This window comes from Cyprinodon tularosa, unplaced genomic scaffold (assembly GCF_016077235.1).
Source record: "Cyprinodon tularosa strain WSP-4 unplaced genomic scaffold, ASM1607723v1 ctg726, whole genome shotgun sequence".
Classification (NCBI taxonomy): domain Eukaryota; kingdom Metazoa; phylum Chordata; class Actinopteri; order Cyprinodontiformes; family Cyprinodontidae; genus Cyprinodon; species Cyprinodon tularosa.
In genome coordinates, this window is record NW_024039481.1 from 1 (window position 1) to 72,089 (window position 72,089).

General features: G+C 39.6%; 2 protein-coding genes and 1 pseudogene across 2 annotated transcripts; all 3 read left to right on the forward strand.

Annotated features, from left to right (window-relative positions):
• Positions 1-1,290: 1,290 nt before the first annotated feature.
• pih1d1 (PIH1 domain containing 1) lies at positions 1,291-32,103 on the forward strand (the record flags this gene model as incomplete). The annotated part of the gene is made up of 9 exons (XM_038269260.1): positions 1,291-1,398; positions 1,885-2,073; positions 14,969-15,030; positions 15,158-15,239; positions 15,329-15,425; positions 16,486-16,512; positions 16,603-16,681; positions 26,894-27,037; positions 31,995-32,103. Coding segments are annotated over 9 exons (830 nt in total), but the record flags the coding sequence as incomplete, so codon positions are not given.
• On the forward strand, positions 18,425-18,570 carry LOC119772720 (annotated as a pseudogene).
• Positions 32,104-36,330: 4,227 nt separating the features above from the next.
• tnnt1 (troponin T type 1 (skeletal, slow)) lies at positions 36,331-63,151 on the forward strand. The gene is made up of 14 exons (XM_038269242.1): positions 36,331-36,465; positions 48,379-48,406; positions 48,490-48,503; positions 48,589-48,654; positions 48,782-48,799; positions 51,360-51,381; positions 51,469-51,529; positions 55,142-55,258; positions 55,358-55,435; positions 56,617-56,730; positions 56,814-56,923; positions 60,180-60,270; positions 62,817-62,857; positions 62,948-63,151. Exons 2-14 carry the CDS (start codon positions 48,381-48,383, stop codon positions 62,991-62,993), a joined length of 804 nt encoding a protein of 267 aa, XP_038125170.1. The 5' UTR covers positions 36,331-36,465; positions 48,379-48,380; the 3' UTR covers positions 62,994-63,151.
• Positions 63,152-72,089: the final 8,938 nt, after the last annotated feature.

Genomic DNA, 72,089 nt, shown 5'->3' on the forward strand with positions numbered 1-72,089 from the left:
TCTCCTGACCCAACGATTCGATTATTTTCGATACTCAAGAATACACCACGATTCGATTCGATTAATCCATTAATTTTTTTTATTTTTTTTACACCTTACGGGCTAGACAAAGTTTCAAGTTTGAAATAAATCAATGAAAGCTGTAATATTGTTATGCATTTTTTTTTTAGAAACAACAGCAAATAACAGAAGTAGAAAAGTTGCATCAAAAAATACTGCACATAATCAGTGCAATGCAATACCTCGGCTCCAGACGTCACTGAGAGAAGCTCCGCTGCTCCTCTCCCAAATTGTAGCTGACCGCAGACCGTGCCGCAGACAGGAGGCCGGCTTGTGTTGTTTTTATGACCGAAATTGCAGGAAACAACTCGTGAAGTTTGACCCTTTAGAAGAGCGAGGTGAGCGAGAACGCTGGGACCATTTTTCCACCTGGATCTCCGCTCTTTTTGGCCCTCATGTCCCTCCGTCGTCAGACTAAACTCGCCCCCACTTCCTCGCCGCCTCGGCCGTATCTAGACCCACAGCGTGTAGCTCAGACCACGCTTCAATATGGAGCATAATTTAAAAATGTCTGTGTCAAGCTTATCATAACGCACTGCTGTAAAAGTATAACCAGGAAGCGAGGTAGGAGGGCAAAATAGGTTTAGCGCCACCGCAGCACGGGAGGGAGAATTACGCCCAGGAGCAAATGGATAAAAAAAAAAACATGAATCGATTCTCTTGCGGACGTGTCGATGCATCGGATCGTCGGCTGTTGGATCGATGCATCGATACAAAACTATTATTATTTACACCCCTACTTAATAAAAAATATATATATATATATATATATATATATATATATATATATATATATATCTTCTGCTTATTGAGCCGATGTAACAAGTTTATTTCTCTACTGTTAGATTAATAAAATGAGTCATCAATCAACCGATAGCAGGTGTGGAGCTCGGGTGAATACTTTTGTGTAACGAATGCTCACATTCAGGTTTATATAAGAATAGAATGTAAAATTATTTCTGCCATCATATGTCTGTGTTATCCAGTTAACAATTAATCAATTACTTAATAAGTTAGTGAATTTTACAATCATTGGTAAATTCTGATTAATCTGTAGTCCTTCCACTTCAATTGTTCAATATCCATCCTAGTTATGAATACTTAAACTTAGTGAACGTCTAACTCCTATTTTTGGACTTGACAAGACATTAAAGAGTAACTGAGGTGTTAGATGTTTTAAGCTTCTAGGAAGAGAGAACATTTAGATCATTGGTTTTGGCTTAAACTTAGATAAAAGTTTGCCCTTTGTTTTAATATCTCCCCAACTGTTATTTATGCAGACGATGGGAAATCTGCCGACTGAAACTCAAGAATCTAAACTTATCCGGCCTCAACCAGGTAAGCTTCTCCAAACATAAAGTTAGATTTAAAAAATAACCTATGGTGACAAAGCTAAAATATCTGGTCACTAACATTTCTCAAAAGAGCCTGTTGGCTTATAAGCTAGCATGTGAAAAGTTTAATCTACATTAACTTCTTGACAGAAGAAGATGGTAAATATAAACTAGATGCATGTCTCTCTTATCTTTGTTTTTAAAAACTTGTAAACAAAAGAAAGACACTGCAGCTGTTTGTTTTATGGGTTAAAAGGGAAGATTCACACTGCTGGGTTTGGCTTTTCTACATTCCTTTCACTCTGTTTTTGGTTTATAAGTGACAACAGATGAAACCTGGAGGGGATTATTATTCTGTGCTATAAAACATTCTGGAATTAGTTCTTTTCTCATACAGTAAAGATTATTTAGAGGTAATTTTTCTGGTATCTCTATTCTATTCTTTTTGCATTTCTTCTCTTTACCTTTCTCTTTATTTTGCTATACGCAGGTATCTGTGTGAAGACATCCTCTGAGCCAGGAAAGGAGAAAGTTTTCATAAATATCTGCCAGTCAAACTCTGTCCCATGCCCGCCCGAACTCTCCAGAGAGGAACTTGTACAGCTGCTCCAATCAGAGGATCCCAGCGGCTACAGAGTTCCTATGAGCCTCGGGGAGCCGCACACAGAAGTTGACAACAGTATGTAACAGAAACAGGAGCCTGCAGATGTTAAAAGTTTACTGGGAAAATGTTTTCTTAGTTCTTATTTTTAGCTGCTGGCATTTTATTCTTTCTGTTTCTTTACTAGCCCCATGAAGTCATGTAGTTGAAGGGGAATATGTATTTGTACATCTGGGTTCAGTCAGTCAGACATGATCATTGGACAAAAAGAAAGAAAAGAATACTAAAAATATCAGTGTTTGCGTTTATTTGTCAAACTATAATAAGAAACAGGAAAAGTAACTGATCAGTCTAAATCCATGCTTCAGTCCTTCATATATATATATATATATATATATATATATATATATATATATATATATATATATATATATATATATATATATATACAAGGGGTGGAACGGTGGAAATCCCCCCAAAAATAATGGATTGTAATTATTTTAAATGATCCGCGGAAACCCTGAATCATTTCTGTATGTTTTGCTGCTTTGAATTTAATCATCTCGCGCATGCTTTCTACCATCTCCAAGGGACTCAGAGCAGAGCGGACGGGAGTCACAGTGGAGGCTTTAGGCTTTGCTTTGAGCAGCCGGTCTGGAGTGCAGCGGGGCGGAGCGGGGGTTGCTGACGGAGTATGAGGGATTTCGGGGTTAGCATGACCTGTTGGTCATGTTGCTGTTAGCATAAACAAAACGTGTTGCACAATGCTTGCACACTGTTGCACTTTTATCCACAACTTTCTTTCCGCCGTCATCGTAGGTCACTCTAAATGCAAAGCGGTCCCATACAGCAGACCTATAAAGTGCTGCTGGCGCGTCTTCCAACTCCTATTCTTTCCCTCTCGCCATACCCACACAATTCTCCACAACTGATTTTTTTCCCTGCTACCCGGCTACGCTGCTTCACTTCTTCTTCATCTTGTTTACTACTGGTGGTTGGCTTTGGTCGCAGTACCGCCCCCTTCTGCTCTGGAGTGTAAACGCTTCCCCTATGAGAAAAAGGAGCAGCGCATGAACCGAACGAAACACACGCGAATCGAACTGAACGGTTCAGACGGTTTTCATAAATCGTCCCATCCCTATTATATATATATATATATATATATATATATATATATATATATATATATATATATATATATATATATATATATATATATATATATATATATATATATATATATATATATATATATATATATATAATGTTTGTGTATATATGTATATATACATATGTGTGTATATATGTACACTATATTGCCAAAAGTATTTGCTCACCCATCCAAATTATTGGAATCAGGTGTTCCAATCACTTCCATGGCCACAGGTGTATAAATTCAAGCACCTAGGCATGCAGACTGTTTTTACAAACATTTGTGAAAGAATGGGTCGCTCTCAGGAGCTCAGTGAATTCCAGCGTGGAACTGTGATAGGATGCCACCTGTGCAACAAATCCAGTCGTGAAATTTCCTCGCTCCTAAATATTCCACAGTCAACTGTCAGCTGTATTATAAGAAAATGGAAGTGTTTGGGAACGACAGCAACTCAGCCACGAAGTGGTAGGCCACGTAAACTGACGGAGCGGGGTCAGCGGATGCTGACGCGCATAGTGCGAAGAGGTCGCCAACTTTCTGCAGAGTCAATCACTACAGACCTCCAAACTTCATGTGGCCTTCAGATTAGCTCAAGAACAGTGCGCAGAGAGCTTCATGGAATGGGTTTCCATGGTCGAGCAGCTGCATCCAAGCCATACATCACCAAGTGCAATGCAAAGCGTCGGATGCGGTGGTGTAAAGCACGCCGCCACTGGACTCTAGAGCAGTGGAGACGCGTTCTCTGGAGTGACGAATCGCGCTTCTCCATCTGGCAATCTGATGGACGGGTCTGGGTTTGGCGGTTGCCAGGAGAACGGTACTTGTCTGACTGCATTGTGCCAAGTGTAAAGTTTGGTGGAGGGGGGATTATGGTGTGGGGTTGTTTTTCAGGAGCTGGGCTTGGCCCCTTAGTTCCAGTGAAAGGAACTCTGAATGCTTCAGCATACCAAGACATTTTGGACAATTCCATGCTCCCAACTTTGTGGGAACAGTTTGGAGCTGGCCCCTTCCTCTTCCAACATGACTGTGCACCAGTGCACAAAGCAAGGTCCATAAAGACATGGATGACAGAGTCTGGTGTGGATGAACTTGACTGGCCTGCACAGAGTCCTGACCTCAACCCGATAGAACACCTTTGGGATGAATTAGAGCGGAGACTGAGAGCCAGGCCTTCTCGTCCAACATCAGTGTGCGACCTCACAAATGCGCTTCTGGAAGAATGGTCAAAAATTCCCATAAACACACTCCTAAACCTTGTGGACAGCCTTCCCAGAAGAGTTGAAGCTGTTCTAGCTGCAAAGGGTGGACCGACGTCATATTGAACCCTATGGATTAGGAACGGGATGTCACTTAAGCTCATATGTGAGTCAAGGCAGGTGAGCAAATACTTTTGGCAATATAGTGTATATGTATATTCTTTTGTCGTTGTGGATTTTCCGTATATTTAGCTCAGCTAATTAAAGGCTTTTCTACAGCATGTTACTGGTGGCATGTTTTTCAGAACATGTTAAAAACTAAAATATGGCTGTTATTGAAGATTGAGTGGATGTTTGGATGTGTGCAGTCTAATAAAAGGCCTTTCAAATATAACTATGGAAAATCAGAATAATGCAATCATAGTTTTTTTCTTTTTTTTCCTCCATATTCTGCACCAAAAACGTGCAAACCCTAGAGATTTTTTGCAGCTCAACCTCGTAAAACCCACACATATTTGGTCTAAATGCACCGACTGCACATAGATTGCACTTTTAAGTTGCACGCAAGGCCAATTATTGATGGCTGTACGTCTTCTGTGACTGTTGCTCTTGGTTACCGCATAGTGTCAGAAGAGATGGGAAAGCAGTAGGGTTGGGGAATTGATAAGATTTTCACAATTCCGATTCTCTTATCGATTCTGTGAACAATGAACTTGGTAAGTGCACGGTGACATTCGTCTACCTTCGCTTGGGACGTTCTATTTCTGCCTGCCTCGGCAAAAACAGAAGGCAGTGAATGGGAGCTGCCAGCCTCTGAGCCAGCCAGGCTACCCGTCTCCTCACAGTCATCTAAATCTAATGGATAAGGCATCCGTTTAATGAAAAAGCATTACTGTACAATTTCAGGAAATAAACTTATCTCCCCCTTCGTAGCATGTTTCGTTACATCCTATGCAATAGGTAGAATCATGTAAGAATTCCAGCTACCAGTCGTTCTAATTAAACATGCTAGTAATGAAGGGCTGGATTATCCAGGAAGACTCCCTTAATAACCCCAAAGAGAGGTAGGTAATTGGTTTATTTCCAGAAATGGCAGATGATGTACTAGGAACCACTTTAAGCACAGCCAGTCATATAGTTGCCTTCAATGTTGGTCATAACTTTAGCTTCTGTCCGGAAGCATCAAAAACACAGCATTCATTAAAATGTAAGCCATGTTGTGTGCGCAGGGGTTTCTGCATGTTGGATGTATTTCCTCCCGCGGATGTAATTGCCAAATTGCAATGATTGCAAAGCAACTTGTTGCCATCTTTCTCTTCCTTAAAATGAAGCCAAACATTTGATCGGTTTATGCGATGGGACGCAATTTTTTTTGTTTTTTGTTTCTAAACTTATGCCTGGTCACGTCATACTTGCTTAGATGACATTAAAACAGCACAACTTTTAGCCACTAGGGGCACTATATTGGTGACCTCCAGGTTTAGACCCAGGTTTTTAGCAACTGAAAACATGCACTGTCATCAACATGTTTTGGAATCTGATAGACCAGTTTAGATCAGCAGATTGAGAGATCATGGACTTACTGGTAAATTCAATGGCCACCTTCATCCCTCTAGATTAAATGGAACCAAATATATTTATGATTGGGTTACGACTTAAGTCGTTTCAAGGATAAAAAGTTTTGGTGTCATTGACTTGTATTCAAGCACAGTATCGATAAACACCCTGTGTTTATATTGACCTGAAAAACAATGTAATATCTTTTTAAATTTCGCTAATATTTAAGTCACAAGTTACACAATGGGCTTCAAGCTGTACTTTTGGCCATAATGTGAGCTAAAGCTGTAATTCAGGGAACCAGAGCGGCAACATGTGGAACTGGAATGAGGACACTTCAGGAAGCAAACACCCATCCTTAACGACTAGGCCAAGACCTCCCGCTGCTGCTGTATTTTCGAAATGACTCAATCTTAGTCTTGGTTGTCCAGAAACGTTAGTTTACTCATGTCCGTTTTGGCAAGCAGCTTTCTGGCTTTTCTACAGCTGAGTCAGCAATGAGTCCCAGGTTCTCCAGGCTCCTTCGGTACCATTTCAGTTCATTGAAATGCCCTCAGGAACTGATGGACCCTGAGTCTACAGCATGGCTTGAATTACTTTAAGAACTTGATATTAGCTGCTGATCCACCATCCGGACTATCCTTCAGCCTTAAATCAATATTTCTCTTCCTTCCTTGATTAATGAATTAATCTGAAGTCTACATCGTTTAACTAACCATTAATTGATGGGCATCAATTTTTATTAAAAACCTCAGATTTCTCTTGTATTATGAAAATCTTGTTTTCATTAAATAAATGGACAAGTATTATTATTTTTTTACAACATGCTTGTTAAAAAAAAAGCTGTACATAATTAGTCTATTTTTTACTTTACCGTGCATGTATTACATACCCAATAGACTAAAACTGAATAAACAAAACAAAAATGTTCTTACATGCTATTAAATAGACACATTTAGAAGATATGAGGGGTTGTAGTGATAGAGAGAAACAACTTTTTTTCTTTCATCTTCATCTGTTTCCTTTTTTATTTTTACATCATATTTCCTTATTTCACCCTCTCCCATTTCTATAATTTTCTCCTTTTTTTAGTTGAGAGGGACCGCTTATATCTTCCCTGTAATTTCCCAAAATCATAATGACCCATTCTGACGTTTTACTGAACCACCTGTGGCCACTGGAGCGACTATACTCTGGCACAGCCTGTTGTTGCAGTTGAAACAATATACTCCATCTATTCCTGGGTTCAGCTTGAATGTAAATATCATCTTATTCATTTTATTTTTTTTTTTTTTACATTTATACACTTTCTCCCTATAAAGAATTTTTTTTATTACAAATTAAGCTTTGTTTTTGCTCACTTTGTTTATAAAATTAAGCCTTCCTATGTATATTACCCATAACTTAATCCAACCGAAACCGGAGGTGAGTGTCCAATGAAGTATGAAAAGGTGATGTTTGATTCCATGAAGGATAACGTTAGAGTTGCTCTGGAAAAACAGTCTGTCTGTTGGAGATCAGTAAAGCTAGAGCTAAAGCTCAGGAGTAACCAATTAAAAATCAGTTGGGTCCAGATAAAAAAAAATCAACAACCAGTAAAGATCCGGGGACATCTTCAATTATAATCCGTTACTTTAAACAGAATTTAACCCTGAAATAAAATGTTTTTTTACATCCATGTTATACCTTGACTCTTTTAAAAAGAAAATCTAAAGTGTTTTTTTCTAAGTAGACAACAACAATCGTTCAGTTTGGTATATAGACAATTTCCTGAATCACATATTTTATAAAACACCTGAACTGACCGTTTGTTTTTGTTTCTTTTTTCTCTGTCTTAATGGCTTTATGCAGCCCAGCAAGGCTTTAAATCTGTGTTTAAATGGAGACAAAGCCATTCTAAAGCACAGATCAAGGAGCTCATTTTGAGCCTGGATCCATATTTATTTTTGATTCTGTTCATGGTGGAGAATCCTGCTTCACAGCAGCAGGTTGAGCCAAACATCCTCTAAATGTGCAGGGTCATCTTTGAGCACCATTGCAGTTTTCTTTCACCAGTTCACCTCAGTTCTTCCAGCAGTCCACACTTTCTTCTCCTTCTTTCCCATCGCCCGGCTTGCCACAGGTTTGCCTGCTGTGTCTAAAAGTAGCAGCAGCAGCAACCCAGACTGACAGCAGCTCAATGGCTAATTTGCATCACGCCAGACGCTCCTGAACGCTTTACCGTATTAACAGGAGAAGCGGCGCAAATGAAGTTAGACACTGTCATCAGCGTCATGCGATATTTTATAAATGTTTTAAATCAGGTTGGTTCCTGATTAGCCAGCAGGTGGGTCTGGATCCGGACCGCGGTCCACTAATACGTGACCTCTCCCCAATGGTCAGAGCTCTTGGTTTCCATGAGGATTATAGCCTGGTTAGTACGGTTAAGATTATTTAGTAGCTGCATCAATGGCCACCATCTGGCTTTTTGGCAGCTCAGAGGTGCTGATGGTAGATGACATCTGCTTTGCATCCGGTGCTGAGGTTCTATTTGGGGTTAAAAAAGGACAAAAAGGATCAACACACTATCAGGACGATGGAGTATTCAACCTTTTTTGTATCAAGGCTGGATTTGGTCTTTTTGGTATAAGCATATAGCGTAACTCTGTACCTTTGATATAACTGATGTTTATCTGGGTCATGCTCTCTGCTGTTGGCAGAAAATGTGTTTACTTATCTGGGAGTGCATGCGACTCACCATGAGTCTGAGTCAGACAGTGTAATTTTTGAGAGTAAAGTATTCCCTTTGGACAATGGTAGGAGAAACCGAGTTACCCACACCTAAACAAACCCAAAGCCAGCTGTATTTCTATCCAAATGACTTGCTAATTCTAAGCAAACTTTTACAATGTTGGAAAAGCAAATGCAAAATAGAGTGGAGCAGATTAACCAGATATTTGATTTGAATTTAGTTGTTTCCATCAAGCTCTTCAGATGCGATTCTTCAGAAATATGCATAAAAAAAATAATTGGATTTGTAAAACCACAGCTTCTTATAGCCCTGGCTCACAGTGTTCCCTTAGTCGGATGTCTCTCCTGAACAAAAAAAGCATAAAAAATGCAGCTTCCACACAGTAAATTTACGGTGTCATAATCCAAGCATAACAGCTCATTTTGCTAAACGCACTCTGGCAAGGACCCTGGTGTATTCGTGTATCCTACACTTAGGGCTGCAACTAACGATTATTTTAAAAATCGATGAATCGCCCGATTATTTTTTTCAATTAATCGATGAATCGGACAAAAAATATTTTTTTATATTAACCTCTTTATTCCAAAATAAAAATTTTAGACAGAACAAACAAGCACACAAGTACAGGTTGCTCATTAACTGTACTGGTGCAATATGAAAAATAAATGTTTGTGTTAAAACTACGCAAACTTACATGAGAAATTTAGCTTTACATCCACAAAATATAGGGTACTTTGTTTCATAAAGCGCAAAAAAAGACAAGCAGTTTTGTTTTTAAAAGCCCCTAAGGGGTTCAAACAATAGGTCCCCCCATTTCAACAAATTAGGTTTTTTTAGACTAGAAGAGTTCTGCCTTTTAAGACAGGAAAGTATAGCAGTTAAAGTTGCTACTTGAGAAAATACTGAACCATAGAGATAAAAATAGCCCTGTGATTCGAATTTTAAATTGTATTTGGAATAAAAATGAGAGAACTAGGGGTGCTAAAAAACACATCCTCCAAAGACAGATATTTACATGGAAATGTGGCATATAATTAATTGACATATTACTGATCTTGCTGGATTTTATTCTGCTTTACTTCCATAAATTGCAGGATCTTTACTTTATCTTTGCTAGAAGATTTAAACTTTAAAAGCCTTGCCCTCATAATTTGCAAGTTAATTTATTTATAAAGTAAATATAAACGCTGCTTAAGCTAATTCAAATGAAATTAAAAGTAAAATAAGTAGCCAACCTTATTACTGTCTGTAACCTACTAACAAGGTAAGGAAAGCATCAGATGAGCTACCTGAGAAACTAACGTTACGTTTCCCCACTTTAAAATGAAACAAACATGGTCGCTCACCCTGCTGATCAGCTCTCATCGAAGGCTCCATCGTGTTTCCTTTTCAGGTGCTGCATCATAACAGTGGTGCTTCCGCGCCATGTTAATTTGTTTTTACAAAAGTTGAATGTTACGTCTTTTTTCGCTTTACAAAGCGCAGGCTGTCTGCAAATTGAGACGCAGCTTGCGTTTGCGGTATCGGTCATTAGAGCGCTGGCTCGCTCTGCCGTATTTTTTTTTCTTCCCGCGTTTCAATCAAGTGTCATTGATGACGGCGGCAGCGGATGACGCATTAATCGCGCGACACAACTAATCGATGATGAAATTCGTTGCCAACGCTTTTAAAAGTCGATTTTTATCGATTTTATCGATTCGTTGTTGCAGCCCTACCTACACTACAAAAATTTGAAATCTAAACAAGTCAATTTTTTCTTAAAATAAGGGATTTTTTTCTTTAAAAAGTTAGACAGTTTGAATTTAAAACATGCATGTCTTATTTCAAGTGCATACTATCTAATTATGTTATTTTAAGAGTAAATATACTATTCCATTGGCAGATCATCTTATTTTTCTACTCTAATTAAGGGCAAGTACACTTCATTTAAGATTTTTTATTTTTTTTTACTTATTTCTAGATTGTTTTTGCAGTGTTGTTAACCTGAAAAAGCAGTCCTGGTTGTTGAAAGGGGATTGTAATAAGGCGGGCTAATCTAATGGCTGGTTCACACAGGAAGGTAATCAGTCCGATCTTCTCCTTCCTAGAGCCGCCAGTATCAGGAGCCACTGATAATCAGTGAGATAAAAATGCTGTGTGTGAGGTCTTAAGAGTGATCTGCTCTGCTTTATGGAACATTAAGACCCCTCATATCGCAAATCGTGGAAATCCATCATTATGGATTGTCGTATATCCTGTAATGTATGTCCACCGTGCCAAATCTGTTCAGATCAGATGCTGTATTTCGGCAGCTTGACGCTGCGCATCAACAAATTAGAGAAGCTGGCTGGTAGATGCTGCATTCCAGCCCTGATCTATCCTGCATGAAAAATGAAATATAAGCATGAATGTATATAGAAAGGTTACAGCGCACTCGTTTTACATAAATGGCCAGGAGGTTTATTTCTTTGCTGAAAAGTGAGAGTGCTTAGATAACTGCACCATAATATTTTCTTATTTGATTGTGGTGGAAAATTTATTTATTATCCATACAAACATTAACTTAGAATGTCAGCACTTATAGTGTGAAACTTGCAGTTTTCACCACCTAAAAAAAAAAAGAAGAGGTAAATATTCACTCTACCGGCTACGAACGGCAGCGGGAAATCCACGAGTTTCTGGATGACCTTGGGAGGCTTTCAGTGTGACCGCCCACTGCTATATGAAGGTCTCTGCTTTTAGATGCACTTTTATACTTAGAAACTCTTTAAAGCTACTTTTTCCCACAAAGGCATTAAAAAAGGCCACTATTTTTATTGCATCTTCTGTTTTACACAAGGACCTTCTATTTAGGACCAGAATATTCACATTTTGGACAAAGAAAATAGGAGGTTTGAGAGTGCCGTGAAGGAAGCCATCAATGTTAAGAAAGAAAAACCAACCTTAAACAGAGAGGGGGGAACCCAGATTTCAGCTTTTAAAAACCTACAATGCAGCGATTGAGTTGATCCCTTCCCGCTATCATCGCAACCCCAACCCCTCTACAAGGGAACAGAAGACCTCGCCTATTCAGCCAGGCTAATAATTCCCTTTAACAACCCCCTTTTCAGACACATAGACAGTATGGGGCATTGCAGGCTAACAAAGAAGCTAAATGACCCCCATTCCAAACGGATGGACCCTTTTTTCCGATTCAATTGCATTTTTTCAAAAACAAGGCTTTGTTGGGCTACTATATAAAGCCTCAAACTCAATTGTCAAACTCAATTGAATGAAAAAAGCTTCCTGGATGTGGAGCGAAATGTCTTCAAACTTGGAAACAAAGTCAAGTGGATTGTTTTTTTTTACTTTTTTGGAATACATATTGTACGTTTTTTTTCTCCGCGCACATCAAAAACATCAAAATAGGCTTGTGTGTGACATGCTGCCCCTGGGCTGTCTCTGCAGAGAACGCAATTCTCTATCCCTGATTTATAACACCTTCTGCTCGATCTCTTAAGTAAGGAAAATCACCCTAGAGCTTTTAAATCTTGCTGTGAAACAGCCTTAACAAGTCTTAATACCTTTGTAATCTGCCCACAAGAAACGACCAACATTCACACATCCCCTAACTGAGCCAGTAAAAAACTGATCCAGCAGAAAATATGTTCTATTTAAAGTCAATCCACAAGGATTTTTATTCCTACGTATCTATCATGGGCACTAGGTCTATAGAACACTTTTTTTTTTCTCTAAAGCACCTTAAAAACAGCAGAGCAGCTGATTGAAGTGCTATACAAATATGAAGAAAAGACCAGAGATCAACAACAAAACAATGAAAAAAAAATACATGAAAACAGAAATCCAAACGTCACAAATACAAGAAATAAAGTGGAACATTAAGAGGCTGATGTTAAACGCTCTGAGTGAAAACCTAGAGTTAAAAAAAAAACAAAATAACAAAGAGATAAAGCCTGCCTGACCTTAAGCAGCAGCTCATTTCCTGATTTAGGATTTGTTAAAGGTGTTTGAGTCCACTAAAATCATAATCAGACCATCTAAGAGCACATGATTGCGACAGTTACGACAAATAATAAGGGATATGACAGTTCAAAGACAAAGAAATGGATTCAAAACAGAACTGGAGGCCAATGAAGTGATGTATCTTGTTTATCTTTTTGAGGTATTTGACAGTATTTGACTGCATGATCTGGTTGAACTGTAAGGTGCCTTGAGATGACTTGTGTTGTGAATTGGCGCTATATACACTGCCGTTCAAAAGTTTGGGGTCACATTTAAATGTCCTTATTTTTTAAGGAAAAGCACTGTACAGCACAAACAGGCTACTGTGGGTACCATTTAATGAAGATGCCAGTTAATGACCTGTGAGGCGTCTGTTTCTCAAACTTGAGACTCTAATGTACTTATCTTCTTGCTCAGTTGTGCAACGCGGCCTCCCACTTCTTTTTCTACTCTGGTTAGAGCCTGTTTGTGCTGTTCTCTGAAGGGAGTAGTACACACCGTAATGAAGATGCCAGTTAAGGACCTGTGAGGTGTCTTTTTCTCAAACTTGAGACTCTAATGTACTTATCTTCTTGCTCAGTTGTGCAATGCGGCCTCTCACTTCTTTTTCTACTCTGGTTAGAGCCTGTTTGTGCTGTCCTCTGAAGGGAGTAGTACACACCGTTGTTGGAAATCTTCAATTTCTTAGCAATTTCTCACATGGAATAGCCTTCATTTCTAAGAACAAGAATAGACTGTCGAGTTTCAGATGAAAGTTCTGTTTTTCTGGCCATTTTGAGTGTTTAATTGACCCCACAAATGTGATGCTCCTGAAACTCAATCTGCTCAAAGGAATGTCAGTTTTGTAGCTTCTGTAGCGAGCTAAACTGTTTTCAGATGTGTGAACATGATTGCACAAGGGTTTTCTAACCATCAGTTAGCCTTCTGAGCCAATGAGCAAACACACTGTACCATTAGAACACTGGAGTGGTAGTTGCTGGAAATGGGCCTCTATACACCTATGTAGATATTGCACCAAAAACCAGACATTTGGAGCTAGAATAGTCATTTACCACATTAGCAATGTATAGAGTGTATTTCTTTAAAGTTAAGACTAGTTTAAAGTTATCTTCATTAGGGATGGGGATCGAAACCCGGTTCTATCAAGGACCCGGTTCCACTTTTTTCAAAACCCGAAAATCAATAACGTTTGGGCTTATCGATACCACTATCGAGTCTGGTCGTTTTTTTTTTCCTCCGGAAAAGCGAAATGCAACTTATGTTGCAAAATCATCACTTTTAAAGGGGGGAAAACAACCTCAATGGCCAAGCACATTAGTATTGTGCATCAAATAAAAGCCAAATGCAGTACCTTCGACTGTCTCCGGGTTGAAAAGACTCCTCTTCCTGCTGCTGCTGCTGCCGCCGCACCACAGTCAGGCCCGTCTTCATCATCCACCCAGAGTAGCACTGGTAAGCGCGCACACAGACTTTGTAGCTTGTCCGGTCAGTTAAAAATAGTAATTGTGAAATCCGTGTTGTAATCGGCAGCATACGAGCTAGTTAGCTTGAAAAGTAAATAAAGTTTCAGACGTGCTGCGTGATGATGTGTTCAGATTGGCTCAGTAAAACGACAATTAGGTTATCATGATGCGTTCAAGTGTAACGTAAAGAAAGGGGAAATTGAGTTTTTGGCGAGAAACATAAGTAATACAGTTGTATATTGCTCTAATTATTTTAGAATATATAATTAAACTACTGATGCCAACATTTATTAAAAATTACATTTAATTTAAAATACAATTATTTATTTGCTAAATATTTTCCTAATCACTAAAAACATGATGAAAAGTGACAGTAGACAATACATTAACAAACAATTGTGAAAATTTATATATTTTTTTAAACCAAAAGAAGAAATTTCTTCAAAATATTGGGCATTTCTTCAAAAAAAAAATTTCCCACTTCCTTTCTGTCTGTTAAAAACATATTGTCGCATCGTCTTTCCACCAAATAACAGAAAAGTATCGATAGTGGTATCGATAAAGACTCGAATCGATAAGGAGTATCGATAAAGGAATCGATATCAATAAATATTAACGATCCCCATCCCTAATCTTCATTGAAAAGTACAGTGCTTTTCCTTCAAAAATAAGGACATTTCAATGTGACCCCAAACTTTTGAACGGTAGTGTATTTAAACTGAATTTAATGGAATTGAATTGAGGTAAAAGTCCTGCTTGAGCATTTTGAACCAGCTCAGAGGGAAGCCTGAAAAACTTCTACCAGAACATCTGTGTTTACTTCTATCTTCACTTTGTTTCCCTTTTCATCTTCTTAGACTATTTAACATCTGTTCTCTCTGTTACATTACAGACTCTCAGGGATGCACAGCTTATGATGTCGTTGTCAACCACAACTTCTTCCAGAAGTGTCAGGTGACGTGTCACATTGCACATTTAACATTTTGCATTCTTGGCCATTTAAAATATTTAAAATGTGCTTATTACCTTTTTTTGCAACCTCCGTTTTTAAAACTCAAATGCATATGTTGGTGTCTTGCAGAAGGATCCTTTGTTCCAGCAGTTTGTTATCCTGGTTTGTGCGGAGGGATTGGAAAATAAGTACAGTCTAGAACTCAACAGAGGTGAGTTTGTGCTTTTGTTTGTCTTCCCAGTCGGGGTTTGATTACAGTGATGGATCTCTGAGATTTTCGGTTCTGATTTATTTTCCCAGACTGGAAAGTTCTAAAAAACAGGAAATTTCTTGGATCTCTCAGTGAGCAGAACATCCGGACAAAGAGCAGGCCGGTGATCCAAGAACTGTTGCCACAGTATGTCTTATAGCTGGCTTACAGCTTCTCCGTTATTAAACTGATCCATAATTTTTTTAGATTTGTGACAGAATATTAGACCATGAAATACACAGATTTACCTTCACAAAGACTCAGAAGGATTTATGTATAAAAAGTAAACTTGTACATAAATTATGTTTTTTTTTTTATGTTTTTTATTGTTGGCATTCATATAAATATGCTGGTCTGATAAATTGGTATACATTTTACTGCTTTATTTTGAATTTATAGCCCCCCCCTGGAGAAAACTCAACCAGCCGCCACTGACGTGGACTCCTGCTGATACAGAGAATGTCTTTTTAAACTAACCTCACAGCCACAAGTGCTGCTTTTTCTGTTGGCAACATATTTCCTGCCTAGATTGGCTGTTTCCTGTGGCTACATTTTTCCACACAGACTCACTAGTGTCTTTCTGAATCCTAAACTTATTCATGTTTTTTCTTCCTATGAAGTTAACTCCACATAAGTGAATCTGATTAATGAAAACACTTTAAAACTCAACCAATTCTGCTGAATTTAGAGGAGAGTTTGCGGCCTAGTGGGTAGAGGATAGAGCTTGAAATCCTGACGTTCTGAGTTCTGTCAATCAGCAGATAACCTTGTTTTACTGTATTATAGATTTAATTTCAACTTTAAATATTTTCATATTTTTTTTGCTACCCACTTCAAGTATTATGTAGTATTTTCATTGTCTTTTTTATAGTGATCATTATGAAGTCCACCTTTATGGCTTAGAACCTCTTCTTTCTTTTACAGCCACTCTCAAACTGTTAATAGAACACATAATCTACTCATTTTAATTGGCCAAACCAGTTTGCACCTTGTAACATTTGCTCAGTAATCTTTGCTTTACCACACTCACCTATTGAATGTACAACAAACAATTATAAGGATTTTTGTATTTACTTAATAAGCAAATCTTCACTTTTACACAAAAAATTTAACATTTGTAGGTTTATGATATTCCTTAAATGCGTGATAAATTGTTTGATTTTGAGTTTTGTGAGTTAACAGCTTACTCTGCAACTCTATTCCCCAGGAAAGACTCTACAGCATGTGCTAAAAGGTAAAACAGCTCTCCCTCTTTGCCTTTTATAGCAAGTTAAAATAAAAAATAAAAATCCTGCTTGGTAATGTGAATTTGTTCTGTGCTTAGACCAGAATTCTCACTGTTTGTGGAACCTCCCACTGGAACCCCAGAGTACCTCATCGCAGAGATAAAACTCCCTGGAGTGGTAAGAGATTCCTTGGTCCATATAGCTAAACTTAAAAAGTGGATTTAACCATATTGGCTGTAAAGATGTAGTAATCCGTTGCAGACTGTTATGGCGAGATGATGGGGTTAGGTAGCGACCAGAGATGGGAAGTAACGAAGTACAAATACTTCGTTACTGTACTCAAGTAGATTTTTCTGATATTTTTACTTTACTTTACTACTTATTTTTATGGTGACTTTTTACTTCTACTCCTTACATTTTTACACAAATATCTGTACTTTCTACTCCTTACATTTAAAAGAATTGGCTCATTACTTTAGTTTTTAATCATTTCAATTAGTGTTGCACCGATACCGATACCAGTATCGGACGGGGCCCCGATACTGCCCTAAAATGGTGGTATCGGTATCGGCGAGTACCAACAAATAGGGCACCGATACCATTTTGAGAGCCATATGTTTATTCAACTTTTGTCACCCACTCCTGGTAGGCAATAAAAAGTTCTACTGGATTCAATTTGTATTAGATTTTTTCCTGCTTCACAAAGGTAGGCAGCAGCTCGACAAAGCCATGATGGCAATTATTTTACATTATTATGGTATCGGTATCGGCCGATACTGCACAGCCAGGTATCGGGTATCGGTATCGGGGCCAAAAAATGGCATCGGCGCAACACTAATTTCAATATAGTTACCGTTATTATTTTTCACGTCATCAATACCAAATTCAATCTAATTGGATGGGAATCTACGTTGCATTTGACGCACCACTACAAGATGAATCGACAGATTCGGCGGTATTCATTCGCGGCAAATCATTGCAGCTTGGTGGCGGTGGCGTTAGCATAGTAGTATGGACGACAAGATGATTGAAAATGAACACAACGGAGATCTAGTTCTATTGGCAGACATCCATTTAAAATGTAGGCAACGGCATGAAAAAAGTGGTTTCTACTTTTACTTTTATACTTTAAGTAAATTTACAAGCCTGTACTTTGTTACTTTTACTTGAGTAAAGAAGTTTAATCAGTACTTCCACTTTTACCAGAGTATTTTTAAACACAAGTATCTGTACTTTTACTCAAGTACAGAAATTGAGTACTTTTGCCATCTCTTGTAGCGACCTTGATTTAGGAGGAAACTTTAATCTCGGAGGAAAATTTTGTCTAGGAATTTGTTAAATATGGAAGTTAGGTCCCTCTGAAGGCGGTTGCGCCTAGGAACTTCCCTTCAGGTTTTTTTCCTGGGAAGTTATTTACTACTCTTAACTCAAACTGGGTAAAACCATATAAAAAAGGACTAAAACAGGAGTAAAAAAATAACAGCATTTATTCCAGGTCAGGTCGTTACAGGACAGAGAAATTGCTTGGAGTCGGCACAGCTGTGGGCTCAAAAACGTCAGCGAGCGTCCGGCAAAGATTAAGCCCCGGACAAGGTCATCTCCTCCTTCTTATACCTCATGAATCCGTGTTTTGCATCAGGTGGATGCTTAGCTGTCCGTATCAGCAACTGACACGCCATCCATGCCTTGACCTTTATGCATCTTACCTCTTTACCCCAGGATTACACATAGCTCTCCTTTATCAGTCCGGCTCCAAGATGCGCCCATATCCTGTGTATTTTTAAAGACATGAAGGCTGTCCTGATCAGATGACCTCCGTACACACAGTGACATCCACCATGTGAAGGAAAGCCTTCTACTCTGTCTAATCTGGCTAACAAACCAACAATGCACATGATGTATAAAGAATAAACCTAACAAATGCTTACCTGGCAGAGGCGATACTTTGCTCATGGTTCACCCAGAGAGAGGCTCGGCTGTAGCACCCCGGCTGTGCTGACCTTTGCCAATTGCCCAATTAACGGAATCTCTACTGCATAGTTTTTGATACGTGCATACGGGCTCTCTCCTTGTTTTCTGGGGGTGGCAGCCTAGTGTTTAGGGCATAGGGCTTGGAATCCTGAGGTTTCAGGCATAGGGCATATCAAAATAGGTGTCTTTGATCTATACAGATGAGGCTTTTGGGCTCCACCTCCTCTTATAAAGGACACTATTGTGTGCAGCAGTGAGCTGCACAGTGGCAGCCCACTGCTCCCCAAGGAGATGGATTAAATGCAGAGTTAATTTCTCCTTTGTGAGATCAATTAAGTTAAATTTATAATTTTCATCATTTCAATTGAAAACAAAAACATGAGTGCACGTTCCAGTATGGTCCAACGTCGATCGTACGGTTTAAAGTTCAACTCTAAAAGCTAGGTTTAATTTAAACTTCATTTACAAATGACTTTGTGGTTTGTAAATGAAATCAAAATGAAATCAAATGAAATCAAATGTAGTAAGCAAATCAGACAAGAGGTTAACAGTAACGCTATAATAGTGTTTAAACCCTTAGTGACATTTTTCTTCAATTCAGTTTATTTATAAAGAAGCAATTTACAACACCTTATTTCAAGGCACTTTAAAAAAAAACAGTTAATTACAGACAAATTATTTAAAACACAATTAAAGACATAGCTACAGAGAGTCGTAAAGTTTGTATTGCTATGCTTAAAAAAGCTAATACCAAATTTCCGAATGCTAGAACTGCAACGTTTGAAGGGATTCTAAGTGAAGTTTAGATTCTCCATTTGCAGATCTATTTCTTTTTTCCAAAGTACTTTGCCTATGGTCTTCAATGCTCTGAGAATGAAAGGGTTCTTGCCGTAGATTTTCCATTTTGGACGTTATAATAATGTTAGCTCTAATAATAAATTATCTAGATAACAAAAAAAAGTCACAAACATTTAAAGCAACTGATCAAAAAAGTTAATTAGTCTAACCATTACTCTTAACAAAATCCATAATAATAATTGTCAAAGGATGCTGAAGAAGCCCTGTAAAGTTGTTTTGAGCGTACAGACTGACAGTCTTAGCCATATAGAGTGGAAGTCAATGCAGTGACTGATTGTGTGACTAACTATAAACCTCTGTAGGATTCTACAGCAGCTTTTCTACTGGAGCCGGACCCAGGAGATGGTTCTAGTATTGTGGAAGTCCTCCTACACTGGAAAAAATCAGAGTCTAGATAAGTCATTGTTTCTTAAAATAAGTGTATTTGTTTTTGGATTGAGGAGGTAAAGGAGACATTTTGCCAATGGAACAAGACAATTTACACTTTCCAAAACACGATTGCATTGTCTTATTTCCAATGCATATTATCTAATTATCTTATTTTGAGGGTAAATACACTTAATTTAAGAACATTTTACTTATTTCTAGATTGTTTTTCCAGTGTACACTGCTCCATCTCAGCTAACAGTCCTCAATAACTATAGAATTGTTGGACTGAGATCTGACATCATGAAGGTTTTAGGCTACGTTCAAACTGCAGGCCTTGATGCTCAATTCCGATTTTTTTTGTTAAATCCGATTTTTTTTTGTTGCGTTGCTGTTCACATTTCCAAATATATGCAACTTCTATGTGATCTACTGTGTCAACTGCAGTCATACAACGCAAGTGTCCCGCATGCGCAGTAGAGGATGCGATGACGTCACAAGCCAGCGTGCTCCATGTTTACGGAAGTGTAGTGCCGGCGCGCATCTAGCGGTCTTTTCCAACCATAAAAACTCAGTCTTTTCAATATGTTTAAACATAAATTCTGCTCTCCGCATCATCATCTGCCATGGTTGTTGTTTTTCTTGCCGCTTCTGCATAGCAAGACGCCGGATAGCGACTTTTGTCGGGTATTAATGACGTTCAGGTCGGATTCAATTCAATTTCAATTCAGTTTATTTATATAGCGCCAAATTCACAACACATGTCATCTCAAGGCACTTTACAGTTCAACCAGATCATACAGTCAAATCGATACAAAGTTTTCTATCTAAGGAAAACCAGTTGATTGCATTGACTCATTGACTCAATACAATCCCTCACACTAAGCATGCTTGTAGCGACAGTGGAGAGGAAAAACTCCCTTTTAACAGGAAGAAACCTCCAGCAGAACCAGGCTCAGTGTGAGCGGCCATCTGCCGAGGCCGACTGGGGTTCAAGGAGACAGAAGCAGAGATACAAAAAGCAGCTGTAAAAGGCGGCCCCGTCCAGGAAACACACAGCCAGGCAGACAAGCTCCAAGGCAGCTCCCATGCCAGAGGACGAAGAGAGCACATCCACTCAGTCACGGTCAGAGAAACAGGACTACACTGGAAAACAGGCCGATCTCCAACATCTATAAACAAGGGTGTTGATGGCAGCAGCACAGCTGATGTTTCTTTCCAGGATGACGTCACAGCCAAACAGGAACAGACGAGGCAAAGCTACTCTGAGGAAAAGCAGAGAGAGCAGAAGGTTAGAGATTGAACTAACAGATTCTGCAGAATAGGAGAACAGAGAGACAATGACGCAGAATGATGAAATGGGGGTCCCTATGTCCTCCAGCAGTCTAAGCCTATAGCAGCATAACTATAGAGATAGCTCAGGATAACCTGAGCCACTCTAACTATAAGCTTTATCAAAAAGGAAAGTTTTAAGTCTAGCCTTAAAAGTAGACAGGGTGTCTGCCTCACGGACTAAAACTGGTAGTTGGTTCCACAGGAGAGGAGCCTGATAACTAAAAGATCTGCCTCCCATTCTACTTTTAGAAATTCTAGGAACCACTAGTAAACCTGCAGATTGAGAGCGAAGTGCTCTGTTAGGAACATAAGGAACAATCAGATCTCTGATATAAGATGGAGCTTGGCCATTTAAGGCTTTATATGTGAGAAGGAGGATTTTAAATTCTATTCTTGATTTAACAGGAAGCCAATGAAGAGAAGCCAGGATAGGCGAGATATGATCTCTCTTTTTAATTTTCATTAGAACTCTGGCTGCAGCATTTTTGATCAGCTGAAGGCTTTTAACTACAGTTTGTGGACTTCCTGATAGTAAAGAATTACAATAGTCCAGCCTTGAAGTAACGAATGCATGGACTAGTTTCTCAGCATCACCCCTGGACAGGATATTTCTAATTTTTGCAATGTTCCTCAGATGAAAGAAGGACATTCTAGAAACCTCTTTGATATGGGATTTAAATGACAGGTCCTGATCAAAAATAACACCAAGATTTTTTACTTTATTATCGGAAATCAGTTTAATCCCATCCAAATGAATCCGACCTGGCCGTTCAGACACGGGTCGCATTTGAAAAGATCAGATTCGTATCGGATTCAGAACCACATAGCCAAGTGGCCTGGGTCGCATTGGAAAAATTTGGATCTTTGTTGTTCAGACTGCCATTAAACGATCAGATCCAGGTCGCATATGGGCTGAAAAATCGGATTTGGGTCACTTCAGGCTGCAGTGTGAACTTAGCCTTAAAGACTCATACGAGTCAACCTGAGGAAGCCTACAGGCAGCTATTACAAGCCCTTGCAGTTTTTTTTATCACCATCGAGTTGGAGTTATAACTATTATCATACTGCTGCTTCAACAAACCCACTCTCATGGCTCATGGCACAACTACAACCAGAACTTATACACTCACCGGCCACTTTATTAGGGACACCTGTCCAACTGCTAGTTAACTTTTAATTTCTAAGCAGCCAATCACATGGCAGCAACTCAGTGCATTTAGGCATGTAGACATGGTCAAGACAATCTCCTGCAGTTCAAACCGAGCATCAGTATGGGGAAGAAAGGTGATTTGAGTGACTTTGAACGTGGCATGATTGTTGGTGCCAGAAGGGCTGGTCTGACTATTTCAGAAACTGCTGATCTACTAGGATTTTCACGCTCAACCATCTCTAGGGTTTACAGAGAATGGTCCGAAAAAGAAAAAAACATCCAGTGAGCAGCAGTTCTGTGGGCGGAAATGCCTTGTTGATGCCAGAGGTCAGAGGAGAATGGCCAGACTGGTTCGAGCTGATAGAAGGGCAACAGTGACTCAAATAACCACCCGTTACAACCAAGGTGGGCAGAAGAGCATCTCTGAACGCACAGTACGTCGAACTTTGAGGCAGATGGGCTACAGCAGCAGAAGACCACACCGGGTGCCACTCCTTTCAGCTAAGAACAGGAAACTGAGGCTACAATTTGCACAAGCTCATTGAAATTGGACAATAGAAGATTGGAAAAACGTTGCCTGGTCTGATGAGTCTCGATTTCTGCTGCGACATTCGGATGGTAGGGTCAGAATTTGGCTTCTACAACATGAAAGCATGGATCCATCCTGCCTTGTATCAACGGTTCAGGCTGGTGGTAGTGGTGTCATGGTGTAGGGAATATTTTCTTGGCACTCTGGGCCCCTTGGTACCAATTGAGCATCGTTGCAATGCCACAGCCTACCTAAGTATTGTTGCTGACCATGTCCATCCCTTTATGACCACAATGTACCCAACTTCTGATGGCTACTTTCAGCAGGATAATGCACCATGTCATAAAGCTGGAATCATCTCAGACTGGTTTCTTGAACATGACAATGAGTTCACTCGACTCAAATGGCCTCCACAGTCACCAGATCTCAATCCAATAGAGCATCTTTGGGATGTGGTGGAACGGGAGATTCGCATCATGGATGTGCAGCTGACAAATCTGCGGCAACTGTGTAATGCCATCATGTCAATATGGACCAAACACCTGAGGAATGCTTCCAGCACCTTGTTGAATCTATGCCACAAAGAATTGAGGCAGTTCTGAAGGCAAAAGGGGGTCCAACCCGTTACTAGCATGGGGTACCTAATAAAGTGGCCGGTGAGTGTATGGTGGAGAGTTTGGGCAGAGGAGCAGGAGGGGCTTCATAATCTCTAAGTTGCAGAAGGAGTGCAGTTTGGATTTCCAGCTCAAATCAGTCTATCAGACAAAGCATTGACCAGGGCTGCCAACAAGCTTGCATTCATCTGCCGTGTATGATACACACATAGACAAAAGTGTTAGTACACCCAATTTAATGAAAGAAAAAACCCACAGTGGACCGAGAAATAATCATCAGTTTGACAAAAGTTTTAATAAATTTTAAAATATCTATGAAAATGAGGAAATGAAAGTTACTCTACAACCGTGCTGTAAAAGAACGATTCAAATAGAAATAAACTCAACAAACAAGTTTCATTAATTGCTTTATTTTTTTCTTTGGAGTCTTTCTAGGAGACAGCAGAAATACTCTGATGACTGCAGTCATTGTGTTTATTTAGGAGATGGACATGAAACTGAGTACAGGGAGCAGGTGAAACAACTTGCGTATGGGTACGGTTCTGGGTTGGTCTCAGTTTTCTAAGGAGTCAGTCAGACAGACATCAGTGTTTTTACACTGATTAAATCTAATGGAAGCAGTCTGGGCTGACAAAGCAATCTGCCTGCAAGGGTTGAGATCATCTACATTTTATTAATTGCAGAAGATGTTCCAGCTGCAGGAATGTCTCATATGTTTTTACTCCATACTATTTGAAGTTACAGCAACAGCTTTCAAATTTGCTCTCATTAACTAATGTCATGTTGGGAAAGCTGCCAAAAGATCTTTTAAGGTTTTCCGCTAGCTTCCATGATTCAATTACCCTGAAAACTCTTTAAAAGCAATGTTATTTGATCTCTTTATAACCTTGTTTTTTTTAGATCAATCCTTAAAAAATTGGCTCCTGTGTGTTGGTGTGTTATTCTGCTGTAAAAGACTTCTCGGGTCTTGCTGACAAAATATGTATAAATGCAAAGCAGAGGCAAGGTGGTCTTGTGGGTTCTCATTAGGAAATAGAATAAATTAACCTTGTTGTTCCCTAGATGAGGCATAAGGTAAAATACCAGCTATTAGGTGCGTTTCCATCTGCTTTTTCTGATATGTATTTTGAAGTATCACATCAGAAACGTGGAAATGGCAATATAAAAATAAACACAAAAAATTGTTTTTAAGCTCACCTGTGGTGGTTTTTGGCGAAGGTTAATGCTCAAAACGGAAGATGGAAACAGTTTTCTTCGAATCAGCTCTGATGTAGTGAACTTTTACCTGACATAATGGATCAGCTGTTTCTGCTGTCGGTGAGTTGTTTTCGTCAACGATGACATCACAAAATTGTTTTGTTGATGCTCCTTTTCTTCATAACGATAACAAGAACTGAGGAGTTAAAGGTGGATCGTTGTTGACAAAAACTTGAGAGTTATTGGTGTGAGTTTTAATCAGCGAGACGAGACAAAAAAAAATAAGCTGGTGGTCGGTCAGATGTTTAAACTGCATCATTTTGCTGTAATCTCTTAGACAAGCTAAGCAGTATTAGCCGTGCTGCTACGTCCTGTTTGATCATGCAGCCCACCTGGTGTGCAACGCTACACATTCTGCATGACCACAGATGATCATGGCAGCAGCGGCGGGGTGAAAATAGTCCAGAATGATCCGGTTCTGTTCGCTCAACTCTGACAAACTGTTCTTCCATCCGTGCTTGTGGAGAAATGCATCTTTGCATCAGAGTCTCTTTTTTTGCAACATAAAACTGACTAAAACTAGACAAAAATCTCTTTTAGTCTAGTTTTAGTTGATTAAAGCTGACTAAAACTATCACACATAGTAATGACTAAAATAAATAAAATAAGACTAATAATAGTTTTTGCCCTGAAGGCTAAGACTAAATCTAAGATGGTTGTCAAAAGTAACACTGATTTCTGGGTGTTCCTATTATGTGCCTAAATTTGACTGGAAGCAATATCGCCATTGCAAATTAATATGTTAACATAAGAACAACTCTCCTCAGGGTTCCCGCGGGTCCTTAAAAAGTCTTAAAAGGCATTGAATTCTTCAAAATAAATCTAAGGCCTTAATTGGTATTAAAATGTCTTAAATTAGTCTTTCGTAGGTCTTTTTTTTTAAAACATCATAAATAGGATAATTTTTATTATGATTTATTTTTGAAATCTAAATAAAACATTAAAATTGAAAACATTTTTTTTTATTTAAAAAAAAAATAACGGCTCGCCTTTATTGGTTCCGTCCTGATAGTGGAACCATTGAAAGTGTTGCGGCCGGAACATTTGGGAGATGCGCCATTAACTTTTTGTCTGGAAAATATGAGCAAGTGTAAATGTAACGAAAATTGGCTCCAGCCAAGAGTTTTCTGCATGGCTAAAACCAGGGAACATACATGAGGCTCAGTGGATTTTATGCAAGAAGTCATTCAAGCTCGGAAGGATGGGAATTAAGGCAGTGGAGTCACACATGCGAAGCACGAAACATAAAGCGTCAAAATCGAGTTACAGAGAAACAGCCAGTAAATCAAACCAAACATACTAAGAAAACGATACAAAGAAAAATAGCTGCAAAAAAGACTTAGCACTGGTTATGTTGTGGCTTTAAAACTGATTTGTTTTGTTCCCTGCTTAAACAAAGTTTGTAAATTCAGTTAAATAATTGTTCAAATATATCTGTCATTTGTGTGTTTTTAGCTTTCTTCCTGTATGGGAAGCTTTTCAAAGTTTGAAACATTAGTGCAGTGGTTTATGTTAAAATAAACCTTTGGGTTAAGTTGTCGCAAGCAGGTTTTTCTTGTGTTTCTTGTGAATTTGGTCTTAAATTTTTATTTCAAGTGGCATTAAGAAGTCTTAAAAAGGAACCCAACTCCTGATATCAACACTTTTATTAAAACTTTCCTCCATTACTGATCTACGGACAGATTGCAGCCTCTACTTCCTGCTTATTTTAGCCTTGGGTGAGGAAATACTGCTGACGAAGACATAACTTTGTCTTGATTAGTTAATTCCCTTTTAATCAAATATTTTCAGATACTTTTTTTTTTATTTTATTTTAAAACTTTTATTAAAATTCTCTTTTCAGTTGGGTGGAAACACGGCTACTGTGACATCTGTAGAGGCTTTTTAAAAGTGGAAGTAGTTTGACGCTTTAACATGTATAGAAACACAAGCAAGCTTTTCTTTCTAAAGGAGCCATAAATTGTTTCCCTTCAGATTTTTTATATTGTTTCTTCAGCTGGCTCTAGTCTATAAAACCCACATGGAATGAATTGGAGATTGGCAAAAGCTATTGCTGAAATAAAAAAAAGGTACAAGAATCTGTGGAGTATTTATTCCTAACTCAACTTCTTTGTTGTTAATAGATAAGAATGGCTGTAGAGATGAAAATGTTGCCTAAACATTAATAGGACTAGCGCATAAAAAGTTTAATGGACTAAACTCCTGATTTGTGAAACATTTAAAAGGACTATTATATTTCTGCCAAAATACCATCATAATGCCTAAAGTACTCTGTGTTTCTCAGCTGGATGAACTTTTCTTTTCTGCAGTCATCATCACGCTCTCTGGTTCTTGATATTGGAGAGGACCGGCTGGTGCTAACAGCTCGGCCATCGCTCTACAACCTCGACATCTTCCACCCTTTCTTCATTGACCAGGAAAATAGTGTGGCGCAGTACAATAACAGCACTCAGGTATATTAAGGAAACATCTGGAGAAAGGGAAACCCTCTCTGGCATGGTTTAAACAGCTGCATTAACAAAGTTTTCTGTTTGTGGTGATCATGTTTAAAGGCTCCATGGTTAAGCTCAAGGGTGGTTTCCTACAGGAGCCAGCAGTGATGAATGCCCTGTAGAACTGTAAATACTGCTGAGTAAACTGAGTACATACTAGCAGCAGGACGGCATACTTTTTGATAAAAACACTGTATGCCACCAGAGTGAGTTCGTGGCAAATAACCTGGTTATGTAACTTTTTTTCCAGACGGGTGGGATGGGATGTTGCTAACCTGTATTAATAAATACCTTTTTTATATCAGCTCGAAGAATCAGCCCTAACATTTTGGCATCACATATCAGGGAGTGGTTTGGCTTATTTCAGAATAATCAATATAAAACAAGAAACACCAACTTGCCTAAATATATTAAGAAAAGTTACAAAAGTGCGTCTAAGAAATTAATGAAAAACACTCTGAGAGTGAAATAATTACATTTTTTTGGTACAGCTTAACCTTAGAGGCATAACGCTGATACTGGCTCATTGTTTAGTTTCTAAATCTAAATATAATTGTTAACTAGGCTTACTAACTTTTTAACTTTACATATTAGCTTTTCAATGAGCTTTTTACCTTTTTTTTCTTCACTTGTTAACTTTTTTTTCCAACTTAATTTACAGTAGGGTATATATCATTCAAGGGCTCATCTAATTGGTCAAATGCCAAAATATGATGTACAGCCATGTAGCAGCATCTTTGCTGAATGGCTGGATATAGATCTTGTGCTTCTAGACCTCTCTGAGGGACGGGGGGACTTCATTTGTAAAGGGGCATGAAACGTATAAAAAAAATTGTAACTTGCCCTATAAAGGGTTAAAACCTGTTACCTATAATTATCTTATGTTTAAAGTGTTTGCTCTTTGCGCCTGTCATGTAATTTAACTTTTTTCTCTCTCTAATGTAGAACAATTTCATTGTCTTGCCTCTGAAATGTGGAATATAAATAAGCTTGCTTTGCCTTAAAATCACCATCAATACCCTATACAAGACGACACAGATTACAGATACAGATTAGCAGACCAGGGTCCGGATGCGGACCCACCTGCTGGCTAATCCGGACCCAACCTGATTTGAAACATTTATAAAATACTAAATGTTGTCTGACGGCAGTGTCTAATTTCACTCGCGCTGCTTCTCCTGTTAATATGGTAAAGCACTCTGGAGCGTCCGGCACCAGGTTGCACCAATTATCAAATGAACTGCTGTCAGTCTGGGTTGCTGCTGCTGCTACTTTTAGACACAGCATGGCTATCACTGCCCCTACATAGTTAGCATGGCTATCACTGTCCCTACATAGTTAGCATGGCTATCACTGCCCCTACATAGTTAGCATGGCTATCACTGTCCCTACATAGTTAGCATGGCTATCACTGCCCCTACATTGTTAGCATGGCTATCACTGCCCCCACATAGTTAGCATGGCTATCACTGCCCCTACATAGTTAGCATGGCTATCACTGTCCCTACATAGTTAGCATGGGTATCACTGTCCCTACATAGTTAGCATGGCTATCACTGTCCCTACATAGTTAGCATGGCTATCACTGCCCCTACATAGTTAGCATGGCTATCACTGCCCCTACATAGTTAGCATGGCTATCACTGCCCCTTCCTAGTTAGCATGGCTATCACAGCCCCTACTTAGTTAGCATGGCTATCACTGCCCCTTCCTAGTTATCATGGCTATCACTGCCCCTACGTAGTTAGCATGGCTATCACTGCCCTTTCCTAGTTAGCATGGCTATCACAGCCCCTACTTAGTTAGCATGGCTATCACTGCCCCTTCCTAGTTATCATGGCTATCACTGCCCCTACGTAGTTAGCATGGCTATCACTGCCCCTTCCTAGTTAGCATGGCTATCACTGCCCCTTCCTAGTTAGCATGGCTATCACTGCCCCTACGTAGTTAGCATGGCTATCACTGCCCCTTCCTAGTTAGCATGGCTATCACTGCCCCTACAGATTTAGGGACTCATTTCCCACTGTAATCAGCTTCATAGTCATGGTAGGACACTTCTTTGATTTTACTTTGGAGAATTTTTTGGCAATCAATATATTAAGATTTGGAGCAAAACATAATTGCAAATGAATATCTGAATCTTTTAGAGCAATTATTTGTTTATTCAGATCCAATTAATTAAATTGAAACGGCTGAAATAATTTTCAAAATCTGAAAAAAAAAAACAGCTAACAAATTCAAATACATTAGAATTAGCCTGAAGATGAAATAATCTTGTATAAAATATAATTTTACTCTTACTTCAAATATTCATTTAGAGTATTTTATTAAATAGACTTTATCAGAAAATCAGTATTGCATTTATGGGCTAATTTAAAGTAAGCTAGGCTACATGCTGGCAATGAATGAGTTAAAACTATTCTAACTAACTATCTAAACTATCTATCTATCTAACTAACTATCTATTCTATCTAAACTAACAGGTCCATGGAACCGAAGCTATTTACTAATGATTGGACAACAGGCATCATCAAAACACCTTATAGTGCATTTTAGGACAGCCAATAGCGGCCTTTCTTGCTAGCCAGTTGGCAACACTGGTGAAGGGATGAGGGAAGCAGAGAAGAGAAGCTTTTGAAGAAAAATTCTAAATTTTGACAAGAAAAAGTGTTTAAATATATGAACAAAACTTTTAATTAAATTGAAATGGGTTTTAGAGCTCAAAAAGTTTGCGTTCTCCGCACATCCCATACTGCCGAGTTCTTTCTATATTGTGGCATTTTGAAACAACTTTGTCAAGAAAAGCCAGCACCATTGCAGCCAAACAGGCAACTAGGATGATATTTCATAATTGGGATATTAAAAAAATATAATAACTAAAATATCTTGATTAAAATTCCGGATGTGTTATACTTTAAATGACAAATCAGATAAAGTCATTTGATATATCTCTAAATGCATTTTCACTTTCCAAAATGTGATTAAAGACATCTTGTATTGTTATTTTTCCCTAGACATAATATAAAACTATAAAACATCATTAATGGCAGTCAACATTTAGTGAATAATGTTTGTGTATTCTATGAAAATTTCTGCATCTCTATATTGGGTCTGTATTATGAGTTTTCTTATCAATTCAGAGGGCCCCATACCTGTCATTTCATAGGGCCCCAAATTTCCTAAATCGGCCCCTGCTTCGATTCTCTCCTCCAGGTTCCCTCTGTTGTGACGAGAATTACCTCCCTCTCGCGGGAGCGTGCATCACCCTAAACTCACGCTCATTGATGAGAAAACGCATTGAAATATTAACGAAAAGGAAAATTTTAAACACATTCTTAATGTTTTCATATTTCTTATACATGGATGCCTTAAAATTGATAGTTTTGATTGAAAGATAAATTCAAATTAATAGAATTTTACTTTTACCATTTTAGATTTTTCTTCATTTGTTAAATTTAGAAGCTGGAGACTGCGGAAGATTCCCTCCCCTCCTTATTTTCACATTACCTCGAATCGCGTTGTCTGATGCTGCTGTGATGCTGTTCAGAACAGCGCAGGCTGTGCGCTACTCGTTAGCGTAACCTGCCAAATGTTGAAAGGGCAATATTATTTCCATTACTGTTAATATATAATATAAATGTTTAGGGCTGGGTATTGTTCAAAAATTTTCGGTTCCGGTACCAATACCAGTACCAATACCAATACCGATACCTTCACTTCGATACCGGTTCCTGAACGATACTTACACAACATAAAAAAGTACAAATCTTGAGTTTTATTTTAAGCTCTGATTTTTCCATTTACATTTTTCCTCTTACATAAAAAAAAATGTCAGTGTCTAATATTCACTGTTACATTGTGAGGACCTTTTTACTAAGCAGTTTTCCTTTAGAAAAATTACCATGTCTGACAAACAAGCCCGTTGAATGGGATCCTACTGACAGCGCACCGCTGGTATGTGGGGGTCTGAGCGGCTCCGACAGAAATATTGGAAGGCAGGATGAACTGACTGCACTGATTAAGTTTTCAGGTGGATTTTCCCACTTAAAAACATAATAAAACTACTTTATTCCCACTGATCACAGCAAATATAGCTGCAAGGCAAATAAAGGATAGAGTAGCTCCACCCAACGCGCGTCAGAGCCACTTTTTGACCGCGCAGCCAGAGCAGCAAAGCTGCTCCAGCCGCGCGTCAGAAGCTGGTACAAGCAGCAAAAAAGGAAGCAGCAGACGTGATTTTGCTGCTCCTGCTGTGTCCGGTTTGAAAGCAGCATGATTCACTCCGCTCTGGCTTTGCTCCGCCCACGGGCTGCTGAGAGGAGGATGGTCGCGCCGGCTGCTGTCCGCTCTTCTTGCAGTCAAACACCGAGCAACTTTCTGCTCTTAAATTGTTTCCATGCACGATGTATTGCATTGCGCACTATTGGCATCAGTCTTAATAAAGTGAAGCCACACTTTTGACCTGGGGGACATTTTAAAGGGGTTCCACGACGCTCGCAACCAGTTCACAACAGATACACTGGCTGTAGGCGTGACCACCTGTGTATTTTTCCTGGATGACGCAATCACGTTAAGTGTTACAGCCAATCACCGAAACTTGGTACCGAAAGACGAGGCATGTTTAGTTACTCTGTAGAACCGAAGCATTTCGGTCGGTACCATAAAAGAACCGAAGTTCGGTACCCAGCCCTATAAATGTTAACATTCAGTGAAAGAATGTCACAGGGGAGTGGAGGGGGGGATTTTTAAGATTTTTTTTGAGAAGGGGAATGCCAATCCCCCCTCAATTCGAGGACTGCTTGTAATTCTCGCTGCATGACATGTTGTTTTTCCAGCAAAAATGGGAAACTGTGAGGGCAGCTTCGGCTCTGAAGTCGTGTACTATGGAAAAACTTACTTCTTCTGTTGTTTGTTCCAGATTCTCACCGTCACTATGCCTGTGGTCTCACCAGCTTCATGAAGCTACTGAAGAACCTATTTGTTTTTGTCATAAATTTGAGAAATAAACTTGCTGTTGTTAAAATCTTCGTTGTGTCTGAGTACATAATCTAAAACCAACACTGGCTCCTCACAAAGCCTTATAAAATTATTTCTTTAGCGGTCTAACATGTACTGGCACTGTTAAAAAGCCCTGATATCATCAAGGTAAACGTTTGATGTTCTTATGCAATCCAGAAGTCTGGGACTGACATCAAACAAAAAATTATAAACCTCAACATTTACAGTTATTTTATATGATGAGAAACTATGTCATCTGGTTGGATCACATAACCATGGAGGTTTAAAAGAAAAGAGAGATTCTGGTTTTTTCACCAAACAGTCAACCTTGCTTGACTGACTTATTTCTGAATCCTTCAGAATTTCTGTTGTTGAGCTGAAGAGAACAAAATGAGACTCCAGACTTTAGGGCATTCTAGGGATCATGCAAAGACAAATGAGTCTCTTTTTCTGTATGCCCCAACCCTCTAAACATTTTAACCAAAGATAAATCCTTTTTTGTTTGCAAAAGAATTGAATATACAAATTACTGATACCCAGGAGCAGATCTACAGGGGGGAAGGGTCCACCATGGCACCAATCCCTTCTCATATTATCTCTTTCCTTTCTTTATTGATTCTTCTGCTGCTTGTGTGATTACATTACCAACAATAAATTTAGATAATTTACATCCATTCAATTAAGTTTAATTTCTATAGCGCAAATTCACAACATCTCATCTCACTTTATGATCTGGTTGAACTGTTAAGAGCTTTGAGATGACTTGTAATGTGAATTGGCGCTATAAAAATAAACTGAATTGAATTGAATTAAAGGCACTTTGCAGTTCACCAGATCATACAGTCAAATTGATTAAAAGTTTTCTTTCTAAGGAAAACCAGTTAATTGCATCGACTTGTAAAGCGGGGGAGAGGAAAAAATCCCTTTAAACAGGAAGAAACCTCCAGCAGAACCAGGCTCAGTGTGAGCGGCCATCTGCTGAGGCCGACTGGGGTTCAAGGAGACAGAAGCAGAGATACAAAAAGCAGCTGTAAGCGGCGGCCCCGTCCAGGAAACACACAGCCAGCCATCCGAGCCAGCTCCCATGTCAGAGGATGAAGAGAGCACATCCAGCCAGTCACGGTCAGATAAACAGGACTACACTGGAAAACAGGCCGATCTCCAACACCTATAAACAAGGGTGTTGATGGCAGCAGCACAGCCATTGTTTTGTCTACTTTTTCTGTTTGTTTTTTACTTAAATATTTAAGTTTCTCCCAGTCTGCCTGATTTAACATTTTAACAACTTAACATTTAAATTAACCCCTAATCTTATTATAACTGGATAATGATCACTACTATTGTGTTTTTATTTATATCCCACTCACATAAACCTGCTAAAGAATTTGACACTCATGTTAAATCAATTACTGAATCTGCTCCGTTTCTGGAATTAATGCTTGAGCCTCTTCCACATTGATACATACCAAATCTTTTATTTCCATGAGCTCTGTGACCTGTCAGTTTTTATCATTACATTTTCCCAAACAGAGCTATTAGCATTAAAGTCTCCACACCAAACTACCTTTCCCTCCAGATATCCCAACTCCTCCATCATTTCAACTGATAATGTTTTACATGGATTATAAAAATGTGAAATTTTTCACTTTCCTTCTTTTCCTTAAATGTCAACCACTAAAAACTATGTTTTCCTTTTACTAACATTTGATATAAGGCCAAGTTGATGGCAGCAGCACAGCTTATATTTCTCTCCAGGATGGTGTAACAGCCAAACAGAAACAGATGAGGAGAAGCTGCTCTGAGAAAAGCAGAGAGAGCAGAACGTTAGAGATTGAACTATCAAATACTGCAAAATGGGGGAATAGAGATAGAATAAAGCAGAATGATCAAAAAGGGTCCCTACGTCCTCCAGCAGTCTAAGCCTATAGCAGCATAACTATAGAGATAGATCAGGATAACCTGAGCCACCCTAACTATAAGCTTTATCAAAAAGGGGAAGTTTTAAGCCTAGCCTTTAAAGTAGACAGGGTGTCTGCCTCACGGACTAAAACTGGTAGTTGGTTCCACAGGAGAGGAGCCTGATAACTAAAAGATCTGCCTCCCATTCTACTTTTAGAAATTCTAGGAACCACTAGTAAACCTGCAGATTGAGAGCGAATTGCTCTGTTAGGAATATAATAACCTTTCTCTGATATAACATAGAGCTTGGACAATTACGACTTAATATGTGAGAAGGAGGATTTTGAATCCTGGATTTTACAGGAAGCCAATGAAGAGAAGCCAGGATAGGAGAGATATGATCTCTCTTTCTAATTTCCATACTTTCAAAGTTACATGATAATAATCCTTGAGTTTGAATGCAATGGGTGCGTAAGGATGTTATACAGGAGAAAATGTTAAATAAAACTGTCAAAAATGAGGAAAAAGAAAAATAGGCAAATAAATAAATCAAAAACTATTTAATTTGCCAGGAACATATTTGGTTTTAACTGCTTTTTGGTTTTCAAGTTCTTCTATTGTGATGTGTTTTTTTTTTTTTTTTCTTTTCCCCTCTGAATTAAACCAGGTCTTCAATGGAAGGTCATGCAATTGTTTCCATAAAAGCTGATTGGCTGCTTGGTGAGGCATTTTCAGATCAATCCTCAAAGCTAGCCTGCCCTGAATTCCATTTAAAGGATGCTACTATGATTGGCCTCCTTAAGTAGGAATCCAGGTTTGTGGTACCAATTCAGGGTTAATCCTGAAGTTTGGTTCACTAACCCAGTAATCCTGCCTTGCGGTTCGGGCCTAAGGGTGGAAAACCCCACCACAGCCAGCCTGTACTCTGTTTATTAGAGGAAAACATCCTATTCCAACACTGCATGGCTGCACCAGATCGTATGAGGGGCACAGCCTATCAGGAAACAAGACACTGTTACTCAATAAATACTGTTTGACTGTCCTCTGACAGCATTAAAATAATGAAAGCCTGCAGGCACTTAACAACTGACAGGGGGATCATAACGAGAAAACAAAACAAGAAGTGATGACAAAAAAAAAGCTCTCCTCAGAGGTTATTGGTTTAAAAAGAGAAACAGATTTCAAAAAAAGGAATTTACTAGCTGAACCACAACTGAAGTCTCTTCATTTGGCAATAACTGTGCAGCTGTCCTATTTAGACTCCAAGCAGCTGTAGTTTGCTTTAAAACTTTGGTCTGAATGATTTCCAGAATGTGAGACCCCTGCCTTGATGTCTTTAAGTGGTTTTGACCAATAGCTAAGAAGGATTAACAACAATCTATATTGAAATGTCTTTGGATTTAAACTCCTTTTAATTGAGCCATTGTGCCTTGAGCATCTTCAGAGAGATGTTCACCTAGGATTAATATCAACAATTCAAAAATAAACAAATGCATGAATTAAAATGACAGCTGTTGTATCTCCAAATAACAGGAAATCTGTAAAATATTTTTTTGATGCAATTTTTCATCCATGCATGTCTGACTAATTGCAGTTAGTTGGGCAGCTGTAACAACCAAAATGCACTATTAAAGCTCCATTTACAGGCTGAAACTTGTTTTGTGTTTTATTTTCATTTATTAAAAAGTGCCAACCCTATAACTAATAACACAAAGGGTTTCTAAACTCTCCCTTAAATCTCAATAAGTGCATTTGTTCTTGAATTGAGGAGATAAAAGAGACATTTTGGAACAAGACAATTTAGATTTAAAATAAGAAAACACAACTGCATTCTCTTATTTCAAGTGAATACTATCTAATTATCTTATTTTAAGAGTAAAAATACTGATTCCATTGGCAAACTATCTCATTTACCTACTCAAAATAAGGGGAAATACACTTCATTTAAGAAATTTTTGCTTATTTCTCGATAGTTTTTCCAGTGATAGATAAAGAAACGCACCCAATGTCACCACCCTTCCCCCCTCCTTACATTTCATGGCTGCCAGCTTTCCCTCCTTCCATCCATCACCCCCCCACCCCCTTCCTTTCATCCCCTCTCCACATGCCCTGCGGCACCCCTCCATTTGTCCAGTGAGGTCATCCCTGTGTTCTCCCTAATCCTCAGAGGTGCTCGTCTTTCTGCCTCTGCTTAATCCGCCTGTGGCCCCCAGCCCTGACCACATACACACCCATGCATGCACACACACACATCTGCAAACATGTGCACAGACTCACAGTTATTCTTGTATTGTATTCTCAGACCCACAGTAATCCCACTGCACGCATGCACACATTGTTATTCACTCAGTTATATATATTTATACACACACACATAATGCTGCTCCCACCTCTTGGTATAAAATCTATCCGTCTTGTCCACTGGATGCACTCTGTGTGTCCCTGTCCATCTGTGTGTCTCCTGCGTGTGTTTTCAGCACCCTTCTAAACAGGTAGGTCTATCTTTAATTACATTACATATCCTAATTTAATTACATACATTTTATAAACATAAAACTAAGAATTTAACCAATGACGGTTCTAGAAATTGTCACATAAGGGGCAAAGGAGGTGTTATTTTTATTTACAAAATGGATATAAAACATCCAAAATAGTATATTTTTATTTAATTTCCCTTTTGGATGTTGAAAACGTTTTGAGTTTAATTAAATGTAAATGTGCAAAAACCAATTGACAGACATTTACCAAGAAAAATGAAGGAACAAATGATAACAACATACAAATTCATAAAGACGACTAAAATGACCCAGCAGTTTAGCTTCCAAATGTTGGACATCTTAAGGCAGCTACTGGGACTCTGACAAAAAGAACCTATAACTTTGGTTTGTTGCTTTACTATAGTCAGGATAGCTCGATTAGGCTAATCAAAGCTCATCTGTCCCAGTTTAAATAAGTTTTATATCTAGTTATATCTTTCTGTACATTTAAATACTTTGTAATTTATTTTACTTTGTCCATAGAAAACTCTTGAAGACTTTTGGCCCAATAAGTGATTAGTAATTACAAGTAATTCAAGGACATAAAGGTACATTTGCTCCACTGTAGATCTTCCCTTGTAGATCTTCCCTTGTAGATCCATCCCTATAGATCCACCCCTGTAGATCCATCCCTATAGATCCACCGCTGTAGATTCACCCCTGTAGATTCACCCCTGTAGATCCACCCCTGTAGATCCACCCCTGTAGATCCACCCCTGTAGATCCATCCCTATAGATCCACCGCTGTAGATTCACCCCTGTAGATTCACCCCTGTAGATCCACCCCTGTAGATCCACCCCTGTAGATCCATCCCTATAGATCCATCCCTGTAGATCCACCCCTGTAGATCCACCCCTGTAGATCCTCCCCTGTAGATCCACCCCTGTAGATCCATCACTGTAGATCCACCCCTGTAGATCCACCCCTGTAGATCCATCCCTATAGATCCATCCCTGTAGATCCACCCCTGTAGATCCACCCCTGTAGATCCTCCCCTGTAGATCCACCCCTGTAGATCCATCACTGTAGATTCAACCCTGTAGATCCATCCCTATAGATCCACCGCTGTAGATTCACCCCTGTAGATTCACCCCTGTAGATCCACCCCTGTAGATCCACCCCTGTAGATCCATCCCTATAGATCCACCGCTGTAGATTCACCCCTGTAGATTCACCCCTGTAGATCCACCCCTGTAGATCCACCCCTGTAGATCCATCCCTATAGATCCATCCCTGTAGATCCACCCCTGTAGATCCACCCCTGTAGATCCTCCCCTGTAGATCCACCCCTGTAGCTCCATCACTGTAGATTCAACCCTGTAGATCCATCACTGTAGATCGGCCCCTGTAGATCCACTCCTGTAGATCTACACTTGTAGATCCTCCCCTGTAGATCCATACCTATAGATCCACCCCTGTAGATCCACCCCTGCAGCTCCTCCCCTGTAGATCCACCCCTGCAGATCCTCCCCTGTAGATCCATCCCTATAGATCCACCCCTGTAGATCCACCCCTGCAGATCCTCCCCTGTAGATCCATCACTGTAGATTCAACCCTGTAGATCCACCCCTGCAGATCCTCCCCTGTAGATCCATACCTATAGATCCACCCCTGCAGATCCTCCCCTGTAGATCCATCACTGTAGATCCGCCCCTGTAGATCCACCCCTGTAGATCCATACCTATAGATCCACCCCTGCAGATCCTCCCCTGTAGATCCACCCCTGTAGATCCATACCTATAGATCCACCCCTGCAGATCCTCCCCTGCAGATCCTCCTCTGTAGATCCATCACTGTAGATCCGCCCCTGTAGATCCACCCCTGTAGATCCACCCCTGCAGATCCTCCTCTGTAGATCCATCACTGTAGATCCGCCCCTGTAGATCCACCCCTGTAGATTCACCCCTGTAGATCCACCCCTGTAGATTCACCCCAGTAGATCCGCACCTGTAGATCCACACCTGTAGATGTACTGTACCCCTGTAGATCCACCCCTGCAGATCCTCCCCTGTAGATCCATACCTATAGATCCACCCCTGCAGATCCTCCCCTGTAGATCCATCACTGTAGATTCACCCCTGTAGATCCACCCCTGCAGATCCTCCCCTGTAGATCCGCACCTGTAGATCCACCCCTGCAGATCCTCCCCTGTAGATCCACCCCTGTAGATCCTCCCCTGTAGATCCACCCCTGTAGATCCACCCCTGCAGATCCTCCCCTGTAGATCCATCACTGTAGATCCGCCCCTGTAGATCCACCCCTGTAGATCCATACCTATAGATCCTCCCCTGTAGATCCAACCCTGTAGATCCACCCCTGCAGATCCTCCCCTGTAGATCCATCACTGTAGATCCGCCCCTGAAGTTCCACCCCTGTAGATCCATACCTATAGATCCACCCCTGCAGATCCTCCCCTGTAGATCCACCCCTGTAGATCCATACCTATAGATCCACCCCTGCAGATCCTCCCCTGTAGATCCACCCCTGTAGATCCACCCCTGCAGATCCTCCCCTGTAGATCCATACCTATAGATCCACCCCTGCAGATCCTCCCCTGTAGATCCATCACTGTAGAACCGCCCCTGTAGATCCACCCCTGTAGATTCACCCCTGTAGATCCACCCCTGTAGATCCGCACCTGTAGATCCACCCCTGTAGATCCACCCCTGTAGATCCACCCCTGTAGATTCGCACCTGTAGATCCACACCTGTAGATGTACTGTACCCCTGTAGATCTACCCCTGTAAATCCATCCCTATAGATCCACCCTTGTAGACCCACCCCTATAGATCCCCCCCTATAGATCCACCCCATGTTGTAGTTCAATAAAACTGAAAAGAATTTATTTCACTTAATTTTTCTGCATGGTGAATCATTTTCAAATCATAATATTGTACAAAAACAGAATTTAATGGTGTATGGTTAAAAAGAGCACAGCCATGAATCAAGTGTTGATGAATAATTTTAGCCTCTGAGTAAAAAGAAAACTGTGAGGCTTTGGAAAGACAACACGTACAGATGAACCCAGTGACCGAGGAAAATATGACACTCTTTTTTCCTTCATAGAAACCGTTATGGGAAAGACAAACAGGCTACTGTATGTTTTCGGATGTGTTAAATTTCAGTGTAATTTCAATTCAAAGACATCCGTTGATTTGTGAAGTGGTAATTAAACTGTTAACTGTCCAGATTTACAGCCTCATGCTGTCCACCATCATCCATCCATCCATCTTCTAACACACTTAATCCTAAATGGGGTCGCGAGTGCTGCTACCTGCATACCCTGGACAGGTCGCCAGTCCATCACAGGCTGTCCACCATCATGGCGGCTTTATATGGCGGGCTAGAGCCCTAAGGGTTAAAGAACACAAGCTGATTTAATTCATGCTATTTCAGGTGTTTTGGAGGATTTTAAGGTGACGAGTTAACATCTCAAACATATCTTTTATTTACTCATATGCTAGGCTAATGCTAGCATGTTATCCTATGTTTTAATACGCATGTAGGAATGTATTTCAATGCAAGTTTAGTAAGTTGGCTAAAACCGTCCATCCATCCATCCATTTTCTTACACGCTTAATCCCAAGTGGGGTCGCGAGGGGTGCTGGTGCCTATCTCCAGCTGTCTACGGGCGAGAGGCGGGGTCCACCCTGGACAGGGCACCAGTCCATCGCAAGGCAACACAGAGACAAACAGGACAAACAACCATTCACACACACACACTTACACCTAAGGAGAATTTAGAGCGGCCAATTAAGCTGACAGGTCATGTTTTTGGACTGTGGGAGGAAGCCGGAGTACCTAGAGAGAACCCATGCATGCAGAAAGAATTTATTACTTTAACCACTTTCTATGCAGCTCTAACGGAGACTGCTTTACATATTTATGATCTACTAAAGACGCTTCACACAGGCAGAACAGAATTTGAAGCCTTTATGCAAAACTTGGATTTATTAGGTTAATCAGTTCATCCCGCCCCGCGGGGATCGAGCCGGCAGGATATCCTTTGATGATTAAAACTAATGATATCATTGATCATCAAAAAGTCAAAAGATGTCCAACTACCTAAAGAAAATAAGATGTTACGTTCTCATGCTACTGACATTCCATTTAAAATATGAACTGTAATGATTATATCTACTATAATTCATATAATTCCACCTTTTTTCGTATTTTGCTAATCAAAAGTAGGTGATTTATGGGTGTCCACTATGCAGAATGGTCTAGTTCAGATATTTTAACTGATAACTTTATGTGCTGCAAAATGCTGCAGTGTGTTTGAGGATAACATCAGTTGCTGGAATGTTCCAGAATTCACAATCCATGAAGGAAAGAGGCAGAGAAAATAATCACAAAAGTAAATAAGCTAAACTTTAAAAGTTTGGCACATGACGGAAAAGAACAATGACCAAAGAGAATCTAGAAGAAACTCTGCTTTTAAGTAAGCGCAATTTTATGCAAATTAATCTTTATAAAACGGAGTCTTGTTTTCTTATAGTGCAAATGATAACTAATCATTTGTTTTTTACCATTTGTCAGGAATTATTTTGATATTTCTCAATAAAAACTATTTAATCCTTCCCAACTTGATCTTAATCTTTGAGAGTTACTAACATTTCCAAAGGACACAAGTTAGTAAAGGTTAAAAAACTCAAATAAAAGATTAAAGGATCTGCATCAGAATAGAAGCAATTCTTCCTTTAACAATGTGAACCAGTTTGCAGTTGCATCACTGTGTTCTCTGTGACCATTACATTATTCCAACAGTAGGTTTTAAAGGTTAGAAACTTTAATCTGTCAATCCTGAAACTTTAAAATGTTCAAAACAAAAAAACCTGCATCCCGTACATTTGATGATTTTTGCCCAATTTCTTTCCTAATTTCCCCCTCACACACCTATTGCCTCTTGAAATGGCCATATAATAAACAAATCACTTCCTAAATCTAAAAACTGCTAATAGTCACAATGCTTTTAATGTTTTTTGGAGATTTATTGTCTAATTGGAAAGAGCTCCTTGTCTCTGTGAGATCAGATGTTAATTGACATTAGTCTGCTAATTACAGCTCTAACTTGGGATTGTGGAATGATGTAAAAGCGACAGCCATCAAACTTGATCACATGTCTTTTTGGATCAGCATCCATCACCAACAGTAATGTGTTGTTTATTTTCCTCCAGCTGTCATACAGCCCCTCCCAACATTAACAGCTGAATACTATCTGATATCCTCACCGTGGAGCTGGCTGCCATCAGCGGTTGTAAAATGACTGAACAGTTCGCCATGTTTTAACCTTTTAATCTATAATGTTTAGATGTTTGAATTTTCCAGCAGCTTGTTTTCTTTCATCTAGAGTCGAGCAGTGATTTCCTTTTAACACCAAGTATAGCTGTGCTTGCTGCTGGACATTAATAACCACACAAACCTTTGTCCTTGACCACTAAGGCTCTCCCACTGGAACATGATGCTATCCCCAAAATCCCCTGGTTCTTTTTTTTTCCGTTTTTTTTTTTCTCGTCCATTATCCCTCCCTGAGTTCAGCTCCAAATGTGCAGCTTCCAACACTCTAAACAGGGGTGTTGAAATGTGCACCTCTCATTCATCTTTCCAGCCATGTTTTCACCCCCTCCCCTTTTCCACTCTTAACACATTTGTTGGTAGATTTAAAGCAACTCTGGCTGTGACCCTTTTAAAGGAAAAGTCTGGTCCTATTCATAATTTAAACTTTTCCAGAAGCTGGCCAGAAGTTCCATGGCAAATCCTCCCTCTTCTAATTGGCAATCTAACGACGAACCCGTCCGTGGAGGATTTTTTTTTTTTTATTACTTTTTTTTTTTTCACTTTTACCCAATGTATTCCAACATCCAGCTGCCATGCACGTGGGCATTGTCAGTTTAACTATACCTCTCACGAATTTCAATGGTGAAGTCCTCTGGAAATCTTAAAAAATCATTGTCTCTTGCAGGTGTGTCTAGTAGATCTCACTGATTTTGCTTGTAAAACGGGGAGAATGGTGCTAGGCTTACCGCACCGTGACGTCACTGCTGGATGATGTCAGGAGGGAGGGGTTAGTAAAATTGGGCAAAAATGGCCGCTCCCAGACTCAGTGGTCGCAACGAAAATTGTTTTTATTTTTTTTAATGATTAACGTTAAATTCATTAATTCCCTGCAAATGTATTAGCTTTAAGGTATAGATAGTGATCCATTTATGTTCCTTCCTGACCGGACTTCTCCTTTAAAGTAAAGCACTCCAGAAGGATAGTATGCCACCACCAGAGTCTGCACAAAAAAACAAATGCCTGCTGTGTTCCCAACATGGCTAAAAGCAAATTCCAAACTACACTCCTCATGGCTTTTCTTATGTTTTACGTATTTATTTTAGATTTCTCATAAATTCAAGATTTGTGAATCCCAAAATGAATAGTTATCATCACACTTCCCTCCAATATCTCAGTGTTTTTCCAATACATTCTCAGTCCGAACTCATCCAATACTCAATCTTGCTCAAAGCACCTCTCTCGTAGTTTAATTAGGTGAATGACAGGTTGCAGACATTGTATAAGGACAAATAATTTATTTACATTTTAGCCTGCAAAGTTAGCTTTAGGATTATATTGTAACATGTATTCTGGTGTTTCTTTAGGTTTAGGGGTAAGGGATGGGTTAGTGGAAGGTTTTTACTTTAATACAATTTAAATCAGTTTATTTCTATAGCGGCAATTCAAAACACGTCACCTCAAGCAGTTACCAGATAATACAGTTAGATTCCTTCGACTCATTGACTCTAAGGCAATCCCTCAAACTAAGCATGTTTGTAGCGACAGTGGAGAGGAAAAACTCCCTTTTAACAGGACCAAACCTCCAGCAGAACCAGACTCAGTGTGAGCGGCCATCTGCTGAGGCCGACTGGGGTTCAAGGAGACAGAAGCAGACATACAGATATGAGCAGAAAGGGCAGAACCGCCCGGAAACACACAGCTAGGCAAACAAACTCCGAGCTAACTCCTATGTCAGACGATGAAAAGAGCATATCCAGCCAGTCACAGTCAGAGAAACAGTACTACACTACAAAACAGGCCAATCTTGAACATGTATAAACAAAGGTGTTGATGGCAGCAGCACAGCTTATATTTCGTAATAAAGTCATACAGGCCTTAAGCAGCACATATGACATATAGTACATAAATACTGTAAAGCAGTGGACCGAGGCAGCTGCCTTGCGGAATACTGCACACAAGTGTTACAGTGTCCGAAAATGAGACGTTGAAATCATCACATAGTTTACTGTTAACCAAACAACTACTCATGAAGCGTAATGCCTGAATTGCCCTTTTTAAAAGTATCTGAGCATGCATTCAAGGTCTCCAGAGTCCTGCAATGAAAAATGACTCAGAGGTGTTGAAGTGGAGACACATTTAATGATGCAGAGGCAGACTTTTAGGAAAGCTGGCCTCACACATTTTTATGAAAAGATTTAGGAATTTTAATTTAGATCCTCAGAGAGTTCTTTTTCATGAGGGGTAATGACGGAACTCCATTAACCAGTAGAAGTAGTGAATCTCATGATACCAACATTTCTTTCATGGGTCCTTGGCTGGTCCTTTACAATTCCTTTTTAAACATCAATCTTTGTACTAAAATATTCTTTCTCATTATTTTATGGACATTAAGGTCAAAAGAGAAGTGTCTTTTCCTGGTCAGACCTTTTAATTCAGTAAAAGGGTTGATTCTAGTAAAAAAAAAATGGAGGCCTAGGAAAAGACCAGTGGCCAGAACTTAGAGGGGATTTGGCTGGGAGTCGCAGGACAGTAAGCTGCCATTCAGCTGCCGTTTAACTTGGAAGGGCCATTTTGAATGGCTGCTACAGTACAATCTTTTAGGAGTTCTACTTCAGAGACAATATAGCATCACCTCAGCATATCCACTGAGTTTTAACAAAACAAATCTCAACCAGCTCAAATTCTGTAGCTGTAGCTGAAGCTGTAGCTGTTTACTTTACAGACCACAAATCCTGTGTATTCTCAGAGACTGACCACAGATCAGCAGCAGCACATGGGGGATTTGAGATTCCCTGATGTGTTGGTGAAAGCAGCATTACGCAGGCAATTTGATCATGTATGACAGTTGGCACAACAGCCGACAGGGGAAGAGAAAGAGCAGAGCTGTCAGTAAAGGTTAATCTGCTCTTTGGTTTACTGATGCGGTCACATGGCTGCCTTAAGTTCTCCCCGAACTCAACAACCAAAGGAGTGAAGAAAGTACTGACTTGGCAACATTAGCTTAGATAATAGTTGTATAGATACCACTATGCTTTATACTGAACCTAATTATATTTAATAATAATAACGTAGAGAAACTGTGAGGGAACAAAATTGGTTGTAATCACTAATATATAGACATTTTGAGTTATCTTTGTTGAAATTATTTGGGAGTTCATAATCTCTGACCGTAAATTAAGTGACAAACTTATTATTTATTATCTCCATTACTTAGCTTCCTGTCAGCAAATCAGTTATCTTGTCCAATAAGGGGTAAATATCAAATTATTAGTTATTATTTTATACAAAATCGTGTTTTGTTCTGTCAAGGCCAATATTTAGATTAATTTAGCAAAATGAAATGGTTCATTAGAATACAGGGAGTAAAAGTTGGGTTAATGATCAAAGAGGATGAACTGGAGTGAGGGGTTAAGTGTGTGTGTGTGGGGGGGAGGACCAGGGCAGTGACAGAAACGCAATCATTTACGGTCGCTATGTGTTTGACCTCTCTGTTACATTCTCACCTGTTGACACCTCATCAATCTCTGAGTCCCCTTTCCAGGAAGGTGTCAGCAGCCCACGCCATGGGGGACCGTCTGTCTGTTTTATGTCAGAACAATGGCAGCTCAGATGGACAATTTAAAGCCAATCCTTTCTCTAAGTGTGCCCCTCTCTCCAAAGTGATTAATGATATAAAATATAGTCAGGATGAATCACTCCTCTTTTTAAGGAAGGGCGTTATTTAGTTGCTACTGTTCTGTTATATCATTCACAGCAAAACCCGCTTAGATACAATATTTATTATTATTATTTTTGATTACTTTTACATGATATTGCACTTTTTTGGCCCGTTGTCACATTAATGTCCCATTATTACCGCAAACTTCAAAGGATTTCACTGTGATGTTCAGCATAGAGCAAAGTATAGCTGTGATGTCAGAGAAAAACAGAGTGAGATGAGATCATTGGAGACGAGGTGGTCGAGACGCTACACTGTAAGGCAGGGATGTCAAACTGGTTCCAGAAAGGGCTGTGTGGCTGCAGGTTTTCTTTCCAACCAAGCAGTAGCACACCAGACTCCAGTCATCTAATTAAGTGAGTTCAATCTGAACACAATGACTTGATGAGATGAATGGAGTCTGGTGTGCTATTGCTTGGTTGGAAAGAAAACCTGCAGCCACACGGCCCTTTCTGGAACCAGTTTGACACCCCTGCTGTAAGGGGAATGTTGGCCTGATGGTTAGATCAGTGCGCTTGTGCTCTGAGAAGGTTGCAAGTACGGTTTATTCCCCACAGCCGGCACTCTGGCTCTCTGAGCAAGACCCTTAACCCCACACTGCTCCCCAAGGGGATGGGTTAAATGCTGAGGTAAATTTCTCATGACTTAAATTTTAAGCCTTTATGCCATATAGCACCCTTTACAGTGAAGAGTAGTGTTGCGCCGATGCCATTTTTTGGCCCAGATACCCGATACCTCGCTGTAAAGTATCGACCGATACCATACCGATACCATCTGTTTGAAATGTGTGTGTGTATATAATTGGATGTAAAATAAATACCAAAATGGTATTGGTGCCCTATTTGTTGGTACTCGCCGATACCGATACCACCATTTTATTGCTGGATCAGGGCCCCTCCCGATACTGGTATTGGTATCGGTGCAACACTAATCCAGAGAGCCATATTAACCTCATAAAACCCACTGGGTCGCCGGCGACCCGGTGGACCTTAAAGGAATAGTACACCCAAAACATGATTAGCCTTCATTTTCTACTCACCCCCATGCTGAACAACACCCTGGAGTACTTTTTTGATATCTCAAATGCATCTGGAGATCTGGGAGGCTTCTTGCTGTCTGCTGACATTCAAATAATGGAGGTCTATGGTGGCCGAGGCAGAAAGGTCCATAAAAGTCCACAAAAAACGTGTCAATATTCCTCCATACTGCTCGTCCAATGTATTCCAAGTGTCCTGAGTGGGTAGCGTCCATAATTTACTTGAAACGAAGTCATTTAGAATGTTTTTAGAGCATAAATAGTAGTGTATAGGATTTCCTAAAAGCGCGCGCCTGTGAGTTCACGATTGTACGGAAACCGCGGCAGACCAAACCAGATGAAAGTGCGCATTCAGCTCGGCAAAGAACTCATGCTCTTCCTCAACACTGAAGTCCTCAGACATTTTTCTTTCGTTGTTTCTTTCTTTGCACAGGTAAACAGCACATTTCTTCTTCTACGCTTGCATTATCGGCAGAGCAGACGCTGAATGCGCACTTTCATCTGGTTTTGTCTGCCGCGGTTTCCGTACAGTCGTGAACTCGCAGGCACGCACTTTTAGGAAATCCTATACACTACTATTTATGCTCTAAAAACATTCTAAATGACTTCGTTTCGAGTAAATTATGGAGTATCCAGAGTGTTGTTCAGCATGGGGGTGAGTAGAAAATGAAGGCTAATCATGTTTTGGGTGTACTATTCCTTTAAGTGGGGGTAATAACTCAGAATGCATAAAATTCCACCGCTAAAATTTTTACCCCCCCCCCAAAGCTCTGGAACTGTTATAGCTAGAGGTCTGAAATTTCCTGCATTTGTGGTTGACATGATGTAGAACAAATATAATACAATACAACCTGCTTTCTTTCAAGAATGTCTTTATTAATGCTGTTCAAAAAAGACCTATAATTTCCGAGAATAAAAAACAATAACTTTGAGTCATGTTTGAACTGATGCAGGTCGGTCTGTGTTCTAGTCACCTAATTTTTATATATTAGGAAACTAAAGGGTGTTAGCTTTCAAATAATGTATTGCACATGGAATTTGGGCTTACAGCTCCTAAGTTATTTGCCTTTTTTTCCTTTGCAAAATATTATTATCCAAAATGAGGTGGATGTTATGGGGTTAATGTCAGTCCAACTGGTAAAACAGGTTTACAGCCAAAATCATTGCACACCCTTTAAAAAAGATAAGGAATAACATGTTTATGAGTATCTATTACAGGACATTTGTCCTTTTAAAGAACCCCAGTGTCATTTGAAATGTTTGGTTTTAAAATGAAGGAAAAATACTTGAGGAAAGAGCAATAATGCTAAGGTCCGGTCCAGAAGCCTTATTTATCTTGTATCCTGTTCTGTAAAGAAAAAAAAGTTAAGCGCTCAGAGGATTTGAGCTGCGAACAGTGGAGTCCAGTGTTGGACGTAGTTGGTGTGCATCACAACTTTCTCATAAAATGAGTCATTATGCACCCAGTTCAGGATTTAATGTCTAGCTAGAGTAATTATGGCCACATTTTTTTTTACAGACCAACCATAAATATTAGCAATAATTTAGCTCGTCAATTTTAGGATCTAAAAGGTTTTCAAAATGTCAATTGATTTATTCCACCAAAGCTCAGTTCAGAGGATTAAATTACCTTTAGGTATGAGCGCATAATCTGTTCATTTATGCCGTGTTTCTTCTCCTTGTGATGGAAATTAAATCCAATGTGTGACTTTAAGCTTAAAACTAGAAACAAATTTGAAAAAATAGGAGTTAGATGGATTTTAGATGTTAACAAGTTGGAGAAAATATCTGCATAAACTAGAATAAGTCTTGTTGTTTGTCCCTTTTTCCTTCCAGCCATGTCTGACGTTGAAGAGGAATATGAGTGAGTGAAAAAACCTGATCTGTCTTCATTAAATGTAAACTTTTGAAGTAAAGTCACTCAGAATGTTTCCTACTTCTTTTTAGGGAGCAGACTGAAGGTATGTTCCAATCTACACTGTTTCCTATTAGCATTGGCCATGCATAAAAACTCTCTGAACTCTGTTGTTTTCTTTAATTATGTAGAAGTTGAGGAGGAGCAGGAGGAGGAGGAGGAAGACGAGACTGAGCAGGGCGAGGAAGATGGAGGAGGTATTGAAATTAGAAAAAAAAAAAATGTAGACTGTCAGCGAAGCTTTAGCACTCCTCTCAATTCTTATTAATGTTGTTGTTTTGGGTGAAGCATTACCCTATTAACATTTTATTTTTCTACTTTCAGAACAACAAGAATACCAAGGTAAGACAAAATACACCTCAACACAAACGTGATGAATGAGAACAGCAGGAATCTAATAGAAGATTGTGATTTCAAGGAAAACAAACCCTGCCCCCCCAAATGAACACCTAATTATACTGTATGCTTTATGCTGCTGAAAAATTGCTTTACAATTATTTCAATTCAGTAATTCTACGTCCTTTAAACAATAAAATATACTATTTTTAATTGGGAATTTATTGGGATGATTGTAGACCAGTAAAAAATAAAAATAAAAACTACACATTTTTACTACACTATTGAAACGCTGTGTTTTGAGGGTCACTCCAATGGCAGGGTTCACCTCCATCCCAGTCTTGAGGGCTTTAAAGTCATAGGGAAGTTTCAAATTATTCTGGCTTAAACATGCATATAAATGTACTCTTTATCAGACTATATTGTCCCAAGAGTTAGAAATTTGTAATAAAAAAAAAAAAATCCTTTCTCAAAATCAGGGTTTTCTTTCCATTATTTTATTCAGGCCAATTAGTTATACGTCAGCCTGGATGGGCGATGGACTTCTGTGTTTTCAGCAGGCGTAGAGCTAACAGAACTGCCAGCGTTGCGAGGCAAGGGCTCAAACATGTACGGCTGTAAGCCTTCTACACCAAACCAAGCTTCTGCCGCCCTGGCGTCCTCTTCCACAACATCTTCTTCCCTGCTTTCCTCTTCTAAATAAAAAATGTATGGTGGAGGAGACTCATCCACGACACAAAACTCTCCTCCTCTTGCATGTTTCCTCGACAGTGCCGTTTCTAAGTGCTACTTAGTGCTACTTACTGTACTAGCACTATATATATATATATATATATATATATATATATATATATATCATTATTTATTTATTTATTTTTTTCAATTCAGGCTGTTTTTAATTGATTCAGAGAGTTCCCTTTTCCTAGTGATGCTAATAGTTCCCAAATCATTATGCTGCCAACCCAATGTCAGATGGGATTTCTTTTTTTTGTGGAATGTTTTTGGTGACAAGAATTTTCAATTATTGTGGGGTAGCATGCATTTTTCACTTCTGTCCCGTCATCTCACAAATCGATGCAATGCCGCACATTTGACTAGGTCCAATTAGAAAAAATGAAACAATATATAATGTATTATTTATAGGGGCTTTTCCAGAATTTGTGAAAAGGCAGAGCTGCAGTCATGGTTCCATAGCTCCAGAGCCACACATAACAACCAGCTCATTGACTCATTGTGCAATCCCTCACACTGAGCATGCTTGTAGCGAAAGTGGAGGGGAAAAACATGACCCTTTTAACATGAAGAAACCTGAGCAGAACCAAGCTCAGTGTGAGCGGCCGTCGGCTGAAGCCGACTGGGGTTCAAGGAGACAGAAGCAGAAATACAAAGAACTTTAAAAAGGGTGTTCATGCTGGAAACTAATGTTGCTGAATGATAACATCTCTGCAGAGATTAAAAATTAAGTCCAGGTTTGCACAGATGCGTGAATGCAACTGTTGCGGATAAGGGTGTCCCAGGTAACACGACTTAACACGTGGACCAGATTTTAACAAAATTTAAGTTCATTTAGTTTAGGGGCTTCTCCTTAAGTCAACCACCATTTCCTTGGTCTTACTGGTATTAAGACACAGGTGCTATCCAAACTTCCTGATGACCGACCTGTACAAGCTTGAGCTCAAGCAGGACAGAAAGAGATTGAAAAAACTGGTGAGAAATGCCATTTCTGTCCAAGGCTGCCCCATCTGGAGGAAGTGGCTGAGAGGAGGGTGCTGTCCAAGCTTACATACATCATGGACAACTCCTCTCATCGTCTGCACCCGACTGCACCAGACTGATCAGATGATCAGCTCCATTAGTGATATACATATAACCCGTCTGTAAAAAGGAGCGCTACAGAAGGTCATTCATGCCTGCTGCCATCAAACTTTGTAATGCGGCACAATAACTGCAAAAACTTGTGCAATAATTAATGTGCAATCACTATTTTAATACCCTGTCCAAGAACCTGTTTTATATTTAATACCAAGTGCAATAACTATATATATATATATATATATATATATATATATATATATATATATATATAAATCTATTTAATACCTTTTGCAATAACCCTGTATAATAATCCTGTTAAATAGCAGACTTCAGCTATGACATATATATATGGACGCAGTGCATGCTGTATCAATCAATCAATCAATCAATCAACTTAGATGGGGGCCATAATTATTTCAAAATTCTATGGGTTACTTATTTATTTTTCATTACAAAGTTACATACCTTAGAAAAGAAATATGTACGCATGTTGTCCGACATAATTTTTCAACATTATGGGTTAGAAATAAGTAAAGAACTGTCTCTGTGACATCTGGACTAGCCTAAAGAGTCTGATTTACATCAACATGAGTCTAAAATAGAGGCTGTGAATTAGGGAAAAATACCAGCAGAGCACCTTTAGCTTTTTTTATTTTTAAAACAAGTTTCCTGCTTAACGATCTTATAAAGATTTTTCACCTTTTAAAACTATCATGAAGTGAGCTCTTTTTTTTGTTGTTTTTCTCTACAGAAGAAGAGCGCCCCAAGCCTAAGTATGTCGTGACAACCTAAACTCATGTTACATCTGTCTTCCTGTTTTTATTGCTTTCTTTGTCTAAAGAATGTGTTTTCTTTCAAAGGCCGCTTGTGCCCCAACTTGCTCCTCCAAAGATTCCTGAGGGTGAAAGAGTTGATTTTGACGTAAGTGAAAGATAACGATGATGGATACAAAAATAACAGTCATTAGGTTCAAAGCTCTTGAGGGTTCCCAAGATATAGGCTCAGGATCTAAGGATTTTAGACCCATTAATCTGTCATTCACTATTTATACCCAACGAACGAAATCAGTAAATAGCCCCGAGATGCGTGGATGTGCCTCTACATAAGTAGCTGGCGTAGCCCTTCCCAGGTAGCAAGAGCCGCTAGCAGGAGGTTTTCTTGCCATCAGCGTGAGAACCTCCCTTCTTAGGGCAGGGCTTCAGCTGGAGTTGAGTGGAGCGGATTGCTTGTCACGCTTCTGGTTCTGGCCCACAGACACTGCTCTACAGCCCCACCTATTGGTGAAATTTCATTTATTCTCCTCAAAGCCTTGTGTAATTGGCTCTGGTAAAGACGTTGAATTTTATTTTTTTAATCATAAAAAAGCTCTTTGCTCCTTACGACAGAGTATTAGGGCCAGGATAAAGATTATTTTTTTCTATTTTGAGAGTAATATCTTAATATTACGAGACTAAAGTCATAAAATTACGAGAATCAAGTCGTAGCAAGAATACTCATAAAATTACGAGATAAAGTCACAACAACAAGATTCAAGTTGTAACGAGAATAGTCATAAAAGTACAAGAATAAAGTTGTAACAAGAATAGTCATAAAATTACGGGAATTAGGTCGAAAAAATACGTGAATAAAGATGTACAATTACGAGATTCAAGTTGTAACGAGAATAGTCATAAAAGTACGAGAATAAAGTCGTAACAAGAATAGTCATAAAATTACGGGAATAAAGTCGAAACAATACGTGAATAAAGATGTACAATTATGAGATTCAAGTTGTAACGAGAATAGTCATAAAAGTACGAGAATAAAGTCGTAACAAGAATATTCATAAAATTACGGGAATAAAGTCAAAACAATACGTGAATAAAGACGTACAATTACGAGATTCAAGTTGTAACGAGAATAGTCATAAAAGCACGAGAATAAAGTCATAACAATACGAGAATAAAGCCGTAACAAGAATAGTCTTAAAATTACGGGAATAAAGTCGAAACAATACGTGAATAAAGACTTACAATTACGAGATTCAAGTTTCAACGACACTAGTCATAAAAGTACGAGAATAAAGTCGAAACAATACGTGAATAAAGACGTACAATTACGAGATTCAAGTTTTAATGAGAATAGTCATAAAAGTACGAGAATAAAGTCAGAACAAGAATAGTCATAAAATTACGGGAATAAAGTCGAAAAAATACGTGAATAAAGACCTACAATTACGAGATTCAAGTTGTAACGAGAATAGTCATAAAAGTACGAGAATAAAGTCGTAACAAGAATAGTCATAAAATTACGGGAATAAAGTAAAAACAATACGTGAATAAAGACATACAATTACGAGATTTAAGTTTTAACAAGAAAAATCATAAAAGTACGAGAATAAAGTCGTAACAAGAATAGTCATAAAATTACGGGAATAAAGTCGAAAAAATACGTGAATAAAGATGTACAATTACGAGATTCAAGTTGTAACGAGAATAGTCATAAAAGTACGAGAATAAAGTCGTAACAAGAATAGTCATAAAATTACGGGAATAAAGTAAAAACAATACGTGAATAAAGACATACAATTACGAGATTCAAGTTTCAACGAGAATAGTCATAAAAGTATAGTATAAAGTCATAACAATACGAGAATAAAGTCGTAACAAGAATAGTCTTAAAATTACGGGAATAAAGTCGAAACAATACGTGAATAAAGACTTACAATTACGAGATTCAAGTTTCAACGACACTAGTCATAAAAGTACGAGAATAAAGTCGAAACAATACGTGAATAAAGACGTACAATTACGAGATTCAAGTTTTAATGAGAATAGTCCTAAAAGTACGAGAATAAAGTCAGAACAAGAATAGTCATAAAGTTACGGGAATAAAGTCGAAAAAATACGTGAATAAAGACCTACAATTACGAGATTCAAGTTTTAACGACAATAGTAATAAAAGTACGATAATAAAGTCATAAAATTACGAGAATGAAGTCGTAACAAGAATAGTCTTAAAATTACGGGAATAAAGTCGAAACAATACGTGAATAAAGACTTACAATTACAAGATTCAAGTTTCAACAACACTAGTCATAAAAGTACGAGAATAAAGTCGAAACAATACGTGAATAAAGACGTACAATTACGAGATTCAAGTTTTAACGAGAATAGTCCTAAAAGTACGAGAATAAAGTCAGAACAAGAATAGTCATTAAATTACGGGAATAAAGTCGAAAAAATACGTGAATAAAGACCTGCAATTACGAGATTCAAGTTTTAACGAGAATAGTCATAAAAGTACGATAATAAAGTCATAAAATTACGAGAATGAAGTCGTAACATTGTAAGAATAAATTCGTAAAATAACAAGAGTTGTGTTAAAATGAGGAATGTGAAGTTATACTTTGGCTCTGGTTTCAAAAATAAGGAAATCCTTTAGCACCAGCGTCAAAGCAGGGAGGATCTTATAGGTTGCTGATTGGTGGAGCAGGTCGGCCGTCATATGCTGGTCGGAGCTCGAAGCTTTCTTTCTGAAACAGCTTGTTGTATGATGACTTCATTCTTGTAATGTCACGACTTTAAATAAAATAAAAAATCTCTAGCCTGACCCTAATACTCCATCGTAGCTCCTCAGCCAAATAGTACTTCAAATTTTTCTCCCTGCTTTGCTGTTCCTTTCATTCCTGCACCAATACAGAATCTCTAAAAAAAAAAAAACAGTGTAATAAAATAATTAAATATTGTTTTATTTATCATCGTAACCAAGTATTTTTATTATTTGTGCAGATATGTATACAATGCTTAAATATCATGCAGTTTAGCTCCATGTTGTTTTTAAGAAGACGCCACATTATACAGTAGAATGAAAAAAGAAATCTGGCATTTGTTGGATTTAACACTATTGTTTCATGAGAACTTAAAGGAATATGATAATATAAGATAATACATGCAAATTCAGATGTAATATTTGACTTGATTAAAACAAAATAAATAAATAATATTTTTTTGCGACAGCAGGTTAATAAAAATCGTAAATGAGACATGAGGTCACAAAGGTCAATTAGCATAAATGAGGCATCGTTATGTTATCTTGTGGACTGAGAGACGGATGTGAGATTCTTTTGAATTTTATTCAACTGACTTAAACGGTTGTCGATGTTACCATGGCAGGGAGGAATTCACACATACTCAAATAATATTGCAAAAAACTCAAATCTAAGGATGTCAATAACTCCATTGTTTTCTTGAATTGGGGAGGTGAGTGAGGCGCTCTGCCAATGGAACAAAAAAATTTACATTTGAAATAAGAAAAAAAACACTTCAGTGTCTTAACACAAGTCCATTATATGTAATAATGTTAATTTAACGGTAAAAGTCCTCATTCCATTGGAAGCTAATCTGTTTACCGACTCAAATTAACAGCAAATATGCTCTTTTTAAGAAATTTTTACTCAGATTGTTTTTGCAGTGCAAATGGTTCGGTGTCTGAGGCTCTACATTTCCTTCATTCATTGTGACTTTGTTGTTCATTGTTTCATTGCTTTGCCAGGACATCCACAGGAAGCGTATGGAAAAGGACTTATTGGAGCTGCACACCCTGATTGATGCTCACTTTGAGCAAAGGAAGAAGGATGAGGAGGAACTAATTGGTTTGAAGGATCGCATTGTGAGATTGCTTTTAAGATTATTGCTTGTCTCCAAGACTCCAAATTGGTTTTCAAATAAATGAGAAAGTAGACGATTGCTAAGTACTTTTTGCCCTCAGGAACGCCGTCGAGCTGATAGGGCTGAGATCCAGAGGGTTAGAGCAGAGAAGGAGAAAGACCGGCAGATCCGGATCGCGGTAAAGGCCGGGTTTTCTTTACCTGTTTGAAACAGTAAATCCTCAGTTTAACTGTCACTTGCAGCTTATGTTTAACATTTGCAATGCTTTGCAAACACCTCTGTAACCATTTTTTCACATTTTGTTATGATAAAATAACTAACTTACTTGTATTTTAGAGGATTGTATGTCACAGATCAGCACAAAGTGGTAAAGTGAAAATAAATAAATACATGATTCTCTGCACTATAGATAAAAATCAAAAAGTGTGATATGGTTATTGATACAGGGCCCTTTTACACTGATACCCCGAAATAAAAAACGTTGCCTCATTTGTCTTCAAAAGTATCTCTAAACTTTGTTAACCCCTACCCCCATAGCCTTTCAGCCAGGCCTCTAACAACCCTCTTTCAGAGACATAGACAGGTATCAGGTATTACAGGCTAACAACTAACTCAAACGACCCCTATTCAAAAGGGGCGGACCCGCTCGTCCAGTTGCATGTTTTCTAAACCAAAACAAAGTGTTTTTGGTCCAACCTGTAAAGCCTTGAACTTTACGCTATTTCTGACACTTTGAAATAAAAAAGCATCTTGGATGGGAGGCAAAACGTCTTCAAACTTGGAAACAAAGTCCAGTGGGGTTTTTTTCAAGTTTTTTTGGAATGACTATGACCAATAGTCTAGATGTAAAAAAAAAAGAGAAAAAAAAGAAGGGGGGATGGTGGAATTGTTTTTTTGGAAGAATACATAGCCTGATTAATATACTGTAGTCTATCAACCTAAAGCAAGTTTGGTTGTTATGTACATGTCAGGTATGCCGGTCATTGACCTTAACCAAGGCACCTTATAGAGGAGCTGCACCCTGTCCCTGGACTGCAATGACTATCACTGCCCCTACATAGTTAGGGACAAATACAGGCGACAAATCTCCCACTGTGATCAGATTCATAGTCATGGGAGGTCACTTCTTTGATTTGATTTCTTTTGCTCAGGCTACTCCTTAGCCCACAGCCAGGTTAATGTTGAAAGGGAAATATTGTTGCCATTACTGTTAATGTGCCCTATTTGTTGGTACTCGCTGCCACCATACCACCATTTTAGTGCTGGATAGGGGCCCTGCCCGATACTAGTATCGGTGCAACACTAATACATATACATATCAATCTATGCAATCCATTCCTCATACATACACCTTTGCAGGAGGAGCGTCACAGAAAAGAGGAAGAGGAGGCCAAAAAGAAGGCAGATGATGATGCCAAGAAGAAGAAAGTGCTAACTGGCATGGGAGCCAACTTTGGAGGATTCCTGACCAAGGTCAGTCACTTGTTTTCAGGCGGGTTGATGAGGAGAACAGGACAGAGCAGAGGGTGACGATGTGGGGTTCAAATCTGTTCCAGGCTGAGTCGAGGAAGAGCAAACGGCTGACAGGCAGGGAGATCAAAAGGAAGACACTGGCTGATAGACGGCAGCCTTTAGGCATCGATAATATGAGAGAGGATGGTTTAAGGTGAGTGACGTTCTTTTTTTATTTTGGAGATAATGCTTCTCAAGCATTAGGAGGCATCATCTGTTTACTACAGTGTGTTGAATTCATGTTATTGTGGATTTAAAGACATTTCAATTAGTGGAAACAATTTCAGAGGGGAATATAAAAAAAAAAAAGTTTAATCAACCAAAACTTTGGTGACCCCCTGTCATGTTGGGTGCAAGGCGTCTAACCCACATGTGCAGAAACACTCTCTTGAGACAGGGGAAAGTTTCAAAGATTTATTTACAAATGTACAGAGTGAATTATGCACGGGTTCTGGTTCTGTGGTCTGGTCACAGGAGGAAACTCCACTGATGAGGACAGAGTGATTAGTTTTGATCCATGGAATATGCAGTTTGATGATGACGGAGATTAATACCTGCTCAAAGGGATTTTGATCAGCAGGGGGGGAACCTTGTGAGTCCGGAGGCTTGTCGGCAGGCAGAGGGCTGAGGCAGAGACTGAGTGCAGGCAGGCAGGTTCCGGGTTGAGATTTTTCTCCTCTGAGGTTCAGGTTTCCAGGCAAGACAGGTTCTGAGAGACAGGGAGAAGACAGGGTCAGACAGGTTCACAAAAATCAGGCAAGATCAGGTAGGCTGGCTCAGGTTCTGCTAACCATTACTGGCAAACACTCTGGCAGGGAAGTGTTAGTCTCCTCCTCCTTAAGTAGGACCTCCTGATGAGCAGATTGAAGACAGGTGTTGCAGTCAGCTCATGCCCCCAGGAGATCTCGTGCGCCCTCTGGTGGAGAAGATGGACACAACCTTCAGATCCCAACACCCCCATGCAGTACCTCCTTGGACTCCCTAGGGGTCACGGACCCCCTGTTGAAGACCTCCACACTAACACATCTTTTTAATATATTTGAGAAAATGTTTTGATCCTAATGCTCACCGTAAACAGATTTAGTTAGAAACTGGAGCTCTTTGTAGCATAGCTCTATATCTGTGTTAGCATGTTCAATTTGTAGCTTCTTTGCCCAATTCTCCCATCATCATCATCAACTTTAATGTTCTGAAAATGTTCTGTTCAGACTTTCTTGCTGCCGTTTTTGTTGGACAAAGTTAATTAGAGGTGGGCAGATCGATCTTAGGATCGATACTATCGATATCAACTTTGGTATTGATATCGAACAATATTGGTTAAACAAGATCGATACTTTTTCTTCTCTCCCACACTCACTAATTGCAGCAGACTGACCAGTCTGCCCGCCTGTGTTACATCGCTTTGCTGCTCACCCCCTCTCGTTAGCGGCTCAGCACGCAGGCTCAGCCTGGCCCCGCCCACTCAGCTCTCTCTCCGCTCGACACATATAACTGCGCTGCTGCTCCACAGCAGAGCAGAAAAACATGAGGAGGGAAAGAAGCGGCATTTGAATATATTTAAAAAATGTAAATGAAACAGTGGCAAGCTGTATGGTTTGTATAAAGCCGATTAAATGCAGTGGAAACACAACAAGTGTATATAAGCACATGAAAACCCAACACCAGCAAGAAAACATTGAGCTACAGAAACAGAGAGAAGAGACAAAACTTCGCTCATTGCCCCAATAAATAAATACATAAAGCCTAAATGTTAAAAAGTATTGGTATTATATTGATATCAGCGATACTGACTCTATATTTACTTAGTATTGTATCGATTAAAAATTCCTGGTATCGCCCACCTCTAGAGCTAATGCTACATAACCTAGCATATGTCATTTACCCAAAATGCATTGTAGCACAAACAACCTGTTATGATCCACGTAACATTTCTAAAATTTTGTTTTTTTAGGAATTTAAATCTTTAACCCTTTAAAGCCCGATCCAAGAATAAAACAAAATAGAAAATTATATTTTTTTGGTTTGAATTCTTTATTTGCCCTTTTAACAAAATATGTAAAAAGAAAAAAACAGAAATACATTTTTGATATTAATAATTTATTACTATGTTATAAGTCAAGATTATTTTTTGTGTAGTCTTCTGCCCTCTGTTATCAGGTATATCTGATTGTGTACAATAGGATTTTGAGCAAAGTTTTTACCATTAAATTATGCAAAAGGGTTTCAGATGCAAAACATTTCAGAAACCGTATGTATCAAATATGATACATTTGGCATTATAGGGTTGAAAACTTACAGTTGTTTCACAGCATCATGTTTAAATTGAAAATATATATGTTTTTAAATAAAGTTCAATATCAAGGTTAAAGGAATAGAACACCCAAAACATGATTAGCCTTCATTTTCTACTCACCCCCATGCTGAACAACACTCTGGAGTACTTTTTTGATATCTCAAATGCATCTGGAGATCTGGGAGGCTTCTTGCTGTCTGCTGACATTCAAATAATGGAGGTCTATGGCGCCAGAGGCAGAAAGGTCCATAAAAGTCCACAAAAAACGTGTCAATATTCCTACATACTGCTCGTCCAATGTATTCCAAGTGTCCTGAGTGGCTAGCGTCCATAATTTACTCGAAACAAAGTCATTTAGAATGTTTTTAGAGCATAAACAGTAGTGTATAGGATTTCCTAAAAGTGCGCGCCTGCGCGTTCACGGCGCTACGGAAACCGCGGCAGACCAAACCAGATGAAAGTGCGCATTCAGCGTCTGCTCTGCCGATAATGCAAGCGTAGAAGAAGAAATGTGCTGTTTACCTGTGCAAAGAAAGAAACAACGAAAGAAAAATGTCTGAGGACTTTAGTGTTGAGGAAGAGCATGAGTTCTTTGCCGAGCTGAATGCGCACTTTCATCCGGTTTGGTCTGCCGCGGTTTCCGTAGACTCGTGAACGCGCTTTTAGGAAATCCTATACACTACTGTTTATGCTCTAAAAACATTCTAAATGACTTCGTTTCGAGTAAATTCTGGATGCTACCCACTCAGGACACTTGGAATACATTGGACGAGCAGTATGGAGGAATATTGACATGTTTTTTGTGGACTTTTATGGACCTTTCTGCCTCGGGCACCATAGACCTCCATTATTTGAATGTCAGCAGACAGCAAGAAGCCTCCCAGATCTCCAGATGCATTTGAGATATCAAAAAAGTACTCCAGAGTGTTGTTCAGCATGGGGGTGAGTAGAAAATGAAGGCTAATCGTGTTTTGGGTGTACTATTCCTGTAATTGTGCATTCCTTTAAAGCTTTACTCTAGAGCCACTTACCCTGCTGAATCGCTATAAAACAAAATGTAACCATAAAAACAACAACATTTACAGTCTGGTAATAAAAACGGTGTGTTTATTCGTAGGAACCGGGCGCAGGAGATGTGGAACTGGATCTACCAGCTGGAATCTGAGAAATTTTATTACATGGAGCAAATGAAGCACCAAAAATATGAGGTGAGTTGTTAAAACCTAATACTGCTTTTAACTACCTCATAAAATATAAAAGCGAGTTTGATAGTTTAAACAATAAATGTACAGGTTTTTCTCTAGGTTAGACTTAAATATTTACTTACACAGTAGGATTAACTGTACAAAACATTACATGATTATTTTAAACACATCTAACCATGCATGACCCAAAGAATACAGGAGATGCCATGCCATTATAAACAGTGACTAATCCCATATTAAACCTAATTCATTATCATAAGTTTAACTCTTTACTTTTAAAGTTTAAAACAAAACAATGAGAAAATGGGGTTTTAGATTCTTCCATCTCATTAGAATAAATAAAATGTTGGTCATGTCTTTCATGTTTTCAGAAACCGATATATCCAATATTGGTTGATATCCGATATATATCGGCCAGAATATAAAAAAAAAAAAAAAAAAGGTACATGGACATAGTACAGGGGCTATGCGCCGTCCAACTATTGTTCATCTTAATTCTCATAATAACCAAACATATGATTCAAGAAAAAGAAACAGACATTTTGTGAATTTTTGTAATTAGATGTCAGTTCTGCAGAACAAGTGGCTACAAACAGATTAAAGCGATAACATCGGTTAATGGGAGTTGTTTTGAGTCTTTTAAAAGAGTCGTTCACAAAAACACCTTAGAAATATAAGTATATCATATTTACAAGCAAATGAGAAGTTCTCTCAACTAAACAAAAGGGGCTAAACTAGATTTAATGCTACGTTGAGACTGCAGCAGAAGCAGCTGGTTAATATGCAAAGTCAATGGTTGACGCGTATGAAGGCGCATCAGAAGGACCTGCAGTAATTTTTAAGCAGCGGAAGCAGGGTATCTTGACACAGCTGAGAACCTGAAGCAGCACCTTGTGGCTTCTGAGCATCTGAGGCGCAGGATGCATTGCACAAGAAGCAGCTCCTGGAGTTGGAAACATTTGACTTTTGCTGCTCGACGCCCCACATCAGCCAATCAGAGAAGCTGATCTCGGAACTAGCAGGGAGAGAGACACAGCACTGCTGATGCAGATCACTATGATCACCCCCCTGAAACAGTCTATTAACGCCTAATTTAACTTAAAATGTCAAAAACTGATGGCAAAATATCTTTGCTTTTATTATTCTGGTGGCTGCAGTTTGAATTGTGTACATGAAAAACGCTAAAAATCTACTTCCAGCTGCCACAAACAGTAGCGGAAAACCCCCAAGTGACAATGTCGGACTCCGTAATTTTCTCTGGTCCTCTCCCAGATCTGACCAGTGATGACATTTTGCTGCGTGTTGTCATTCAACCGCTGGTTGTCGAGGTGGTGTCTACACAAGATCTATGTTTGCTTTTATTACTCTGGTGGCTGCAGTTTGGATTGCGTACATGAAAAAAGCTAAAAATCTACTTCCAAAACCCCCAAGAGGTGACCAGGCCAGAGGCTGCTGCTGAAGGGGATTTCCAGTGACAGCGCACCACCGGTGTACGGTGGTTTAGTTCTGATCTGCTCGGACCAATCTCCACACGGTTTCAAAAGCGTAGTGTAAATGAGGCTAATGTTAAAGTGATGTCTGACCTAGGACAGAGGGGAAAATTTAGGTTCTGTATTTTCCCATCCACCTGAGCACAGCCAGCCTTATGTTAAGCAGCTTGATAAACTTCTAAAATGCTGCGTTAGCAGAATAACCATTGAGAAAGAATGGCAGGTGGGGGTAATTCTGGTACTGCAGTGGATAATCAGAATTAAGTGATAATCGGAAGGCCTAACAGGAAAAGCTTTTATTAAAAATAAATCTGTATTTCTTTGCTAACATTTAAAAACACACGTTGTCCATTAAGGTGTTATGGAAAGATTGCACCTTAAAGCTTTCTCTCTCTGGTTCTTTTGCTTTGAAGAGATGACTCTTTAAATAACACTTCATAATGTATAAGTATTAAATAGACATGATGATGAGAACAGATTTTGACAGAAATTGTAACCTTACTCATATCAGAGAAGTTGCTTAGTGTTACATAAGGCAGCTGCTTACCAACAGGGCTCACATCTCATGAAGTGGCCATGGGTTAAAGAAGCAATTTATACAACTCCAGTCTGCCACATCATGACATCAGTACATCATACACTTCTGCAGATCAGGAGACATCCATGGCTCCAGGCTCATCAAATTATTTCATTTTTGTTCTTAGATCAAGGACATCAATCTCATTCCATCCCCAAATCTTTGCCAAGTACATAATGAAGATGACATTTTGTCCTGACAATGAAACCATCCCAATTAGATGAACTACTTTAGAAAACATTCGCTCTGACACACAACAGGCAGGAACTATGAGGGTATAACAGACTCAGAAATCATCAATAATACTAATCCTAACAGAGGTTACTTAGTTAGTCCAGGGCCCCCCCTCTACCCTGGGCATGCATGCTTTGAATTGACGATTCACATGTTTGATTGTTCCCACTATCCAAACTAATTGAGATTTTATTCAACTTTAATAATATTCTGTCATTGTGATGCATGTATTCCTTTCCATCCCACAGATTACTGTGTTACTGAACAGAATTCAACATGCTCAGAAATTGTGAGTTGATACAAAATCTAATATTGTTTGTATTTCAGCTCTTGCTCATGAACCCCTTTTAATGCTCATCCACCTTTTTTCCCCCCTCAGTAAAAAAGGTCATGGTAAAGGAAAGGTGGGTGGTCGCTGGAAGTAAGGCCTGAAAAACAAAAACAAATATATAAAGGAGACCACAGGATAATGAAAGAAAAAAAAAACGTCTTTCCATCGGAGTCTTCCTTTGTCCCATTGGTTTCTGTGGATAGGATATTGTATCTGGATGTTGACTTTCTGAAATAAAGAAAATAAACTACATTTGAATGGTGTCTTTGTAAACCCCTTATGTTAAAGCTCTGGTTTTACACATGTCTAGACTTCTAAAGTAAAAACACAGCACAATGGAGAATAACAGGACACTTCTAGGCTTTTTCTTTCCTTCCTTTGCCATGACAGATCATGTTTTCTGCTTGGGGGCATCTTTTCATGCTACTGCTCACATTGAACTCAAGGTTGACTCAGAGTTGAGTTAGCTGATTGATATAATCCATTCTGAAAGAAACCTTTTGTAATACAGTGTCTTGTGAAAGTATTCGGCTCTCTTTAACTTTTTGACCTTTTGCCACATTTCAGGCTTCAAACATGAAGATATAAAATTGTACTTCTTTGTGAAGAATCAAAAACAAGTCTATGCAGCTTCTCTGTTACTCACTCTTTACTCCATCCAGACAGTGTCTTGCCCAAGACCAAAATCAAATAAATTAGTAAAGTTTCCCAAAGAAGTAAATCATGATAATCTAATAAAAACTCAATTTGGGTAAAAAGTTGAAATTATTAAATGTGATTTATTTAACATAAGATCTCTTTCTTCATAAACTAGTAGTCAATGACTACTCTTGTGATAGTAACTTTGATTTATGTTGTCTTACAGTAACTTGGCTGCAGCAAGAGGATTATGTGAGCATAAATTGGGCAACTCCTTCTAGTCATTTAAAATTTCACATCCCCAAATTCTTGGCAAGGAGCAACATCCAGTAGCAACAATCTTTCAGTCTGACTTACTGATTATTTGAAAGGCAGTTAATACTTACAACTCTTTAGAACATTTAACCCTTAGTTTCCCTTAACCAAATAGCAAAAACTCTATTTTTTAACTTTGTATCGTCCACCAGGTCCTTAATCTGAAAACTTAGATGAGATTTCAGAGTTCCCATTCGATTTAGTGTTGAATACTTACAGGGTCATCACAGTGGGGGATTTTAACAACCATGCTGATATTGAAGGTGATAGCTTAAGAGCAGCCTTTAATGCCATCTTAGACGCTTTTTTCAGTGGTTTTATTCAAAATGTGAACTTTCTCACTGACATATGACATTGAAAGTGAAGAAATAACAGATATGACATTGAAAGTGAAGAAATAACAGTATTTCCTCACAACGCTTCCCTCTTTGACCACAGAAATCTTCTCCCCCAAAAGAAGGTTTCACTTTAGAACAGGCACCCCCAAACTCGGTTCTCGAGGGCCGCTGTCCTGCATGTTTTAGAGGTTTCCCTGCTTTAGCACAGCTGATTATAATGATTGCAGTAGAGCAAAAGCCTGCTAATCAGCTATCAATTAAAATCAGCTGTGCTGGAGCAGAGAAACATCTCAAACCTGCAGGACAGCGGCCCTTGAGGACCGACTTTGGGGATGCCTGCTTTAGAAGATCATTATCAACTAAGGCTGTTACAAATTTTCCACTTTCCCTCTCCTCTGTGTCGCTGAGCAGCGCTGCAGAGGGTAAAAGCTTAATTCATTCCCTTCACAGGTTGGACCCAATATTCAGCAGACAAACAGAAAGCTTCAAAACAGTTTTATTTAAAAAAAAAAATAACTGAAAGAGGACGGTGGAAACTCCTCAGAGCGGGTTCTCTGATTCTCTGCTGAGACAGGAAACTCAGGTCAGAGACAAGAATGAAGAGTGGAGAAGACAACAAAAAGTCACTGACCTGGTTGAGAGTTCAGTCCGAAACTCAGAGAGGAGAAACCCGGGGGGGGAGACAGCTTGCGGTCATTACCGCCTCAGAGAACAGAGTGTGGGGGAGCCAGCCCCAGCGCAGTGTCAGAAACCAGAAGAGCCGAGGAGGTATCCAGGGAGAATCCAAGCCGAGGTCAGAAAAACAGTCCAAGTTCGATATAAGGCCAAATCCAGGCAGTCAGGCCAAAAACCAAACTGAGCAGGGCAGACAGGGAAAAAGGCAAAAAACCAAAAACACATGGGCAAAAAACTGAGAAGAATTCCACAGAACAGAACATTTACTTTGACAGCTTGGGTAACTCACAATGACACAGGTTGAATAATCCAAGCTGATAGCAGGAAAACCAACAGCCTAAATAGCTGCAGGGAACAGGTGAATCAGATTGGCAGTAATAAGCCACAGGGCCAATTTGGCAGGTGAGCAGGAGCAGAGGAAAAAACCCAACTATCAGCGCCAAGATTATGACACAGGTTGTTGATTTTGTTGATGGGGTAACTAGTTCTCTGCATACTGCCTTAGACAAGGCAGCCCCTTTGAAAAAGAAAATCTTTAAAAATAAACATTTTTGTGAGTAAGGGCAAATTCTTCAGCCAGGACAGCTGCCTCTTGTAAGGTTGAGGCTTTCTGTTTATTCAAGTACAAAACTGTACGATCTGGAAGGCAGTTTTTGTACTCTTCCAACAATATCAACTCACGTAGTGAAGAAAAATCAGTAACTTTAGTTGCCTGGCACCATCTGTCAAATAACATTCCCTTTTCCCTTGCAAATTCAACGAATGTTTGTGCACTGGATTTTCTTAAGGATCTGAAACGCTGCCTGTATGCCTCAGGCACCAGCTCATATGCCCTGAGTATGGCAGCTTTAACTTTGTCATACACAAGACTGTCTTCAATTGTTAGTGCTGCACATACTTCCTGTGCCTTACCACTGAGTTTGCACTGCAACAAAAGGGACCAAACTTCTGTGGGCCAATGAAGGGCAACAGCAATACGTTCAAACGCATTAAAATATGCCTCCACCTCCGTCTCCCGGAATGGTGGGACCAGGGCAATATTTTTGCTGATCTCAAATGTGAAAGGTGATGAAGGGGAGGAAGGTTTATCTGGGGAAATAACGCCGTCATCTTCATCCCCACCAGAATCCGTAGTGAGTACAGTGGTCAGTGTATGAGACTGTAACTCCAGCTGACGCAATTTGATGTCAGTTTCAGCTTCAATTCTTCTGCACTTAAGCTGGAACTCAAATTCATCCTTCCGTTCCCTTTCCTTAGCTTCAAGTTCTAGCCGCACCAGACGTACCTTTAGACGTGCCTCAACGCTAGGAGTAGGGGACTCCATAGAGAAAGGCTCAAACCGTGGGAGAGAGGCTGGTGGTTTTTCCAACTCTGGCTTGGCAGAAACAGGAGGTGTCTTCACTCCCTCCTCAGCACAAACCTCTAACTGATCAGCAGTTTCAGAAGAGCTGGCCTCCTCCTTATCCAATCTCACTGGGAGTAGGCCTACTCCTTTCTCAACCAAGCCACTGAAGACAAGAGATTTCAGTTCACGTTTAAGCAAAGACTTAGAGACACGGATACCAAAAAGTGATGCAATTTCATATAAATCATCTTTTCTACAGACATCAACATTTTGTATGGTAGGGTTACCCAAAAACTCCCTGGCTAACCACAAAACAAGGAGAAAACAGTTCAACAAAAATGGCAGAGGACCCCTACCAGCTTCCACTGTGAACAGAAAAACAAAACTTTAGTCAGTCAATTGTTCAGCATGAACACACACAGAGACATTCAGCTCATGAACAAGATAACTTCAGATCAAGGCCCCAGTGAATAAGAGAAGGGGGCCTGACATCTCAGGGTTGAAGCTCTTTATGAGGTGGCTGACGAGCTTCAACACATTGCACCTGTAACAGCCAGGGAGACCTGAAACACAGAGAGCTCTCTTCATGAGAGAGCTCCTAGAGGTCAGTAACCGTAACAATGTCCCCACCAACTTGGGTATGGATGGGACAGTTCCCACCAATAATTTCCGCTTTTTCCCCCTTTCCGCTGATTAGCCAACAGTAACTGGGGTTGGGTGCAGCTAACTGTTTTCAGAGCGTTTTCAGTCCGTATTTTTTCCTCGCTCTCCCACTGCTCTCGAGTCCCACCTCTTGGTGAATGTAAACAGGCGACCTCTCGGCTGGATTTTCATGCTCATCCACCTTTTTTTCCCCCTCAGTAAAAAAGGTCATGGTAAAGGAAAGGTGGGCGGTCGCTGGAAGAAAGGCCTGAAAAACAAAAACAAATATATAAAGGAGACCATAGGATAATGAAAAAAAAAAAAAAAACTTCTTTCCTTCGGAGTCTTCGTTTGTCCCATTGGTTTCTATGGATAGGATATTGTATGAATGTAAACAGGCGACCTCTCGGCTGGATTTTCAGTGAGAAAATGAACTTTCCCAGGCAGAGTGAAGTTGAGGCATCAGCAGGTTTATTTGGCTCCACAGCATTCAGTTTCCATCAAACACACTATCTCTGGCTTAAATAGACACAGCTGAAGGACTAAACCATTTACATAAAAATTAACTCCTCACTTCCATCTAAAAAACACACATTTAAATTAAATATCTACAAACACACACTTAAGGTTATTTTTTTATAAATATTTTCTGATTTAACTTACACCCAAACACTCTAGAAATCCCACAAACTATGTGCACAAGTCCCCCTATGTTTTCCATGGTCTCTCCCAGAACCTTTAAATGGTGTCTGGACCCCCGGGGAAGCATTTGTCCAAACACCCTGGAGAGGACACAGAAAAGACAGGTAAGTCACTTTCTAGGCACCACAACACTTCCCTTGCACATACTTCTGACAGACTTTACACTAACATTTGGTGAAGTTTCTAAACAGTAGGGATGGTGAGCAGAGGCGATTCTAGAGTCTGTGGGGGCCCCAAGCATAAAATCCTAGGGGGCCCTACTGACCAGTGTTCATCACCGTTATGTTAGGTTATAAATAATCTGACACCAATGAAAAATGTATTAAATAAAACCTTTTTTTTATTCCAAATGTTCTAAACATGAACAACCTTGTTATTTTGGAAAATATAAAAGAATAAAAGTAAAAAATAAACTAATAAATTAAAATAAATGTATAGTAAAATAAAAAAAAACAGTAAATTACTTTAAAAACCCAATATAAACTTTGTACAAAATATAAAGTATAGTAAGTGTAGTGAAATTATTGGGGTCCTATACTGCTTCCAGAATTGCTGCTTACGGGCCTTCGCTTGTGCAAATGCAGACACTGAGGCCGCGTCCACACGAAGTCAAACCCTGGCCTAAACACACAAATTTTTCACCAAACCAGCCTCTCATCCATACGAAGCCGGCGTTTCGGGGGTCTGTAAACGATCTTTTTTTTTATTAAGCCTTCAGAGTGGAAAGATTTTGAAACGCCATTTTCGCGTTTCCATCTTTAAGCTCTAACCGCTTTTTTTTTTTACACGCATGCGTCATAGCATCGCCTCTAAACACGCATGCGCATGCGCGACACAGTATCACAATGGCGCCGTACTGTGTTGAATGGTTGCTGCTAATGCTACTCACCCTGCTGTCGGGCTTACAACAGAATCTTCTTCTTCTGGAATATCTCCAGGAAGAACAGAGCAATATTGACGACATAGTTCAGCACCTGAATTTGACTGAACCACGATAATGGACCCGCAGGGCAACCATGTGTAAATATTAGTGCGCATGCCCAACATTTCGTCGCCTATTTTTGCTTTGGAAACACAGCGCCACTTACAGGCCTGGCATACATTTTGCAGCGTTTTCATGCATCCGTGTGGACGATCACATTTATTTTACGTCTCCGTCTTTAAGACAAACATTCTGGAAAATATTAGCGTTTTGTATTCGTTTTGACTTCGTGTGGACGGGGCCTAAGTCCTCCAGATCCAAAGACCTTCGCACGCTATACTCTATAGAAATAAACGCCAGTCCTGAAAGTCTCTCTTGAGACATGGAAAATTAATAATTTTCCTTCAGCTTAGTTACATAATTGCTTTCCAATTTACTGAACGATAGGCCTACAACGTCACCCATTCGCTAGGCTACGTTCATTTTCATTAAAGGCACACTATGCAACATTTTTCAGTTAATTAATGTGTTCCATAACGTTATGGATGATTAAATGATTAATTTCAGGTTGAACAAAGGTATTCTCGGCCGCCCTGGTGGTCTGTGGGGGAAATACCGCACTTGCAATTGCAGGAGCACCGACCCGCACCCACAGGCTCAGAAGTCTCGTGAGAGTCAGTCTTGCTTTACGGCGAGAACTGCTACATGCCCCCAGTTAAAAGCATTCTCGTTGCTAGCACAGTGGCGATCCTTGTGCAGTTATGCTACGTTCACATCGGACGCAGCAAAATCGGGTCTGCTGCTTCATTTTTGCTGCTTGAACCAGTTAGTTCTGACGCGCGGCTGAAGCAGCTTTGCTGCTCTGGCTGCGCGGTGCAAAAGTGTGTCTGACGCTCGTTGGGCGGAGCTTCACTATCCTTTCTCTGCCTTGCAGCTATATTTGCTGTGATTAGTGGGAATAAAGTAGTTTTAATATGTGTTTAAGTGAGAAAATACACCTGAAAACGTAATCAGTGCCGTCAGTTCATTCAGATTATTATCCTGCCTTTAATATTTTTTCTGTCGGAGCCGCTCAGACCCCCACATACCAGCGGTGCGCCGACAGTAGAGATCCCTTCATCAGCAGCCTCTGGCCTGGTCGCCTCCTCGCGGTTCACCAAGACAGCTGGTAGGTGTTTTTCATCTAAATAATCCAAACTGCATATTCTGCCGGCAGATTTCTGCATTTTAAGTTAATTTAGGCGTCAATAAACTGTTTAAGAGGAGTGATCATCAGCGCTGTGTCTCTCTCCCTGCGTCAGATGCTTAAACGCGCCCGATGCGCTGCTTCAGCTGCTCAGACGTGCTGCGCCTGCTGCTCAAAACGCGCCGCGGGACCTTTTGCTGCGCCTTGACGTTACGTTGCATGTAAACTCGCTGCTTCTGTCGTGCCAGCTGCGGTGTGAACGCAGCATTAGTCATTCGTTGCGTTCGCCTGTCTGCTAAGCTCAAAACAACCGCGCCTGGCTTGACGGAGAAACCAGGAGAACAGCTGTGCATATTTACGACAGTGCACTTTTACTTTCGCCCTCTGGGGGGAGCCTCGCTGGAAAATCAACACCAGTTGCATAGTGTACCTTCAAGGGAAGTCATCCACCTGGGCTGGGCAAGGCTGGATTTTGACTGGGCAAAGCCAACGTCAATCAACATTCCATCCAATCAGAATTTTTAAATGCAGTTGTGCATCTCCTCAGTCACTATAGCGTTGCCACTTCATGCTCGCCTGTTGCTGTTTATCTACCGGGTGTACAGTAGCTGGCTCTCGGGGGGCCCCCCAGCGGCTCGGGGCTCCAAGCAGTTGCTTGGTTTGCCTGTTGACAAGGTGCGCCTCTGATGGTGAGATGAAGCCTCATGAGGCATTGAACCGTTTGGCCAAATTGCTTCAAATATCCCCACAGTTCATGAGGCTTCATGTGAACATGTCACCACCTACTGGTGGACAGCAGAACTACAGTTAGTAATAAAATCTGTGATTTTTTTTGCAATTGTTTTTCTTTTTTTCCCCTTTTAAGTTCCCTTGAAATTGTTAATGGTTGGTGTGTATAATAAAATCTAAAAGTTTTTTTTAAGTGTAAAATTTCCTAGAACACTTATTTAAGGCGCACAGTTTTTCTGCCATTTTAGTGAAATAAACTTTTTTTTGGGTTTTAATCAGGTTGGAAGTTGTGTTCAACCAATCTTTTGACTAAACCGACCTAATTTACCCAATCTATATTTTTACTCGGGCAAAACAATGCATATTTGTCTCATCAGCCAAAATAATTAAGTTTAATCGCGACTTTCAAAAGAGAAGGACCCGTCTTGAACCGTCGACCTCTAGAGCGAGAGCCTGTCTCTTACAGACAGCGCCACTCATGTAGACGGTCTGACCTAGGAGAAAATCCTACTTAATACTAACGTGTTAACACAGACTTTGTTCGGTGGTTTGGTCAAATTTTGATCATTACATTGTTTATTCAAACCAAATTAGCTTTGAGCAACTACATTGGTTGGAAAAACAACCAATTTATTCTTAGAATCTATCCAAACTTTATCCAGCTGACAGCAGCTCTCCTCCAAACTCCCACATCTTGACTGAACCTTGACTGAACACTGAAGCTGTTTAGATGCCTGTCAAAATTTTTGCGCTTCCCGAACCACATACCGAAGCGGTCACGTGGTATCACGGTAGCGAGGCCTCGGACGTCATCAATTTTGGCCCCTCCTCTAAATGAATCACGCCTCGACACACACTTCGGGGAAATGCCCCCTCCATTACTCGACACACGCCTCGAAGCCTCGGCCCACCTCATAACATCACTACCATAAGCGTCGTTAGACCTATTTAAGGGTGGCTTTAGTCATCCTTTCTTTGGCATTAGCCACCCTATAATTATTTTGCGATTTTAAAAAAAATATTTTTTTTTTCTGTATTTATTTTTTCCTCATATTTTCCCAAAACAAATACAGTAAAGCACCGAATAAAAGCCATAAAGAAGACAAGTTAATCTGAACAATCATAGGCGTGACTTCCTTAAGGACTGGTGTGGACATGTCCCCACCAATCTTGACCGGTAGGGGGACAGTCCCCACCAATATTTTGTACACGTATTTTGCTTTCGGTGCTGTGTATATCTGATTAAAACCCCATTCATGCCGCTCCTCAGAAAGAAAATAAAAAAAGTTCTCCCCGCTGCTCACCGTCCACAAACCCCGACAAAAAAACTCAGAAAAAAGAATCTGTTGCCTCTCGCTTTCTCCCCATCACCCCCCTCCGCCCTCTCCCTATAACACCTGTCGCTTCCCTCCAAAAATGCTAACCCATTCAGGGACAGAAGTGGACTCAGACTTGCAGGTCAGAGGGACTTGTGGAAAACAATTAAACAATTTAAACACTCCCAAAACAATTAATTCCTACAACTCTTTTGAACATTTAACCCTTAATTTCCCTGATCCAAATTTCAAGGCAAGAAAACCTCTTTTTGTAACTTTGTATCGTCCACCAGGTCCTTACTCTGAATTTTTAGATGAGTTTTCAGAGTTCCTTTCTGATTTGGTATTAAATACTGACAGGGTCATCATAGTGGGAGATTT

Bases quoted from the DNA above. Each gene is read 5' to 3' on its own strand.
- tnnt1 (XM_038269242.1), top strand. From the start codon at position 48,381: ATGTCTGACGTTGAAGAGGAATATGA. The intron at 56,731-56,813 runs GTCAGTCACTTG...AATCTGTTCCAG, and splicing joins TTGGAGGATTCCTGACCAAG to GCTGAGTCGAGGAAGAGCAA. The intron at 62,858-62,947 runs GTGAGTTGATAC...TTCCCCCCTCAG, and splicing joins ATTCAACATGCTCAGAAATT to TAAAAAAGGTCATGGTAAAG.